Source organism: Theobroma cacao, chromosome 9, assembly GCF_053813885.1.
Source record: "Theobroma cacao isolate CCN51 chromosome 9, ASM5381388v1, whole genome shotgun sequence".
Taxonomy (NCBI): Eukaryota; Viridiplantae; Streptophyta; class Magnoliopsida; order Malvales; family Malvaceae; genus Theobroma; species Theobroma cacao.
This window is the reverse complement of record NC_142647.1, coordinates 8103857-8164807: the sequence shown is the minus strand read 5'-3', so window position 1 is coordinate 8164807 and position 60951 is coordinate 8103857. Positions and strand designations below refer to the sequence as shown.

Here is a 60951-nt window from a genome sequence, read left to right as displayed (position 1 = left end):
AATGTCGTGCAACTGCTGCAGCTAATCCTGGTGCAGGGGGCAATGCTGTTGCTTGGGGCAATGCTCAGCGCAGAGATCGCAAAGGGCGTGGAAACAATGCGGTGCGGCTAATCGTCCTGGAAACAATGTTGGTGTGGCTAATCAAAGGGCAATGTTGCTGCTCAAGGCAATACTCGAGGCCGTAGAAACAAAGCTGGTGTGGCTAATCCTCTTGAAACAACGCTGGTGCCGCTAACTCGAGGGGTAATGTTGCTGCTTGGGGTAACAATAATAATTAAGCTCGGCGCAATGCCCAACGCAGAAGTCGTGGAAAGTATTAGAGGAGGCATTAACATTACCATTTCAATATCAACAGACTAAAGCATTCAAAGAATAACATTTATTTTTAAATGCTGGCGCTATACAATCTTCAAAAAATATTTTTGAAAATAACAAGAATATTCCTTTCCTTGGTTATTTTAATACGATCCACATAACTCAATCAATAAAGCATTGAAACGAAAATTGAGGCAACACTTCTAGCTGGTTAAGTCAATATTTAATCAGTTGGAATTTTCACAAGCTATAGTTCACAATGACCATAAGTTCTATCAAGAGCATTTTTTGGGTTACTCCCATATTTTACAGACATGCCATAGTCACTATCCAAAGAAATTTTGGTCAAAAAATTACCGACCTGCTTCAAGTTCTCTTGAACTCTAATCACAAGTTAGGCTAATAAGTATGAATCAAAAACATAACCCTTCTCCTCTAATATATACCTAGTCTGGGGTTTACTAGTTGACAAGATTCTACACGAAACCGTGTTGTAAGAGGAGGATTTTGGAGTATACGAGTTGTTGAAGATTGACAATGGATCTCCACTACTGGCATCAGCACAGTCCACAGTACTGAAAGAGTCTCTAGTACTCTCTATTGTAAACGACACCTTATCAGAGCTTGTCAAAAGAGACCAATCACTTGATGTAGCATCAGAGAACTCCATATTGATAGGTTCAGCATACATCTCCATCACAGGGTGAATGTTTTTATTTGCACTCCGCCTAAGAATGCCAATAGAGTTGTTGATATAGCCCGTAGCCATTTCAGGCCTAAAATCTGAAAAATGCTTAGGGTCAACAGAATGGCTGTTGAATTTACTTTGCTTTGGTCAGTTTTTGAGTTGGGGTGCCTAGTGGGGGCTAGACCTTGCTTTTGCATGCTCTTTTCAGTGAATGCTCTTCGAGGGCGATCATGTAAAGCAATAGAATGATTTACCTTGACGCGGAACTAATATCCAAGCGAGTCAACCTAGAGTAAAATGAAATTAATTATTAGAAGCAGCTTAAAAACTTTATTACTTTCATTTTCCTAAAGCCAACATCTAAGTAATGGAAATTTAAAGGTAAGTGAAAAAAGGTAGGCCAGTCATAAGGCAACAGAGCATTAGAAAGGCCTTGCTTGGTTCATGAATAAATTAAAGATAAAGGAAGATGAAATTCATGCTCTCGTTTGGTAATGCAAGGAAGTAAAATGTAAAATTTATATATTTACCCTTTTAGGTAGAAACAAAAAAAAAAAATATCCTAGATAAATATGTACATTTCGATACAAAAGAAAATAATAATTTTGAGAAAACTATAGATAAAATATGTAATTTTTTAAAATAATGAAACATATTATTCTACTTTTATATAAACTAATTATGTTATATTGGTATTTATATTTTAATTATTTATCCAAATTTAGTTTATTATTTTTTTTATTTTTTGCATTTGTTTTATAATAACTTTTCACAAAAAAAAAAAAAAAAAAGAAAAACTAATCAATTGACAAACCATGTATTCGCCCAAATAGAAGATCTCAAGACCCAAGTTTTGAAGGCCCAGCTTGATAAGGTGGCCCAAACGCATCCCTTATGAAAAGCCAACTTATTAGTTAGGGTTAGGGTTTTTCGTAGCAAAGCTCTCTCATTTTTACTTCTCTTTGCCCGCAGCAGCCGCGCCTCACTCCCTCCAGAGAGCTCATCAACCATGGCAGAACAGGTTCACATTCAGATCCCATTCTCTTTCCTTCTTCCCCCTCTCCCTCCCTCTATGCTTGGCTTTTCATTTTCTGGTTTTTCTTTTGTTTGCAGACCGAGAAGGCATTTTTGAAGCAACCCAAAGTGTTTTTAAGGTAATCTCAAAACTCAAAAACCATGAAAATTTTGCAACTTTTTACATTTTTCGAGTTGGGTTTTTTATTTTAGATGGGTTTTATTGATTTTGTATTGTTTTCAGCTCGAAGAAATCTGGGAAAGGGAAGAGACCAGGAAAGGGAGGGAACCGCTTCTGGAAGAGCATTGGTTTGGGCTTCAAGACTCCTCGTGAAGCTATTGAAGGTTTGTTGGCTTTTTAGTTTCCTTTTTTAATTTTTATTTCTATTATTGTATTTATTATAGGTGGTGGGGATGCTTAGTTTATGTAAAATTTTATTTAAGTTGTGAGTGTTACTTGGATACTTGCATTTAGTAAGCTGAGTAAACATTTGTTTGTTGTTAGCTGGAAAAGCCAATATCATTCTAAATAGTAATTGCTTTATTTCTATATTGCCATACCTTTGAAATTTCAGATAATGGATCCTTTATAATGCTACTATACTGACGCGTGATACATAGTACTTTATAAGAAAGAAATGATGGTTTACTACTTGGCTTAATTAACATGAAGACTCTGATATTTGGAAGGGATATAGAGAATATGTTTTTATGTGTTAACAGTTCTGTCGGTATCCAGATTATGATTGCTGGTTGTTAATTTTTTTTTTCTGTATTTGTTTCCTGAAGGAACCTACATTGATAAGAAATGCCCATTCACTGGCACTGTTTCCATCAGGGGTCGTATCTTAGCTGGTACTTGTCATAGTGCCAAGATGATGAGGACAATCATTGTTCGACGGAATTACCTTCATTATATCAAGAAATACCAAAGGCATGATACAGCTTCATTTTTTATGGATTTTTCTTATGTGAATAGTTATTTTTTGAAGTTATTTTGATAAATTCCTTTTTTTTTTTTTAGGTATGAGAAGAGGCATTCAAACATTCCTGCACATATTTCTCCATGCTTCCGTGTGAAGGAAGGGGATCATGTCATTATCGGGCAATGCAGGTAAAAGTTCTGAAACACAAGGATTTTATTAAATGTCTATGAATCTAATCATTTTTACAGATAGGGGTAGACAATTTTAGCTGTTTGTAATTCATGTCAAATAATTTTTAATTCCAGGCCATTGTCAAAGACTGTGAGGTTCAACGTTTTGAAAGTGATTCCTGCTGGATCTTCTGGTGGTGGGAAGAAAGCTTTCACTGGAATATAAGGTGTGAGTGTGTTCTGTGGTATCTTCGGTGTAGGAATCTATGGAGAAGATATTAAGTTCTTGAACTGCCTCTAGATTTGAAGAACTTTGACTGTTAGATGTTTTTTGCTATTGTTTTTCTTTCTTTTCACTTTTATGTTTGGATTTTGTTAAATTACGACATTTAGAATCTTGAAGATATCCCTTATTATATATGGTTCTCAAATAGGCTTGGAATTTTTGCTTCATTAGTATGAACATGCTCTTTCCAATTGGAATTTTTGATTCATTAGTATGAACTTACTTTCGAAGAATATGTCTATCACTTTGTTTGAGATTGTGGATCAACTTTCTGGTGTTTTCATTTCTCACTCTAGTTCAAGACAGTTAACCTGGACATTAATTTGGAGGCATCTATTATGCAGCCCTTATTCATGGACACTTCACTCGGCTAAGTAGTGATTTTAATCCCGCTCTCCGCTATTTTGCTACAAATCAGAAGTTACTTTCAATGTTGCGTTGGGGGAGAGAGGATTCTAGTTGTAGTCACTCATTTTCAGTTTTCAGTTTTCAGTCTTGCTGTCCTACAGCTGTCTTCATACGTTTTGTTCATTGCCAAATGGAGAGAAAAGCCACCTGTAGTCGGTATTATTGTCCATGGTTGACTGGTGGTTTGTCTTTTATATTATAGTAAAAAAATTAGCAAATCATGACCTTCACCACTGCTACACTGCCTGCCTGCATGTTCACGAGGAACTCACCAAATCAATTCATCAATGCATAACATCCCAATGTTATCATAACATCCGCTATCCAAAAAATTAATGCAGATGTGCAGAACTCAAGGTAGGCAGCGGAATTGAAAGGGAAAATGTGAAAATAGAAAAACATTGGAGGGGAAATCAAATTTGGACTAGAGGCTTGTTAATGATTTCTCATTATGAAGGCTTTTGGGACTTGAGTTTAGTTAAGCAAGTGGGCTGATGCTTTTGGGTCAAGTTAAGTGGGATTGGCTAACTATTATAGTAGATGGGCCATTTCTTGGACAGATATAGATAAACAGGGTTGGGCTAAATTATTTCTTGTTTGAATCCTAAATCAATTGAATCCTAAATGCAATGACCAAAAATTTTGATACCGGTCGATGAAAAATAAACCGTTGCAGGTTGCAGGACGTAAGATAATCCCCTTGGTCGACCTCCTTCACCATCCCTTTTACTGCCTTCCCGTTCTATTCTCTCTTTCCCAGGGATTGAATAGCATTGAGGTAAGAAATGGGAAAATATTTTTTGTTAAAAATAATGAGAAAAAGATGTTTTACAGAGTGATTTAAATAACAGAAAATATTATTTATTTAAATAAAAATATTAAATTTTCTAATAAAATAATTTTCACAAAATTTTTTTTTCTACAATAAGTTAATTCAATTATGGATCTGAATCTTCTATGTTTTTGTTTTCAATTTTCGAACATATAAATATTTAGTATAATACATTTATATTTCTGATAAAAATAGTTTACATATATATATATATATATATTCCAAGTTTATACATTTTTATTTATATAGCAAAAAATATGAAAAACATTGATACTGATGGGTTTCGATCTCTATATGAAAACTGAAATGCTCACCCGTAGGCAGTACGGCATTGATATTCTTGTTTTTGTCCATATATTTCCATAGAAAAGAAAAAGATTTTCCATTGGATTAGGGTTTAAGGACAGTCCAAAAGGAAAATACGAATAGGAGAATTTCAAAGGAATAATAATAATGATAATTTTGCTAATGGAATTCGCAACCCCAACACGCAACAAATGCAGTACTGTTGGACAACAACATGCCACGTATCAATGCAACAACACCAGATTCCATGGCATTTTCCAACCATTATCGGCTTTTGGTCTTGTCCTAATGAGCCACTCGAATTAGAAATGGATTTGGTCTCTCCGCACTCCACGCCTGCTTTTCTTATTCTGGGGTTAGCTCAGACAAGATCGAGTCAATTACAATAATACCCAAGAATTATTACATCATAACTTTAGCTGCCATGCTCTTCAAAGATAAAGACTATTATTTTATTGCAGTCAATAAAGTTTGCAGCTTCATCTTGCCAGCAATTTAGATCAACACATTACATCTTGACTTACGGCTGCTTTTTGCTTTTCTTGAACTTATCTCTCCTTGCCTATTTTCAAGGCATTTAACGTATCTTCAACAAGAATTAAGGCATTATTTTCAATATTGATTTGATAATAACATGCATGAAGGTGACGCACGCCCTTATCTTCCCCTACTAAGAAAGTTTATCAAATTTTCACTTTTTCTTTCTCTTTCTTATTTAAGAAGAAATATTGGAACTTGATAACAAATATGTATCTCTATTATTAAATCATATTTGAAGATTTTAAATTTTTATAAATAAAAATAAAATCAAGGCAATTAAATCATTATCATATTCTTATTTTTACCCTCCTTAAATTATTTTTTTCCATCTTCCATACAAAAGTAAAAATTTCATGGTTCTTTTTTTTTTTTTTTCCCATCATGGGTAGTAAGAATCTTCACATGTGCATTGCAAAAAGACAAGAATGATGGTCTAAGAAAAGAAATATCTTTATGTTTAGTGACCTTTACTGCAGAGGCAACAATCTCCGAGCCAATGTTGTGATATATTATCACTACCTTTAGGGAATAGCATAAACGTACAAGGTTTAATTGGTTTAATTGGACGATATTTTTTTAATTTTCTTGTAGTTCTGAAATTTTCGAATGCGTTCGAAGTCATTAGAACACCAATGACCGCCAACTCCTTTTTCTTTTTTATTTTGACATGATTAGTTCCATAATAGTTAAGAAAAATAATGCTAATTCGTTGTTGCTTTACTTTAAATAATATAATATATTGTATTTTCTTTTACTTTAATTTTAGCAATATAAACATTTTGATTTATTTTACAATATTTAAAATAATATCATGGCATAGGATGATGTAATAAGTTCTTTTATATCTTCTCCCTTCTATATAAAAAAAAAAAAATCTTTTCTGTTCTAACTCAATTGTTTCCTTAATAGATACGAAATTCCTAATCATGATAAATTATTATGCCTCTATCCCATTTTTTTTTTAAAAAAGCATTATGTCTATCCCAATTACTGTGCATATGTCAAAAATAAAAAAATAAAAAGAAATACCCATTAAATTTAATTATGAGCTTCTATTTATCTTTTTGGTGCCTTTGTTATGAGCGGTGCTTGCGTAACTCAACTTTTCCTCCAAATCAATTGTGCTAAAGCTAAGTGCTTTTTGACCAGCATCTTGACGCTAAAAATTGTTTATTTTTCTCAAATATTGTGACGTAAGATTCAAAACAATTCGTAAATAGATTTAAGTTAAACTCGTCTATATTTGTTTAAACAAATTAATTCGAACAAAATTTTAGAATTCATTTAATAAATGAGCAAAGTTCAAACATAAATATACTTGACTCGATTAAATACTCGTTTAAAGCTCATTTAGACCTATAATTGGAAATTGACCACCCTAAACCTAAATATCCTTTCTCCCATTTGCAACGTTGCCGATTTATCCAATTTTATGGATTTATTTTATTAAATTAAATAAAAGTAAAATTTAATTTAATTTAATTTAATTCTTATATAATTGGTCGTAAGATTCTTCACAGATAAATTACAAAAAAGGCAAGCATGATGGTCTAAGAAAAGAAACAACTTTATGGTTAGTGACAATTAGTGCAAAGGCAACAATCTGGAAGCCAATGTTGAATCTTTGATCATGTATACAGGGAAGATATTTTATCACTACCTTTATGGAAAGCAAAAGAGAAATCTTATGTCTTTTTCTTTACATCATCTTGCTCCCCCTCCCCTACTCCTTGTCTTGGAATTCACACTGGGGATACTATTGCCTAAACCTTCACTTTCAAATCTTTTTAGCTCAATTATTACCACTAAAATAACACAAACCACCATGATTTAACATATCACTAGTTTATCACAAATCATTCGTTTGTAGAAAAAAAAAAGAAACACATTAGATTTGTCCCTATTGTAAATGCACTCACATTACATCTACCATTCCAATCCCACCAATGCATGGTCTTTTCAGACACCATCTTTTGTTAAAATTCCAGATCAGGAAAGACAAGAGACACTTCTAACCAAAATTTGAAGATAAATGGACATGACAGGTTCTATTTAAATTTTCAGGAAACTTTTCCAAACTTCCTAACTTTTAGTTAATTAATACAATAATATATATATATATATATAATTTATACAAAATTTAGAGCAGAAAATAAAACAAGACCCTCTTTTTTTGGGTGATAATCAAGGCCCATTTAGGACTTGAGTAATCTCTAGTAGTCAAAAAAGGTTAAGCAGCATATGGTTCACATTTACATTAACATAATCAATAAAAATAATTGTGGACCTTTGGTCTTTTGTCTCACATTTAGGTAGCTAGCCTTAGGGGTTAGAAAATTACAAATTTAGGTTCAAACCACCCACTCTTAGACATACCAATTTATATAATAAAACAAAACAAAGAAAAAAAAACCCTTAATAATATTATAACATCTGGGGGGTAGGTATAATAAATTAAAATGATTAATTGTTAATTAGAATTTAGAAGAATGTTTTCTTTTCAACAGTGGGAAAATTGGGTTTTGAGAGAATAAAAATATGCAAATCTATATGTTATTTGCATTTGCTGTTCAAATTTCATACCTACCAATGAGAAGAAATATATATTTTTTCCTGCAACTTTGCCTTCCACCTTTCATTTCTTTGAATTTCTTTCCTAGCAAACACGGTGTTAGTTTGCAGACGCTTCATACAAAGCAATTAAGAAGATCCTTTTTCCATTATATGTTGAAGACTGAAGTCTACAATCTTTATTTTATACAAATATATGGAAAAAGGGCAGGGTCTGGAAGGTAATTTAAAGAGAAGGACATTTCTTGAGACATGATGCTAACATTTGAAAAGGAAGGGAAAAAGCTTGCACCAGAAAAGAAGAAGATCATAAAAGCATTAAGAAAAACCAACCAACCAATAGAGCTGATTTTCAGCCACGCTTTCATAAGAAAAATCTGGAATTGTTATTAACGGCACCTTAAGAATAATAATATATAAGCACAAAATAATAATAAGCAAGGGAAGGGACCCTCCATTTTTAACTCACAGCCAATGCAATATATTCTCAAGAATCTTCTCTCCAGTCCATTATTTTGCTTTTGATTCTCTCTCTTTTGTTGTTCTTCTTTTTGCTCCTGTTACTCTGGATACGCTTATCAACTTGCTGCGAAGCTGAAAAAAGAAAGCCACCCATCAAAAACGTTTTTTTTTCCTTTTGTTTTTTTAATCAACAGCATCATCACCATCATGTGTGTTAAAGATGCAGAGCAGGTCAGCCAAGAAATGGAGGACCTTGATGACAGCAATAACAAAAAGACTTGGCCTTTGCTTTGTGGGGGTGATTTCTTCTGTACCCAGATGGAGAATTGGGATGATAAAGACTCTCCTGTGGCTATGGTCAGTGGCAGCTCTAGAGTCAGTATCCAAACTTCATTTCCTGTAACAATTTTTTTTTTTTTGTGTGAAGAGAAGGTGGCTATCGATGATACAGTTTCTTATAATTCTGTTCTGGGTACTTGTCTTTTGGTTAAATTTTGCTTCAAGTTGAGAAATTTGTTGCTGTAAATGTGTTCTTGGACAGCATTTAGCTTTATGTAAAATAGCCAATATTGATACTTTCTTCCCTTTATATGCACTTTGATCACCACTCATAATGGCATGTTTTTAAATTATCCCAGTCCCATCAGCTACTTATGTTCAGTTTTCTGTCAGATTCATCTATAATGTATTCATGAAGCTGTTTTGTTCACAAGAGAGAGAGAAAATTGTTTTTGCTTTTTGATGTTAGTCTTTTTAATATTAAATTCTTCTATATTCATGCTGTTGTTTATTGGACTTGGAGGGCGGTCATCTGCAAAACTGGTCTCCCGCTTTATCTGATTGTATATATATATATTGGTGGATACTGATGATTTTATTCTTATTTAGTTATTTACTTATTCCATTTCGATTGGGTTTTATTATTGTTTATAGTTTCTTCTGCTTCTGTTGTATGCTTGCAATTAATCTGACTTTTGATTATCGATAAATTAAATAAAAAATAGAGTGGTTTAGATAAGATTGAATTGCAGGGTTGGGTCACCGTATATTTCTTTGTTTTATCATGCTTTTATTATTTGGAACTTAACATGTGTGTTTTTGTTTATTCAATTTGTTTTTTTTTTCCATTTATATCACATGTATTTTTCTATTTCTGGTTGAAAGATAGGTATGGAAGAACGGTATGAAATTTGTTGTTGGCGTTGGACTGTATTCATTTAGTACATAGCTGCATGCTCCACGGTAGGTTAGATGATAAGCCTGATAGGAGTTGACAAAATTGGACTACTATAATGTAGTTATGGCGAACTTCCTCTTTTAAATGTTATAGAAGTTATTTTGATAGTGAGGAATGCTTGTTCACGAAGCCATAGCCAGAGATGGTCACTTGCATCTCTGTTACACCAAAATAACCAAAAGTGGAATCTATTGTTATGTCATTTTCCTATAAATCAGGTTTGATGTAACAGCTTCTTTAAATTGTATTACGGCGCCTTATCTGCTTAAATTAATGTAAGTTCTTTCTTTATTGATTCACTGCAGAGTCCAGTGCTTTAATGTAAGTCAACTGCTCACAGCTGTTGAGGGTTGTGGAAAGTTCATAGCATTTGCTTTTTTCTCAGCTTAGAACATGCTGTTCTAATTACTCCTATATAGGAATGAACTCGAAGTGGGTTCTCATGATTTAGCACAGATATTAGGTGACTTCTTTGACATTGTAATCTATGAATATCAAATAAGGTCTGATGTTTATGTTTAGCTCTGGAACCAATTCAGCATGTATTGAAATCTGACTTCTTATTCTTGATCTTTATAAGGAACAGATATCTTGGTGTCACGGGGTATAAGGTTTTCCTTGCCGACAATCTTTCTAAGGGAAAAAAATCCTTACATTTTGTAGGTATAAGGATTTTGCCAAATGTTGTATGCAGCGTATGCCAGCTTATGATCTACCTTTCTTCATAAAATGTTCAAATATTGAATATCACACAAGTGGACTTGTGGTAAATAGTATACACTCTGATAGTTAGGGTCTAACTAGGAGTATAGTTGAAGTATGTTCAGAATTTAGCTTTATATTCTGTAGGGTTTTCAATCTACCCCAAACCCTGGGTACTTAGAGAGTGTGGTCAGTCTTTTGTTGATGGAATTGGTATTCATGCTATTACACTATTATTCTTTGTTTAAAGCTTTATCTCTTCTTAACCTCGCCCGTGCTGCAAGTGAGATCATTTTTAGAAGTGTCTGCCCTGCAGTTATAATTTCTATTTTGCTATTTGTTTTTGTGAAGTTTTCTTTGGAGAACTATTAATTAGTAAAATCAACACATTGATATGGTAGGCAGTTGTTTCTGGATAGGGATTAAGTACATTTATTACCTTCTCTTCCTTGAAAAGGTTTCTGCAGGTTTCTTTTATTGTATTTTTCTAATAGTCTCATTCGCACTTTTCTTTCATTCAGCTGGAAAGTATTTCTGAGGATGCAGTTGCCACAGACAGAAAACATAATGTGTTGACAAATTTTGTCCCCACTCTTCGATCTGGAGAGTGGTCTGACATTGGGGGTCGTGCCTACATGGAGGATACTCATATATGCATTGCAGACTTGGCTAAGAATTTCAGTTGTAATTTAATGAGTGAAGAAGCTGTTTCCTTCTATGGTGTAAGTTTATAAACCATCCTTATTTTAGATATGTTGTCCTGTTAGATTTTCCAATATTTCTGAATACCATTTTATTCTTATGTATTCGTGGTTTATTTTAGAATATGGAGATAAACCAAACATTCTTGTTCAACTGTCGCTCTAGGAATAGAAGCTTTATGCAGTTGATCATCTTGCTGAAATTCAGATGGGTCATTTTCACATAACTGACTTAATTGGAAAGGCAAATAAGTTTTGTCATCTCTCAAGTCATCTTGTCTTCCCCATTATTAGATTATATTTTTGGATGCATATAAAATGCTGGAACATGTTGCTTCTAATTAATGATTAAAAGTTACTGCTGCTGCTGCTTCTTAACATTAGCCATCTTGAAAGTTGCAGTAATAATTTGCATAGTCCTTCCCAAACCCTAGCATAAAAGTTTTTCAGCATGTAAACCTAACATGAATTGAGTCAGCAATTCATGTTTATGAGTTATGTTCTTAGTTTAGCTCTTTAGTCTACCCAAGCAAGGATGACCAAACAGAAGGGATAAAGGATGAATTGGATGCAGAGTTGTTAAAAAAAAAGGGATACAAACAGAAGGGTATTTAACGCTCTTGATAGAGACCTTGTCTACTTATTTTCTATTGAAACATGACCTTTAACCAAGAATAGCTATCTGTTAGATTAAAAACTTGTTTTGTCAGCCAAAACTAACGCTCTTGAATCACATTAAATAAAGCATAAAAGAAAAATAAGCTCACAAGAATACATAAGCATTCTCTTTTTTGACATCAAAAACAGGTTTTTGATGGGCATGAAGGGAAGGGTGCATCTCATTTTGTCCGTGATCATTTACCTAGAGTAATTGTTGAGGATGCTGGTTTTCCCTTAGAACTTGAGAAAGCAGTGACCAGGTCATTCATGGCGACTGATGCTGCATTTGCGAAGTCATGCTCCCTTGAGTCTGCCTTGGCTTCTGGCACTACTGTTCTCACTGCAATCATATTTGGGAGGTAAGCACTTCCTAACCTTTTTGGGTTGGCCTTACTGTGCTTTTTCTGTTTTCTCTGCCCCTCCTCTTTTCTCTGGTTGGCAAGGAACAAAATGAAGATAGAAATTGAGAAAGGCAACATTTTACAATTTAGTGTATGTGAGTTTGGAGAAGTGAATCAATGAAAGAGACTTTTTGTGTGCACGGTTTGGACATCTTGTAGTTTGTTTGGAATATATATTTTAATCAACATTTATGGTTTTGGCTTTGCCTGGAGTATGATCTTATCTTTGACAGGTCTCTACTTGTGGCAAATGCTGGGGATTGTAGGGCAGTACTATCACGGCATGGAACAGCTATAGAGATGTCCAAAGATCATAGGCCCTGTTGCTTGAAAGAGAGGAGACGAATTGAGTCTCTGGGTGGATTCATTGATGATGGGTATTTGAATGGCCAACTGGGTGTCACCCGGGCATTAGGTGATTGGCACCTTGAAGGTATGAAGGAAACAGGCGGGAGGGTTGGCCCTTTAAGTGCTGAACCAGAACTTAAAATGATAACATTGACCAAGGAAGATGAATTTTTGATCATTGGCAGTGATGGAATATGGGATGTTTTTACCAGCCAAAATGCCATAGATTTTGCAAGGAGGCGGCTACAGGAGCACAATGATGTGAAGTTGTGCTGCAAAGAAATAGTTGAAGAAGGAATAAAAAGAGGAGCAACAGACAATTTGACAGTTGTTCTGGTTAGTTTTCACTTGGAGCCACCTCCCTCTTCTGTCATACAAAGGGTTAGAGTCAGGCGAAGTATTTCTGCTGAGGGGCTTCAGAGTCTCAAATGCCTTTTAGAAGGATAGAATATATATTTGTTTATCACTCAGTACGTGATAAATAAAGGAGGGAACTAGCTAATGATTGTACTTGGCTGTCAGGTGGGATCTTCCTGTGTATATACATTCACCAATAGAAGAAGAAAATTTGAAAGAATCAAATTATGGAATTATAATTCATAATTTGATAGATTTTAGATTCTCTTTCGCAATCATTCTTATTGGCTTCTAATGGAGCTCCAGGATAATTTGAGGAACAGAATTGATTTGTATATAAGGGGCACAGCTGATTGTAAACAGAAATAATTCTGTTATTGTACTATTTTTTTAATATATATTATTGCACACAATTGCCATGCTCCTGATTGTGCTAACATTGAACTGCTGACAGTTTAATAGCCATCTTTTTAGTAATCCTCTGAGTCTCAAGGTAGTTTCCTAACCATAGAAGCAGGCATAGTCTCACTGTTTTGAGCTCGAAGATGGCTTTTGAACGGATATTCCTGTAGGGATGATTTCTCACAATTTCCTCTATTCCTTTAGGGGATATCTGGGGATGCAAGTGGACTCCACAGGGTCGGACCACCAAGTGGCCTGTGTAGCCTGTGCGACTTAGGGAATCCAACTCAACACTACCATAATGGAAATAAAGAGTTGTATATACAATGTAGCATATGCTACTTGGTGCATCCAACACTAGCATACCATCATGAAATGAGAGTGTCTGCACGTGTTGCGTGCACGTGCACACACACCAAAATATCACAAGATTAAGAAGATATACTCCCAAGTTTCATGACCTTTAGACTGGTTGGATCAATTTCTGACCTGCTTAGATGTCTATCTAGGCAATCACCTCCAGCAGACAGACAACTAACACCTCCCTTTGAAAGAATCACTTTAACAGAACTTCCTGTACAAACAAAGAGATGAAAGTTTCCGTTCTTAATCTTCTTTACAAAGAAGATGCCAAAAGCTATACCTGGCCGGTGGACACCAGTTTGCTCAATTATAAAGGGTGAGCATTTAAGAGTACAAACTTAGATCCACTATAGGTAAAAAGAGGAGTGAAGTTTATTCTGATACAAAATTTTACATGTACAAGTGAATTGAAGATTTTCTCTGTATAAAAGAATGAGATACAATACAAGACTTCGGTATACTGAACAGAAAACTGTTACATCACATGCTGTATCCTAATGAGATCCTCTTCTATGGGTGCAATAGACAAAAACAGTCGATGCCTAGAGAAACCGCATCACCTTGCGGTCACACCACTCCAAAGCCCTTTCCCCTCATTGACCCTTTCAATCTCAGATTTTGCAACACGAATCAAGAATAAACTAGCAAAGAATATAGCCACAATAAGCATTAGAAATACACTATTCCAACCCCTAGTGGATATATACCCAGCCAAAAGGGGGCCAAGAGCTGCCCCAACAGAGCCAGTACCATCAATGATTGCAGTCACTGTAGCTAAAGCACGAGAGTTTCCCTTAATCAAGTCCTGGGTACCAAGATCAGCTGCAACGGCTGTTGTAATAAGTGAATATGGGCCATTCACTAGCAACCCAGAGATAAACATCAATGTAATATTGGAAACCATAGAAACACTTCCATAAACCCGGTACAAAATGAGTGCTGGAATTGATAATAGTAAGAAAGTTACTGAAGTAACTGCACGAGCTTCAATGATATCTGAAATGAAACCTGCCATCACCCCACCAAAGACTCCTCCAATATCAAATAATGTAGAGAGGATCCCAGCAGTTTTATGTGACAAATGCACTCCTGCAACAGCTACAGTTCCAACACAAACTTGTAATAAACATCTGTCATTTTAGCTAATCAAAGTGCAGTAATAGATTAAAGCATCTGAAACATGCTCAAGCTCCACAGTATAACACCTTATAATCAACTGTTATAGGGCCATTAAATGCATTTCACGCTGTTGCCACAGTCAATACTAGTATATGAAATGCTTAACTTAAAAAAAGATGAAGATTGAATCAATGCCTGATTCGACTAATTCTTTGTACTGTTTTGACAGTGTTCTGATTTGGGCGAATTATGTTTTTGGGTTTATATTGGAACTATGTCACAGGTTGATCATTGATATATACTGCTGTGTGATGGTTTGGTTCTAATAGGATAAGGTAGTTGTTCTGCTGCTGAGTTTTCTTGAGTGGCACGTCCTCTGCCCATGATGTTTTGCAAAATTGTCATGGCAAGATATGGTGATGGTTTCCTGTAAATTGCTATGTTGCTGGAATTGTTGTGGATGATGTTTGTTTTGGGTTAGAGGGATGAATGCTAGGGAAAGGGTTGCACTGCATTATGAACATGAAAGTTTCTCTGTTTTTGAGGATTATGATTTTACAAAAGTCACAGCCTCAGGTGACAGAGTTGGGGAATGGCCCTGGCAAAATTCAGAAGATGAAGAGTGAATGTTTCCAAGGACCTTGAGCTGGGTTATGTTTTTGCAGGTGTCTGGATTTTATTTCTTCTGATTTTCAGTGCAGGAAACATACAGTAATAGTGCTGTTTCTTGGATGAATTTTATTGTCAGTCAATGCCATATTTTCTGCTGTGAGATGTTTTGTTTGAGGCTGTGATCGGTTCATAGTTTAAAGGTTAATGAGGACAGCTGAGTCCTCATCCGGATGCTACCTGAGTTTGATGATTCAGTGTGCCGCTTGAGCATAGAGTTTCTAGTGTGCTGGTTGTGAACACTGGATGGGCTTAGGTACAGTTACTGTGAGTCACTTCATGCAGTGTGGCTAAGTTTGGTTTGCTGTTAAGGTTGATGTTTTTTGTGTTGGCATGGAGGGGAAGGGTACTTGTTTTTGTATAGGGTTACAGGGGTTTAGAGGTGCTGCATCAAGGGCTATTGAGGACCACATAAAATCAATGAACATGACTATCTTTTGAAAGTAAAGGCTCTGATGTACATGGATGGCTGCCTTGTCAGTATAAGCAGGTGCTGTCTTTATCATGAGGGTTAGTTGTTTCACAACATTGTGGGTGGTTCGTAAAAATAGAGGAAATTTGGTTGCAGTGGGATGATCACGGTCTGTCTCTTGGTTTCTTGTTTGTATGGGAGCAGGCCCCCTGTTCCCTGGGGCTTATGCTTGATCTTATTAGCAACCAAATGTATTTTTGATATCTTTTTCTTAATATGCAGGGTAGTCGTGGCAGTCATCTGTCCTGCAATGAGCTAACTTGCACCACTACCACACAAGGGTAGTATTTTGTAATTAAATCCAAGCAATGAAAACTTTCTTGATGCTTTTCAAAAAAAAATTGTAAACTATGGCCCCCTTTCGTATGGCCTTGGTCATTGAGAATGCATTTCTATAGAAATTTTCCATTGGAAATCCAAAAAATTTAATCAAGTAAAATAACCACATCAAGTGATAACAAGTACCTGTGTGCCTCACGTAGAAGGGCAACCAATACAGAAATGTATAAGCCACTAACTTCGAGAAGAACAGGCAGAAAGCAAACGGTGCCACACCTGGCAACCTCCATGCCTCCAAGAATCCAATGGCAGCCAAAGAATCAGATTCCTCGTTCTCAAGCAGCCCTGCTTCCTCTGACTCTATTTTCTCTAAATTTCCCACACTTTCTCCCTCCACATTCATCTCAACCTCCTTTCCAGATTCCATCATCTCAAACCCCAATGCGTCAGGACTCACAACTAAAAAACAAAAAACCAAAACCCCAACCACAATAACCAAAACCCCAGGCACCAAAAACGACCAACCCCAACCAAACTCCAAAACCCCAGAAGCAACAACAGACCCAATAATATTGCCAACAGAAGTATGTGAACTCCAAACCCCCATAATCAACCCTCTTTTATCTTTCCCAAACCAGTTCCCCACAACGGCAACCACACAAGGCCAACCTATAGACTGAAAAACCCCACAAACAACTTGAACTCCCATAAAATAAGCCAACAAATGAACATCAAACCAGTAACCAAACCCGAAAATTATCGTAAAAAGGCCACTACCCATCATTCCAAACACAAGAAAAAGCCTTAAATCAATCCTATCACCTACATGTCCAGCAAAATACATCCCTATTGCGTATGACGATAAAAATGCAAGATCAAGCTCACCGAGCCTGTGGGTTCCTTCCGGCCCGTTAAACGGGGCCCATCCGGCGTCTGTTGAGCTTGAATTTGATTGAATTGTGGGTCCTAGGATGCTTTTTACAATGCTGGGGGGTTTCCGGGAAGCGTGGAAAGAGGCGTAGGCTAAGAAAGTGAGGATAAAGATAAGGATTTGGTGGAAGATTAAGGTTTTATGTGGGGGTTTTAGGGTTGGGAAAAGGGTGAATCCTGGAGCTAGGCTTACGGTTTTCGATTGCATTATAAAAGGAAAAAAAATTGATCTTCAAAATCTGAAACTCTTTTAACAATGAACACTGCAATTCCCGGGTGTGATTTAAAAGGAAGAAGAAAACGTGGTTTGGGAATGAATTATTGGGAAGTATTAGATGATATACTAAATAAAAAAATTGTTGTTACAACAAAAAGGAGTTTGATTAGAGTAGAAGGAAACTGGGATTTTAGGACAAGAGGATGGAGTTTTTCAAGTACCTGCCTTCTTCCGTCCACCTGAATCTCACATCTCCAGTCCGAGGTTTCGTTGTCCAATAATGCCCTTGCAATTGAATTCTCGGTTGACTTTTCCATGAACGATGCACGTAAGACTAAAGACTTCGGAGTTGTGACTCTTGGACAATTTTTTACACCTCCTCTAATAGAACTTTGAATTAGGAATCTGTGGTTCGGTCGAATCGGTTTGATTTCATTAGCTAGAGTTGTTATATTTAAAAATGAATTAATTAATTATATATAAAAAATTGAATTGATTCAATCAGATCAATTTTGAATAAAAAATTAAAATTTTATAATTTTTTTATAAATTATAATATTTAAATTTATAAATTTTATTTATAATTATAAAATTTATAAATAATCTAAATATAAAAAAAATGTAACATTTGTTTTTTTACTCATATAATTATATCATTTTACAATAACCATTAAATTAACATTCAAGATTCAATATAACAAAAAATAATAAAATTAACACCTACAAAATAAAACCATTTAATACAAGAGAATTAACCATTACACATCATCAACTTGAATATCCTTTATGACTTGGCTCTTCACATTCACTCACAAATACTATCTAAAAATTGGAAGAATATAAAAAAATATATAATTAGTGTAAATTTTTTTTAATAACAAAGTAAAAAGAAGATTAAAAATGAAAAAGTATGTAAAAAGTTATAAAATGTAACATTTACCTCAATTGAAGTGTGAAGAATGCATTTCCAATATCTTCACTAATCAGTCGTCAATTATGGAAATGAAATCCACTATCCCAATCTTTAACATCTTTAAAATACATTAACAAAATAAAAAATATGTTAAGGTGAGGCTTGTTTAGGGAGTTTAGGTTTAGATTTGAAGAAAGAAAGAAAGAAAAAAAAAAGAGTAAAGGACGGTGGGAGGGTAGTTAAAAATGAAGAAGGGAAAGAAAGAACAGGTTATGAGCGGAACGGCGAGTACTAGCTTGCCTAGTAATAACTTAGTAACGAAAATATACTATTTTATATAAATTTAAAAATAATATATATAATATTAATTTGGTTTTTTATTAATTCAATTCAAAAATTTTAAAATTGAAAATCAAATAAATAAATTAATTGAATCAAATTTTTTAGACCAATAGGTCCAATGAATCAATTAAATAAAATTATTTTATCCAAATCACATTTGCTTTGATTGAGCTATTGATTCGATCTAATTTTACTCATTCTTATTTTTTATAGAAAAACAAATGTCATTCTTAAGTTTATAAAAAGAATAAGTCATAAAGTTCAAAACTTCATTGAGGAACAATCATATGCTCAATTTTCTAAATTTTATTTTGATGAACAAGGTACAAAATAGAATTCAATTATAGCATACAAGAAATATTTTAAAAAATCCAAGATAATTTGAGTGTGCTTGAAGTTTTTAGGCTACATTTCTATAAACCAAATAAAATAAGAGTGATTTTTTTTTTAAAAAAAAAAGAATTTTGTTTTCTTTTGGCACATTAGTTTTTCACTTACAAAAGGTATTGAAAGTTACATTAGTTTCTACCCTCAATTATAAGTAAAAAGATGATAGTAAATTGTTAACTTTTGTGATTTGAAAGAATAAAAATAAGCTGAGAACGAAGAACTAAGGGCATGCTTGGTTAGGGGGAATGGAATAGCCATTCCTTCCCTATTCTCATTCTTGAGATAAAACTATATTTGGTTCAATGAAATGGTTATTCTTCAGAATAACCATTCCAAGAGAAACTTAAATAGCCATTTCCAAGCCCCCCTTGATAATAGCTATTTCAAATTATTGAGAATAAGAAAAGAAGTTAATTAGACAAATATACCCTTTTATAATTAAAAAAATTATCTTATAAAAAATACTAAACCTATTTTTTCTCTCTCTCTTCCTCACTTCTTTTCTCTCTCTAAAGCACAAAAGACACAAAATTTTTTACTTCATTTTCATAAAAAGGGAATGAAAATATTTAAATATTATTTAATATATTAATATTATTTCACTATAATAAATATTATGCAGCATATTACTTAATATTATTATTTGAGTATAATAAATGTAATAAAGAATATTATTTAGTATTATTTAAATTTAATGAAGAATATATTTTATCTTTTAATATATAAATATTATTTAATTATAATAAAAAGTTTAATTATCTTTTAATACAAAATATTATTATATTATAATAAAAATATGTTTGTTTTTTGGTGAAAATATTATTTAATTATAGTAAAAGTTATTTTGATTTTATTGCTCAAAATATTTTTATCTTTTAACAAAATAAATTCTTTAATTTTAATAAAGAGTATTTATTTCTCATCATAGTTTTTTTATTTTTTAATTAAAAAATCTTTAAATTTTAATAAAGAGTATTTTTATCATTTACCCATTATTCTTTAATCATTCTTAAAATTATTCTTGCCAACTAAATAATGAAATAAGTAATAATAGCAATTTTTATTCGATTCCATTCCCATGAACCAATCTATATAATAGTTATTTTTTTTCTATTCTATTTTTTTGAAATGACTGTTCTATTATCATTTTATTCTTTTCAGTGAACTAAACATGCTAGAAGAGAATTTATTTTATATTCTCATCAAAAGAATATTATAGAAGAATGCAGATTTATATCCTGTTACAAAGGTAAAGTAACTAACTTGTTTATTTACAAAACTAACCTCACCATTACTATCTATTTACAGAAATGCCTAACTACCTTGTTGAGTATATACACAAGTGTCTTAAGTTAATTGTGCATTACAATCATGTGCATAATAATAATCTTTTTCACTCCCCTTTAAAATGAGCATGAATGTTGAGGATGCTCATCTTGCTGAGAAGTCCATAAAATTGTGCAAGTCGTAAAGCTTTGGTGAAGATATCTGCAATTCGATCCTTGGTAAAGACATACTGTGGAAGTACAATACCAGCTTGCACTTTCTCTCTAATAAAGTGGCAATCCACCTAGATGTGCTTGGTTCTTTCATGGAATGTTGGATTTCTGGAGATGTGTGAGGCAGCCTGATTATCACAGGACATGGTTGCAGCAACTAAACAATTACAATCAAAGTCTTTTAACAAACACAATAGCCAAACGACCTCACAACAAGCAATAACCATAGTTCTATATTCTACCTCAGCAAAGCTTCTAGCAACAACTCCTTGTTTCTTTTATTTCCAACTAATCAAAGAATGACCAAGAAATATTGCAAAACCTGTCACAAACCTTCTAGTATCTCTACAACCTGTCCAATCAGTATCTGTGTACACTGTGAGATGTATGTTAGAAGTAGAAAAAAGCAATATACCTTGTCCCGATGCTTTCTTTAGGTATTTCAATACCCTATAAGTAGCTTGTAAATGACCAACAGTTAGTTTGCCAATGAACTGAGATAAAACTTGTACTGAATATGCAATATCAGGTCTGGTGAATGTAAGATACAACAGCTTTCCAACTAATTGTCCATATATAGTAGAATCTGTCAAGATTGTGCCACCATTATCTTTAGAAAGCTTGTTGTTATACTCAGTAGGGGTAGCCAAAGGTTTAGCACCAGGAAGACCATACTCATTAATTAAATCTAAAGCATATTTCCTTTGACATACAAAAATTCCTTTCTTGGAACTAGCAAGCTCTAAGCCTAGAAAATACTTAATTTCAACCAAATCCTTAAGCTTAAACTACGTCTTCAAATAGTTTTTCACCTTATCAGAGGCCTCAACACGAGAACTAGAAATTATTATATCATCTACATAAACCAAGAATGCCACAAATTCTCCATTCTTTTCAGTTTTTGTAAACAAAGCATAATCTGCTCTAGACTGTTGAAATCCAAACTTCAATAAAGAATTTGTAAACTTACAGTTCCAATGCCTAAAAGCTTGCTTCAGGCCATATAATGATTTATTAAGTCTGCGTACGATCCGAGAAGTCATAGAACACTCCCCCTGAAATGCATATCCTTGAGGAAAGTCCATGTACACTTCCTTATCCAAGTGTCCATTAAGGAATGCATTGTTTATGTCGAGTTGAGACAAATGCCACCCTTTAATAGCTGCCGTGGCTAAAAACACTCTTACAGTTGTATGTTTTGCAATCGGACTAAAAGTTTCATGGTAGTCGAATCTTTCTAGTTGACTGTATCCTTTAGCTAAAAGACAAGCTTTGTACCTTTCAATTATGCCATCGGTGGTAAGCTTGATTTTATATACCCATTTACATATAATAATATGTGCACCATCAAAAAGAGGAACTACTGTCCATGTTTTTTTATCCTCCAAAGCATCAAGTTCATTTTTCATAGCATCTTTCCTCTCATCATATGTGATAGCTTGATGAAAGTATTTGGGTTCGGGAATATGATCAAGAAAAGCTATATAAGCTTTAGAGGTTTCAGACAATTGATTTGTTGACAAAGAACAAGAAATAAAGTGTGCTATAACTGAATTAGAATGAGTAGGCAAGTTGTGGAGATACAGGACAAGGAATTTAAGAAGCTATTCAGGTTGAACACTTTTTCTGGTGTTTATTGGGTGAGAGATATTAGTTACAAGAACAAAAGAGTGATGATGGGTGTCAGGAGCATGCTGGTCATAAAAATTAGGTGGAGAAATATGAACATTCTAATCAACAGAAATATGTGTAAATGTACTGATAGATGCCAAATCATGATCAATATGATTAAAATGCATAACAAAAGGAGAATTACCATGTGAACTAGAAAGATTAAACCTATCAAAATCAAAATTTGAAGTAGTATAAGAATTAGAGAAAAAAGGATGTGGTGAATGATGATGAGAGTCATTAAAAGTGTTTTTAGGAGCAAAGAATTGAATATAATTTTGTGTGGTAGAATCAAAATCTATATGAAATGGAAACAAATGTTCAAAGACTAGTACATCTCTAGAAATAAACATTTTGTGTACATTTAGATCATATAGTTTATAACCTTTAATTCTTATAGGATAACCAAGGAAAACACATTTTCTAGACTTGGAATCAAATTTTTTCCTATGATTAGACAATGTAGAAGCAAAGCATAAAGAACCAAAAACCCTTAACAGTGTATAGGTAGGACTCTTTTGAAAAAGAATTTAATAAGGAGTTTTATTCTTGAGAAGTGGAGAAAGAAGCCCATTTATAATATGTGCAACCATAAGCATGGACTCACCCCGAAATTTGATAGGTAATAAGGACTGAAACATAAAACACCTAGCTATTGTTAATAAGTGTTGATGTTTTCTTTCAACTATACCATTATGTTGAAGTATGCCAACACAAGAGTTTTGATGAATAATTCCTTTTGAGGAATCGAATTCAACCAAATTAAACTTTTGTGCATTATCTGTCCTAATTTGCTTAATACTTTGACCAAACTGATTGCATATAAAATTGTAAACAGAAGGTATAATGCCAATAACATCTAACTCAGTTCTTAACAAGAAAATCCAAGTAAATCTTATCCAATCATCAACAATAGTCAAAAAATAATGTTGACCAGTAATAGTTGCCACTACGTAAGGCCCCAAACATCCATATGTATTAACTCAAAAGGTTTCATTGAACTTTGGACATGAATAAGGAATTGGAGTCTTTTCTGCTTTACCAAGGGACAAGTTTGACAAACATGATCTTTCAAACATGAAACATGTGGAAAAAATTTTTGAATTTGATTTGTTACATGTGAAGAAGGATGGCCTAGCCTAGAATGCCAAACATCAAAATCCTTTATTATAAAGTTACAAACATTTACAGGAAAATGAAAACCAACAGAATTTGTTTGTGCAGAAGTGAAGTTGACGTGATTTTTGAAAGTTCTGTCAAAAGCAATTTAAGAAAGAACACTGTCTTCCAGCCTTTTTTGCAAGAAGTATAAGCCAGCATTCACCTTAGAATGACCAATCACAGTCCATGATATTGTTCCTGACTGACACAATATGAATCATAAAAAATAACACAATGCTATCTATTTCGATAAATTCTAAGTTTTCCCATGAGTGAATTAAGCTCTGTGAAGTAAAGATCAACAGACTTTGTGCCTTGAACAAGATTTGACAAATTGAACTGGAGATTATAGATCCGAGTGTCATCAGGCTGAGAAAACCACCTCTTCAAAATATTCCATCTCAACAACTGAGTCCAAATAAAAGGCAGTAGAAGCAATTGGCGGAGATTCAGACTCCAACAGCCAGGAAACTATAATATTGTTGCACCTTTCCCAAGCATCATACAAATTCATAATCAGCTTTTGGTTTTGACAGAGATCCTACAATAAAACCCTTCTTTTTCCAAATAAAGAGCGCTAAGAGAAATGACCTGTTCGAAGATGCATAATTTGTACAGGTAAATTTACGATTAATCACAATAGATTCGCGGTGATCGTTATGATAAAGATAATAAGAAGAAAGAAGATTTTCAATAGCAGAAACATTAATGGACTTTGATTTCGAAGCCATCATCAAAGAAACAAGAATGAATCAAAAAGCAAATTTTTAAAAAACTGAATCAAGAATCGAATAAAAGAAATGAAGAATCGATAATCGTTTGGACGAAATGCTAAAACCTCAAGAACAAGAAATCAAAATGAAATTCTTGAACAAATAAAAAACAAAAAAATCCTAAAAATCACTAATTGCTATGATACCATGTTAACTTTTATGATTTGAAAGAACAAAAATAAACTGAGAACGAAAAACTAAGAGATATATTCTCATCAAAAGAATATTACAGAAAAATGCAGATTTATTTACGGCTGCAAAAGTAAGTAAATAACTTGTTTATTTACAAAACTAACCTCACCCTTATCAAGCTATTTACAGAAATGCCTGACTACCTTGTTGAGTATATACACAAGCATCCTTAAGTTAATTGTGCAGTTACGATCACGTGCATAATAATAATCTTCTCTTCTTCATAAATGGATCAAACTCTTGCCCTCGGGTTTTAAATTTAAATATATAGAAGGTCGTTTAATTCGAACATGTGTACTTTCTGTACAAATTACTAGCAATATGTTCAAAGGATAATTATGTAAGGTTTGCTAAAAAACAACTATCACTTAACCAACCACATGGCCACAACTCGTGACTCAAGAGCCAAGAAAAGATGGCTTAGCATTAGAATAGAACGCTCTTACATTATTTCAAACCATAAATAAAGCATGAGAGTAAGAGGTTCGCTTCATGGTTTGCATTGTAGTTACTGAAGATGTAAATGGTTAAAGCAAAATGTTCCCATAACATCCGCCAATGCAGTAGCTTGCCCTTGCAGAATTCTTCCATGCAACCATGATGCAATTTGGATGTACAAAAATAAAATCGGGAATCAAAAGCCACAGACGCTCAAGAGAAGCTAGATGATGGATGGGGCTACACATGGAAAAATCCAGTAAAACCCCATGCAAAACATATTACTATATTGTACAAGTCAAAAGACCAAAAACTGTGACAACATATTTCCCTATACTAATTATCAAATGCCATATTTGAAATACAACAAACATGGTATACCACATTTAACATAAAAGTCATGCCGCTTTTCGTGCCAACAAGTGCTCAAATCAGCAATCACAAATTTCACAACCATGGGAAGCTTAGTTAAATCCTCCATCTTTTGATAAGTTACTTTGTCTTGCAACAAGACGCCATTTCATTTCATAACCATGGGAAGCCTAGTTAAATCCTCCCTCTCTTCATAAGCTACTCTCTCTGCAACAAAAAGCGATTTCCTTTTATAACCATGGGAAGCTAGTCAAATCCTCATTCTCTTGACAAGCTACTCTGTCTGCAACAAAAAGCCATTTCATTTCGTAACCAGTCGAAGCTTAGTCCAATACTAAACATCTGGCATCACTACATCTACATCTACATGCAGTCCAACTCAATCCTCATATTCCAGAATTGAATAAATTTTAAACTGTATCACTTATACCTTAAATTTAGACTAACCTCATATTCTATGTTCATGAGCTCAGTGGAATTCATCTAAAGAATAAACTAGTTTGGACCGAATTGTACTATCAAACAAATAAGCTTTAAATATCAAGTGTATATATATGACCATGCTCTCAAATAATTTTTGCCACCTCCACTAACCTTAAATATTCCTCTTATACATGCTATTCCAATACTTTCATATAAGTTGTGCAGCATTTCAGTTGTTAGGATATATAGACATACACCAATCTCCCTGTCTTAACTGTTCTTTACTCAAAACAATAATAACCACATGCTTAAAATCTTTCAACTATTCAAGAGCTTAAAAATAGAGACAGTCATAACAATCAGAAATTCATAGTAAACATGTCAAACTAACAACCTAGCTGTTGACATATAACTTATGAAATGTTATTTGTGCCATACTAGCAGTGTCTGCATGTTCTATTCCACATCTGATCACTCTTAAACATCTAAACCAACCTTAATTAAGCTTATTATGTACTTATATGCCATACTGCATTTACATACATTCACGGTACACATGTGATCAACAAAAAAATTGGACAGAGTTCATGTGGACGCAACACACAAGAGAAATAATCAGATAACATTGTTCTACATGTTTTTATTGATTGTAACTGAATTACTAGATGGACTAATCTACGAGGTTTGTTAATTATTTCTACGTGAGACACAGGAAAAAGTTAATGGGGTAATATAAAAGGCAAAAGAAGATATGAGATAACAAAAGTATTCAGAACCAGTACCTTCTGACGTTTTGAGTTTGGTGAATTTGGTTCAGAGTCACTTGGTCTACGTGAACTCCCAGGACTAGTGTGCTCAGCCTGAAAATACAGCAGCATTTAGCATCTTTATTGCTGACTTTAACATCTATTTTATCTCAATTGCTATAGTTTCAATTCTTCATTTATATTTGATCATGGAAAGGATTATCAGGACCTTAATCAAACAAGCAACCCATGGTTCAAACCTGGTGGATATATGCCACTACAAAAATAACTAAGAATGGGAAGCAGGCCTACCTAGGTGGAAGAATTTGCTTCCTCTGTAGGAAACAAGCAACCCATGGTTCAGACCTAATGCATATTTGGCCACTACGAAAAGAACTAAGAATGGCAAGCATGCTTACCTGGGTGGAAGTATTTGCTTCCTCTGTAGGCACAGTACTTTGTTGTGAACTTGCTTGCTGAGGTACGTATGGCATGATCTGATGAAGCAAATTAGATAAAAACACCCCTTGATCAGTAATACTTGGCTCAGCCGCTGGAGCACCACTGGAAGTCCCTGCTTGCTCTTGGACAGAACCTGTAGCTGCTCCTTGTACACTTGCTTCCTCTACATTGATTTCACCACCAGGGAAAATTGCCCTCAGAAACTGAACACTACTAGGAATTTGTCTCTCTGAGTCTTGGTTGTTTTGAGTCCGGCCAGCTGCTAGAATGTTTATACTGACACTGCGAGTATTGGATCGCTCCTGTTGTCTTGAATTAGGATTTGGCAATGAACCTCCAACAAGAAGCAATTTGACAGTCAGTTCCTGGAAGTACCCCTCTTGGTCAACTTCACCTTTTCTTTTTCCCTTTTTTTTGGAGGGGCTTAATTAACCCTTTTGGTCAATTGATACAGAGAATCATTCAAACTGCAGAAACTAACAAAAGATGTGGCAATGCAGCAGCATAGACATGTGCAAGCTAATATTCATGAAGTAGCATTCAAGCTATTTACTAATATCCTTAAAATGTGAAATAAGAAAATACATTTGTCATGAGATAAAATCCACTATGAAGGTATATATTTTTCCAAACAGCTTTTTTGCATACCTTAGCAGGGAAAAATGGGAGGAACATTAACAGTTTTCTAAAATAAGAAATTTAAAAACTACGAAATGTGAAAAAAGAAAAAAGGAATAACAAACAACCTCTGGACACCACTGGGAAACAACAGCATTACGAGAACATCAAGTTCATAACAGCAAGCTAAAATTATATGAGAACATCAAACCTCACTAGCATGTTGAAGTGCTGGATTTATCATATTACCATCTCTAGTTGACTCTTCGAAACTTTGTTGTTGCGCTGTAGATTCAGGAATAAGGTGCTGCTCAGATTGAACACCATGGGAGAGATTCTCACCAGATCCCTGAGATCCCCGTTCCCCACTAACATGTCCGGAAGCAATGTGCTGGAATCTTCCAAGGAATGGGTAGTATAATCCCACAGAATTACCAGAAGAATCTGACGGTAAGCGACCAAAGGGAGTGGGCACAGCCGCAACCATGGTCCTAATTGGCACTACCCGCACTCCTGATTCCCCAGCAAAAGATGGAGTATCTGAGACCCTTGAACTTGTTTGAGTGCTACGATTCTCACTGCCAGAACCCATTGATGGGTTCCTTTGGCCTGATTGTTGTGCAGTATCACCACGTTCCTCTCGATTAACATTGGGTGTTGCCACCGATGAACCTTATTGTAAATACAACATCAGTGTTTGGTCCAACACATTATACCTATCAAACAAGAGAAAATAGCCAGGTATAGCATACCTCTTCTTATTTGTATATCAATACGCCTAGGAAGAAGCCCTGTCCCAAGTCCATTAACCAAACCAGATCCAGGCTGTACAGTTCCCATGGGAAAGGCACCAAAGCTAGTTCCTGGTTGAAAAGGAAGAGCCTGAACAAATACAGATAAATCAGCAGAAATTGAATATTGCTTATGCCAAACAAGAAGGTTCAAAAAGGCTGTTAGAACATTGCCTGAACCATGAGAGGATTCGGACCAGAAGGGGATATGAAAACTGCAGGTCCAGCATTAACAACAGCTTCAGACTGCAAAAGAAATAAGTTATAGCAACATTGATCACAAAGGATATTAGAAAGATTTAAATGTCATCGATGTAGAATGCGATTATCTTACCGGTGTTTGACCTAAGCGAATTGTCATGGTTGTACGACCAAGCTCAAGGAAAAGTGAGCCTAGGTTCTGTAATAGAACTCCAGTTCTCCAAGCAATGGACTGTGCACTCAGCCGTGCTGAGGAGTCCGTCACATTTCCTTGATCCTCCAGTTGCCTTGCAAGTTGCTGCCCATCAAATCAAAAGAAATTAACAACGTGTTTTTATCTATAACATAATAAAACAAAATGTTGAGAACTCAAAAAGAAAAAGAAACTGCATGGCCATGCCAAACATTCTTAAACACCAATCCCCCATTTTCCCTTGCAGGCCAATTATTCACACCTCAATCAACAAGGAAGACTAACATATATGGCTAACACCACGCAGCTTCCTGAAAACAATGTCACCAATTTAGAAAGAAAACTAAAAGGTAGTTCAGGACACACTTGTAGACATTCTCCAGCTTGTTCAATGAGCAGTTGTCTGGTAGCGAGTAACACTTCTGCCAAAGATGCAGGTGTTGGAAGACCTTCCTGTACAGTCCCTGAATTTGATGCAGGGTTAGAATCTCTATCTCCAGTCCTACTCAAGGATGCTGCCTGAGGATCCTCTCCCCCAGCTCTACCTGGCAGTGAGATGAGTTGCAAATCATCAATGAACCGGTACTTTTTGGAGTAACTGACAGAGATAATATAATTATACTTTTTGACAAAGGAAAACTAACCAATGCCATCAAATTCACGTCGTAAATGACTCAGATATTGGGACAAAGTTGCCAAAGAATCAGGAATAACCTACAAAAATAAAGAACATTGAAAAATATAATAACTTTAAGCCCAAAAAGAGGTATGCACACACAAGATTTAGAGAATAATTGAACAAATCAACTGGGCAAATACAAAGTGACAGACAAATGAGTAAGAAAGTTAGGACTTATAAACTCACAGGAGGTTGCAGAGGCCCCAAGGAAACTGCTGCTGGAAGTCCAAAAGCACTATGTACTCTATCAGATTGACCCCTCATGCTAGCTTGTTCCGTTTGAGCTTGGGATGAATCTGGCATGCCACTAGCACCAGATGTTCTTTCAAGTCTTTGTGAACCATGTTCCTTTTGTATCCAACAACTCCAATGAAGTAAGACCATATGAATTTAGACACACATAAAGTTAACTATAGATATTAAAGCCTATAAAAACCTTTAAGGTGTGTTGGTTTGCAGGATGGAATAAAGTGGGAATGGAATAGTTATTCCATTGGTATCGAATAAGAGATAAATAACTATTATATAGTTTAGTTCATAGGAATGGAATTGGGAAGGAATTGCTATTATGAATTATTCTAATGTTTGGTTGGCGAGAATAGCTTTAGGAACAACTAAGGAATAAGTGATAAATGACAAAAATACCATTTATTGTAATATTTAATTTTTAAATTAAAATATTTATAATTAAAATATTAATTTTATTCTTTTATTCTTTAATTTTAAAATATTAAATTATAAAAAATTTATAATTAAAATTTTAATTTAACTTTTAAGTTTAAAATATTAACTTTTTATAATGTATAATTAAAACTTAAACCTTTTTATTTTAAATTCATTTTAATTTTTAATTTTTAAATTTTAAATTCATTTTAATTTAATGAGAGAAGGAGAGAGGTAGTTGGGTAGAGAGAGAAAGAAATTGTAAAAAATGAATAAAATGTATTTTATATAGTAAGGTAATTCTTCAAATTAATAAAAGACATTTTCGTCCATTAATGTTTTTACTATTCCTTGCCTCTTGGAATCGCCAATACCAAGGGGAGCTTCGTATTGGCTATTCGCTCATCTCCAAGAAATGGCCATTCTTACCAACCAAATAAAGTGTTAAAAAAAGGATTAAGAATAGGAGGGATGGCTATTCCATTCCCCAACTAAACATGCTGTTAGATTTTAGAGAAACAAAACCCAAACTTTTCCAAGATGTCTTAGAATTGTCAATATTCCATCCTGTTAAAACATGGCCTAAAATGAACCTCTGAAAACTAGAATTTTGGATGTTTGAATCTCATGGATCCCTTTTTTAAGTTATTTATTGTGTGCCCGTGCACAGATAGCAAGTACAGACATTTTCATTAAACATCAAAGCAACAAAAGACTAACAAAAGTTGAATCAGATAAATAACTGTCATTACTTTATGAAAATTAAAAAGTTAAAACTTACCCTGACATCACCCCCAATATTTCCACTTCCTACATTTGCAAATCCGAAAGAGCCAAGAACGGCAGAGACAATCTGCTCAGAAGGAAAGAAGAGTCTTAAAAATTAAGAAATCATCGTAATGAGATATATTTCCCCTGTAGAAATATTCTCCAGTTCACATCCAGTTGCAAACTTACCCGACTGATCTCAGGAGGAACTCCATCCCCTTGATCAGGCACATTAAAAGTTTCTATCACAACACTAGGGGCTACATGATTACTGTGACCACGGCTTGTACCTGATGCAGAATCATTTGCTGCAAATGATGGTGCTAAATGTTAATAACTGAGTCTTAACCAGCTTATTTCATAAGCAATGCACAATAAATTAATACTACAAACACGTATTATCAAAAAAATTATCATTACAAACAAAGTGCAGCTTGTACTGGAGAAAGGGTAACAGGCATACAAGAAGGAATGCTCATCCAAGAAGCGTTCCTGGGTAACTTAAATGATAAGAATCATGTTGTATCAACATCAGCTGCTACAACAAAAATTTACTCTCTGCATAATGGTTAGAAGTCTGCTCTTTATTAACTACAAAAACACTCTCAAGCCTTCGAAAAAAAAAGACATAAAATTGGCTTCATCCTATGACAACAATTTCTTATTTTTTTTATATATATAGATTTCTCAAGACACAAGATGGATTCCTAGCATCAACCTCTTTGCTTCTGGGAAAAACTGTTTGAAGTTGGGATTGACATTTGCTCCCACTCATGTTACTACCACTACCTCTACTGCAAACGCAACATTTTTAACTATGTTTATGGAAATGTTGCTCAATAATTTTGATAATATAATATAATATAATATATAGATATATGTACATCTACTAACCACCAGTATATCCTAAGAATAAAATTGTCATTTTTTTTGCAAGGAGCTGCATGAGAATACATATGTATATTAATCTACTTCAATGACTTGACCCCAGGCTTGACCGGAATGTATTACTGCATATACGAAAGATGCTGCATGATTAGAAAATGTGCAAGACATTGAGAGCATAACAAAGCAAGTTTTAGAGTTATTCAGTTCTGATGCTGATAGCATTCTTGTAGTGAACATATTGACACTTTGTCCCAGTATATTTTACACCACTTCAAGATACTAAGATCACATTCATATCACATGTGTTTGTGCATGCATCAGAAGTAAAAGATAGAGTCTCAAAATATCATAAAAGTATTAACACTGAAGTTCTTTTTAGATTAACCCAATAGATGAACCTAAAAGCAAAAAGAATTTGATCGAAGCCCTTAAAATATAAACTGGAAAAAGTTAGTAGCTTGCACATCATTAACTCTTAAATGAGTTTTTATTCTTCTTTTTTCTGGTCCAGAAAGAATGGTGGCTTAGTGAAAATCATTAGTCCCTGTACATGCTTATGCTCTCACTGATCAGCACATCACTGGTCTGTGACCTTCTTGCTAATTGTTAGAGGACTACACAGGGAGTAAAGGGAGTAAAGTAAGCATCATGACAGCAATTGAAACGAAGGATATGCAGTCTATCTTTTATAATCTTTTTAGGCACATAAAAACTGAAACGTTAATCACCTATATTACTTCCTCTCAACATTTCATGATGCAGATGTAAATAAGCAATTAGGAAGAACGAGAATGTATTAATTTGTTAAATTTCTTACTAATAGTGGAAGAGAATTACAAACTGTAAAATTTTCAATGCAAAAACTTAATAACTGTCCCTATTGATATATGACATTACAAGACTACCATAGCAAACAATGCAACCATTTAATTTACGAGCTAAAAGTCTAACTAAACATAATAAAAAACAGGTTCCCACACCACAGTCCCTGTGAGAGTAAATTTTGGCAGCCTTACCCCAAGCCTCACAGGCTGTTGCCACAACTTGTACCCATGACCTCCAAGTCACAATACACTTGAAAAAACTGAGGATTGAATGATTATTTCCTCAAGAAAAAAAATCTGAGCAATAACAAGTGCTTAAAGAAGTAGAATCCTATTGGCTTAGAACTTTAACAATAAAAGTCGAAAAGCCCATTTAAACTAAATTTGAATGGAAAAATAGTATTTGTTGTTTAATATATTTACTAAATATTCTTATTCTGATATTCAAAGGTTATTACTTGTTGAATATAGGTATTACTAGTTATTCATCATCTGAAGCTCTATATATATAAAAACAAGAAGATTAGAATAATACTTGTTGTTTATACATGCAAACCACAAAGGACACTATAGTGTTTGCACCCTGTAAAGTTCTAAAAGCAGCAAAGAAAATGAAGAAATAATTAGGATGCTATTTGTTTGACATTCTTTTATAAAATTCAAATTTATCATTCAATAAGGAAATAAGGATCAGTACCCTTACAGAAGCAAGATTAGTGGGGGAGGTGCTCTAAATACATGTTTCTTTTAGCATTTGCAGAAGCACCATTCAAAGGACTTTCATATGAGGTCATGCACTTGTAAGACCAAGGCTTTTACTAATGGCTTATAATTTACCATAAAAAATTTTAACAAAATTGTATAAACTATTTCATTTCAGAAAATCAGTTGAATTTCTCATTAATGTAATTGGAAGGTTAAAATGATCCAACGGAAGTTTGTTGCCACTAGCATTAAATTATTCTATGAAAAAGGGAAACTGGGCGAAGGGGGTAGGAGGCATACCTATATCGTGAAACCACATATTATGCCCAACATTCAGATAATAACACAGAACATAAAACTCTTTACAATGAATACTTTGTTTCAAACATGTACGTGGCAAACAATAAAGTGAAACAAGCTTTTGTAAAGCAATATGCTAAGTTCAATACTTCACACATGTCAAGCATTAATTAGGGCCAATATTAGTAATCCATCAAATATAAAGCCACTAGCAAAGACATAAAGGCTTTTGCATTAAATAAAACTAGATTAAAGAGCCCATGCAATTTTTTTTTCCTGAAAGGCTTGAGCCCATGCAATGTTTGTACCAAAATAAATATGATGATAATGGATCCTAAAGTGCAGCAAAACCTGAATGAGGTGAGCCATCAGATGATGGTGGAACCGGCTGCCTGACCACCATGTGCAATGTGTGACCATCCTCGACATCTATCTCAAGTTAAGAAACTCAGATCAAATTCTAGATGCGAACAGATAATTACATTGTAAACAGTAATACATGGCTACCTGAAAAATGAAAAATAGCCATAATAAATAGAAAGGAACAACTTCTTACCTAAGACAATCAATAAAATGTGATAGTTTCTTTACAAATCAATATGAATATTTAAAATGAAAATGGATACGGTAAGCAGAAAGTAGTTGGTCATCCTTTAGAACTTTCCCACGACATATTAGTCGTTGTTGCTCTGATAACACACCAGTTACAGAAGCAATCTGTTCTTTTAGTGCAGGCACTGGCATCTGTAAGATATAAGAGACAAGAAACAACATAGTGGAGCACAAATGTTAAACAATTTCACAAATAAAATCTAGAACAAATACACTAGTATAAGGCCCAAGCCAATCAGAAGGAAATGAAAAGATTGAAGATTAGAAAACCTTAAGTACCAACATAACATATCAGATTCCATAAGGTAAATAGCATAGTAATTGTAGGAAGCTACCATACCAAATTTGATGTGAACTACTACTAGCAAAATCAGAGAACATGCTTACATTAACAATTCAAGTTCTTCAACAAATGAAGAAAATATATTATGCAAAGTCAGAGATTTGTCAAAAGCAAACCGGGCAGAAAAAGTTCTAAGTCATGTATGCATTAACAAATTGTAATTGGTCAACTATACTACATATCAATACTACACACTATCAGAACTTAGATTAGATCACGACAAAACAGCATAAGAGTTATTTACCTGTTTATCTACTCTCAAAGTATAAGTCTGAGAGTCCAGTGTTTTTATTTTTATTTCTATTGTGGTCTCAGAACCTTCAGTTTCACTATCTCTTGGAACTTTATCAGCACCAGTGCTTCCCATTATTCACTGACCACACAGACACCTGTAATGAAGAAACAAAATGAAAGATTTGTAGGTGGCAAAACATAAATTTTTCATTTTGTATCAAACAGCCAAAACAATATGAAAAATACTATTTGCCTCAACACTTTTATCCCAACACATTTGTCCCACCTGATGAGGAGATATTATATTCATTTGACTCTAATATCTCATTTATAAATTAATTGATTAACCCATAACTTGGTAGCCATCTTTGAATTTATCAAATCATAACATGCTATGTCAGGGACTACAAAAGTTCAGAAAAAAGTGACAGGGGAAGTCTCAATAAGTTGCATCATTACTAAGGGGGTGTTCACTGGAAATTACAGAAAAAAAAAGACACAAGGAAAAAAATCTTGCTTCATTGCACGAAATCATCAAAATTTTGCATTCTCTTCTCCATAAAATACAAGGATACACACCTACGTTTAGAAGTTCAGTGAAGCACACTTTCAACAAAACTGAATTAGGTTAGCCATCAATGATTCTATCACTTATTTATTATCTTCCACCCGGCCGCCCCCCCCCAACAAATGAACAAAAAAGATTTTTCCACTATACACAAACACTAAGGTAGATTTGGGTTATGGAGAAGGAAAAGAAAGGGTAGGAAATTGTACCCTCTTCCTAGTTTGAGAAAGATTTAATGGAAGAAAAAGATTCTTCATCAAAAGTTCTTTTTACAAACAAAATTACCCTTTGTTATAAATATAATTAGGAAGGACATGTAAGGTAGATTTTCTTACTTTTCTACTCCTTAGCCAAAGAAGGTCACTCAAGTACCCACTTCTTACCTTCGTATCCCTCTTCTTTTTTAAAGCAATCAAAACAACAGGAGCCTCGTCTTCTCCTTTCCCCTCTTCTCCTCCTCTTCTGCTCTCTCTCCCTTCCCTCCCCTTGTAGATATTAAACAGAGGCTGTAAGAATACTCTTGCACACATGAAGTGTACAAAAAAGAGTAGAACTGTTACGAAAGATTGATGCAATTTTCCATATAATTCAATCTCAAACTCAACCCCATCTGCCCAGTGCATAAAAAAGGTAGTCTAATTAATTTTATGATCCTTTTGGCTCTCATTACCATATCTTGCGTGCCATTACTTTTATAGAGATAAACAATGCAGACTCAGAAAATGAGAAAATCTCTAAAGCCCCAAATAGAGGATAAGTATACAAATGTGTGAATTGGAAAAATGTTTCAAAAAGGCAGGTTTAATCAGATCAAAGCAGAATTAACTTTGATCATGACAACACAAATTTCCCCCACATGCCAGCAGAGTGACACCCAGATTAATGAAATTGACACTGTAAAGGCTTTTAGATTCATATGATCTTTAAATGCAAATCTCCTAGCATTAACCACTTGCCGATGGCTTTTTTGCCAATTGTGCAAAGTATGAACATTCTGTTATTCTGGCATATTTAAAGAAAAATTAACAAGACAGTAATCTGATTTATCTGACTAAAAGGTGATTTTCTCTCGAAAGAGAATAATTTTTTTTTTCTTATAAAATAGCCAGCTTATGTATTATCAACAGGTCTGCCCAACTTGATGATGAATGACAGATTTCAAACAAGGTAATCAACACCTATAGCTGAAAAGGCAGAGTAATGACAAGAAGAAAAGTACAAACTGTTGTCACTGGTTCTGTAACTTATTTGTGGGAAAATGGAAAAAGACGCAATGGAAAAGATGCAATAACAAGCACAAAGCAAAAATCATGATGAATTACAAACAAGAATAATAAAAATTTATTTCCATCTACCAAAATATCCTTACAGTTTAGGCAAATAATTTTTTGGCCCCAAAACCAAGGATTTAACAAGTTGATGGCTACAACTACAATAGGCCACATTTGGTAAGTTTGGAAACTTTCCATAAGTCGTATTGATCAACCAGAAATATGTTAAGGAAAGTGATTAAAAATAAAGCAATGCAAGGAAATTAAATTCTAACCCTCTGATTTAAAGAACAACATGAGACTCCAGAAACCAAAAAAAATTGAATTAAAAAAGCATCCACACCAAGTGAAATGCTTAGGCATAATTGATGATAGTTTTACATTCTGTGTCATGTTTCAACTCTAATCTCTTTCATCTCTTGACGAGTATCTGAGATTCAGTATCTTGAATTCAATTAGACATCATTTCAATCTTTGGTAAAGCAGTTGGCATTAATAATTGCATGGGATTATGAGAAGAATTTTCAACTCTCTCTAGACAACTTCCATGAATGATTAGTACTGCTCTCATATCATCATATGCTAATGAACATGTTTACAGTCTGCTATAAAGTTCATATCCTAAAAGTTTGAAAGCACATCCAAAAGTATTTAAAAACATATGAAAGCCATACTAAGTTCAAACAAAATGGAATCACCAACCTTGCATAATGGATTCATAATTTTTCATACAAAAGCACCAGGAAGCTCCCAAAAAGAAAAATCACAGCTTTCACCTTGAATGAATCTAGAAAGCTTCAGGTTCATGCAATTAAAATCCATTCGCAACTCCATGCACTTTTAACATCAAAAACGTTTCTTTTGTGGTCAGCCATACAGAAATAGAAGCAAATTTCCATTCTCCTGATATGCCAGGCACCAAAATATTGATACAAAACAACAACCTATGTTTTGTTGATATCTTAGAATTCTCACAACCAAATGACAATACAAATCCATTAACGTTAATATGGTCCGGAGGAATCAAAAACACGTGTGAAATCAAAAAATTGTTTGATCCTAGACAAAGCAGCAGTAACCCATCATCACTCACCTCCTAACCAACAAGACCACATTCTGCCCACTTCCTAATATAAACAAACTTCAAAATCTGGATGCTAATTACTTACATTCTTCAATACCCACCAAAGTTTTCAGCTTTAAGGGGCCAAGAATCATATAACAGAAATATGAACAACACCTTGAACAACAAACTTTACCCCGTCATATTTATATATCAAAGAACCATTTCCAAAGTTCTTATTCCTAGGCTTACATGCAAGCAACAACAAAAAAAAAAAAAAAAAAAAAAAAAAAAAGAAGCAAGCCTCATCAACATAGAGACAAGATACCCATATCCCCATTTGATCACTCCATAAGCAAGTTTAGGGTTTTATTAAATTCCAAAAATACATGAATACAGGAGGCACGACCTTTTTCGATTCTAACCCTCAAGAACAGACTAAAAACTAAAACTTTAAAGAACCCAAATTGAGACCCAAAAATAAAAACCAAATTACATCATCGAAATGGAATTTCCATCAAACATAGGCAAAATAACATAATTAGAAGTTACCAAAGATGATATATACCTTATTCAAGATTGAGAAGAGAGAGAGAGAGAGAGAGAGAGAGAGAAAGATAAATCAACTCTCAAACAACAGAGGAAGGAGAAACTGATAGAGTGACAGGGAGGTTGTAGATATAACCAAATTGAATAGAGAGAAGATACTCTCTCGTCTCCCTGTGCTTTCTTTTTTTTTTTTCTTCGGTTTCTCTCCTTATTTTCTCTTTTGTGTTCTCTTAGCTGATGTGTAAACTCGGCACACACTCTCTCTCTCTCTCTCTCTCTCTCTCTCTCTCTCTCTCTCTCCACTCTGTCACTGCTGCGTGGCAAATGTATTAAACTCAAGGCACAAGAGTTTCACGTGTGGCCATCTTTACCCTGATACCGAGTTTTTCACCCTGGATACCTTGTTTTTTTTACTGTTGTTAACGTTTGTATCTGTTTGGGGATCTTTGTTTGTGGTTTATGTTTCTTAGTTTCTGTCTGTTTCCATTGATGTCCTTGACCACATAAGTTTAGTTTCTTTTGATCTAAAACTTGTAAACAAAGATTTGTTAATTGTTATATGAATATGAAGTTTGTGAGATCCAACTCTAACCAATCAAGAATTTGGAAATAAAATTATGTCTAAATTAATTTTATAATTTATATTATATATGGACAATATTCTATTTAGCAATTTGGCAATGAGTACGAGGGAAGAAGTATAAAACTCCCAATAAGCAAGAATAAAGTAGGAATAAAGAATTAAATAAAAATATTTATTTTTATTATCATTAGCTTTTTTTAAGTAAAGTTTATTATTTATAAAAGCGAAAACGTGGTTACTAAAATTTGTCAAACAAATAATATATGAAAAATTAAATCAATTTTAAATTATAAATAATCATGTATTTCACATGAAAATGTGATCAAAAGTTCAGAGTTCAACAACCATTGGATCCAATTTTAAGAATAAAAAAGATTTTGATTTAAAATTATTTACAAGATTATAAAATCATTTAAATTGAGTAAAAAGACTTTCGAAAACGTAAGTGATTATAAATAGAATTTTTTTGTCAATTAATGACATCTACTTCACATTTTTTAATACAAGCATCTAATTATGAATTATTTTAATCAAAAAATAAAAAAAAATTCTATTTAAAATTATTTATAAAATTATAAAATCCGTTAAAACGAGTAATAAAACTTTCGATGACATAAATGACTATATATGAATTTTTTTTTAATGGATGACATCCGCTTCACATTTGCTCATGCAAACATCCAATTATATAGGTTTGAACAAAAAACACTAAAGATTTCGATTTAAAAGCATTTATATGATTATAAAATTATTTAAAACGAGTAACTTAAAAAAAAATTTAAATTTAAATTTTCAAAAAAAAGGAAAATGAGATTATGGGACGTAAGGCTATTTGTTGGTCTCTAATCCAAAACTCAATAGCTTTTCATTAAAAATAATAGTCAAGTAAATCTAATATATATGGATATAACTTTTTAATTGATTATTATTTATATTATGGATATATTTATTATTTATTTAATTGGGGTTTATTCCTTTACCTATTTCATTTATTTTTCAAATTGAAAATTTCGAGAATTTCATCTAAAAGTTGTTGTGTTCTAAAAATTCATGTAATTAAATTTAAAAAAGCTAAACTCTCTGGCCTCAATCTCTAATTATCAATTATTATTGAATAATTAAAATATATTTTTATTATTTTTTATACACTTTCGCTAAAATACATGCAATTAAACTAAAATCACTGTAGTAATCCTTGATAGGCTCCCAATTGACCATTAGCAAGTCCTTAATTGACTCTCACACGTTTTTTTTAAATCGTTTTTTTTTTAAATGAAACTAGAAAAACTACCCTCACAAACATATGACACAACTATAAACAACCATACGTTGCCCATAAGCTATCACAAAAATTCCAAAAACAACACAATCCACTAAAAAATAAAAAAAAAGAAATTTTAATACTAAAATTCAAAACTTTTTTTTTAAAAAAAGAATATCCTAGATTTAAGATTAAGAATAATCTTTTTCAAAAACCTCAAGATACAAAAAATCATCACAAAAAAGATATTGAGAATTGGGTAAGAGTCAGTGACACCCCAAGCGAGTCCAATTCAGGCAACCATCGAGTCAACAGTGAGTGGGGTTGTCGTGTGTGTAGGACGCCCGCAAGATTGGGTGCACACACAAGGCACGACACAGTGGGCTGACCGAAGTTGCAGACTAGCGAGCCTGGGGCAACAAATTGGCGTGCAAGGCTCGCATGCATGGGAGATGCATGCATAAAGGCTACGTGCACAAAGGCTGCACACATGCTGAATGCACAGGAGCCATGCATATGGACGTCGCGCATAAGGAAAGCCACGCACACGGAGGCTGTGTGTAAGAAGCCGCACACAGCACCACTTAGGGTTGCTAATTAGAGTTAGGACTTTTTTGTAATAAAACTGCTATGCGGTACACATGCTGCACTCATAGGAGCTGCACACATGGGCATTGCGCGTAAGGAAAGTCGTGCACATGGAGGCTACGCACAGGGAGCCACGCACATGGACACTACTTGGGGTTGCTGATTAGAGTTAGGACTCTTTGTAATAAAGCTGCTAGGTGGCTAGGACTATTAGGATTAGATTATATCTTTATTTAATCTTTCTTTATTAGCTATTTATTTTACTTACATTACAAGTAATTTAAAAATTAAACAATATCCTTAATTGTGTTTTTCTATAATTCTATCAAAATTAGCAAGAATTATCTCACTATAAAGAATCCTCTTAAGATCTCTTTTTAGACCACCAAACTATTTCATAAGCATTTAGCATAGGTCTTTGGTATTGTTTGCCTTTAAGAATAATACATTTATTATTTCTCTAAATTACATTCATCTTTGGCTTATGCTTCCGCATTATTATGAATTAAGGCTTACTTTGTTTTCACATACAGGGAAGCATTATCATGAATTAAGGCTTGCTAGTCTTCACATACAAGGTTAAGTGGTGCGCGGTTTTGGGCTAACATTCCAAGTCTATGACAATAGGATTGTGCATCAGTCAATTGTAACCACACAACTAACCGAAGTCAACGATTTTCGACCCTATATGGGTTGGTTATTCTATGCCAATTAAGGCATCGGTTATGACAACCAATTTTCTCAATTGATTAGTTCAATCATCAAGGGAATTCTCCCTTTGACACTGACCGAAAAATCGAAGGTTATTTTTTTATTTTAATATAGGGGAAAAGAAATTTCACAAGTAGCCTTCATTTATTCCATTCCCTGATCGACTTATTGTAAAGACTAACAAAGAGGAACCTTAATCTTTAAAATTAAATTATATGATATTTACTTATTTATTGCTTTTTTTACTAAAAATAAATCATATGGACTTAAATACCTACTTAAACAACATGAAATTTTCACATTAGTCCAATAAAGCCCAAGTCCTCATAAAAATTATCGGTCGATTGGGCTACTTGGATATTTTTCAACTTAGGTCATTTAAGCTTAAGCAATATAAAACCTATAACCAATCGAAATCGACCAAACCGTGGTTGATTTCGGTTTAAATGTTTTTCATGTTGCTCAATCAATTTTGGTTGATTATTTTAAAGATTTAGTTTGATTGGTTTTGATTTTCCTCACAATTGAAATCGACCGATGCTCACCCCTAAGTGAAAGTATGAAATTTTTGAGGTTTTAAAAAGGTCTTTTAGGCTTTTTAGTCTCAAGTTTTTTCAAAGAGGAAAAAAAAGGAATTTGATTCCAATGGGAATCAACGGGATGAAAATGTGGAGTAAAGAGAAAGGGAAAGAATGATGGAGTTTTCTCTTTGTGACTATGGTAGCGACAACAAGAAGTGTGGGGATGGAGTTTTGGTTTTTGATCCTTTTTGTAAGAAAATGAAAAGTTTTGAAAGAAAATAAATTAGTAGAAAGATAAAGGGGAAATAAAGGTTGTTGGTAGTGGTCAACCATGAAACAAGGGAAGATTAAGAAAGGTTAGAGTTTTTAATGAAAGAAAATGGGGAATGATAGTGAGAAAGAAATACAGAGATGAAAAATAGCAAAAATGAGATTTTAGGACTTTTTGTAAGGTATATATAAGCATCCTTAAGTATGCATTTTGCCTCTGATGGTTATTAATAGGGGTGGGCAGCGATCGGTTGCCTGGTTGCAACAGACCGCAATCGTTGATCGATTTGATTGGCCTCGTCGGTCGATCTGCTCGACCCTTGAGGGGGACTCTTTCCCCCCCGAATCGACCAAATAACCAGTCGATGATAGGCTTTAGTTTTCAAAAGGGTGGAAATACATAAATGCCTTTCATTAAACACCCCCTTCGCCCCCCATAAGGGTAAAGGTGAAAATTTGCTACTATTATTCATTTATTTGCCCTTTCCCCCTAACGGCCCGACCCCCTTTATTTCTCTTTTGCTTTTTCACCTCTCCAGCTCTCTTTCTCTAGTCTTTGCCGCTCATACTAAACTCTAAACCAACAGACCAAATTATTGGTGCTTCTCAGTAAACTCATAAAAACCAACCGAAATCGACCGAAACTACCACCTTTAAAAATCGACCGAAATTGACTTTAGCCCTTATGCGGTTCGATCGGTTAGAATGCTTAATTTTTTTGGTCGATTTTAGAAAAAACCAAATCGAAAATAAAAAAAAATCGAGATTTGCACACTCTTAGTTATTATCTCTCTAAAGCTAAGTATACATTTTGACTTGCTTTCTCAAGCTAGTATTACTAACAGCAAAATTGTCTCTACTCCTTTGGAATATAATGTTGAACTTACTTCAATGGATGGTACCTCTATTATTGGTCTTACTTTATATCGTCATTTGGTTGGGATTTTAGTCTATTTCATAGTGACTCAACCTAATATTGCTTATGTTGTTCATTTAATCAGTCAATTTATGGGTGTTCCCTGGTCATCTCATTTTTCAACTATTTTGTATATTCTACGTTATATCAAAGGCACACTCTTTCATGGATTTCACTTTTCTACACATTCTACTCTGATTTTATCAAGGAATTCTAATGCTGGCTAAGTAGGTGATCTTACAGATCATCGTTCAACTATGAGTTATTATTTCTTTTAAGGTGTTTTTCTCATTTCTTGGCGTAATAAGAAAGAAACTATAATAGCTTGTTTTAGCATTGTGTCTAAATATCATGCTCCTACAAATGTCACTTCAAAGTTGCTTTAGTGTTGTCCATAATTAGTGGATATGTGCATTGTCCGAATTACTATCACTATCTTTCACTGTCATAACCACAAAGCTATCTAGATTGCTCATAATGATGTGTTTTATGAGCACACCAAGTATGTTGAAATTGATTGTCTTTTTGTTCATCATCATGTAACTCAAGAGACTCTTCATCTTGCTTCTGTAATTTCTTTAAACTAAATTGTTGATATCTTCACCAAAACTCATTTTACTAGTCGATTTTAATAGTTAGTTTCCAAACTCAAGTTGACGTGTATAGGATCACGTTGAGTTTAAGGGGTGTTAAGATAGTTATACAAAATATTTAATTCAAATTATAATATAATATTATTATCAAGTCAGACTGCAATATCTAATTAGAGTTAGACTATGAATATGATTAACCTTGTGTGTATATCCTCATTCACTTCTATAACATATATATAATTTCATAATACAAATTTTTTTCTTGTAACATAGCAACAGACAAATAACAAAAGTAACAACGTAAATAGTCTTTGTTTGTTTGTTTCACTAAGGTTTAAGCATTATGATTAAATGATGTGCATGTGTAGAGAAATAGCATGATGTTACTGAGGATCATGAAGATGATAATATATAGCCATAAGTATTTTCTGTTGTTTATGCATTGCCAATTTCATTTTGCTTTGTTATCCGAGTCAAATAGGAGAGTAAGCGTTAAATTATTGCATTGGCATCCCATTGCAATGAAATGTGACGAAAAGTGAGAAATTGCATTAGTTAAGATAAAGAGTTGGAACATTGAGTACCTTTTTTCACTGTTTAGATCGTATGTCATTCAGGATCATGCTTTGAATATAAGGACTTCAGGGTCGGCCTTTGGGTAAGGCCACCCAAGCAGAGATTTTAGGCTCCAAATTTGAAAAGGTCTCATAGTTTTATAATAATATAATTAATTATATTAAAAATATGTAAAAATTAAGATAATTAATAGAATATTGACCTATTCTCTCATGCTTAATAAATATTTTTTTCTCTCACTTCCATATCTTTATAAATTCTAAAATAATTATCTAATTTTCTATTAAAAATATGTAAAAGTCAAAAATAATTAATAAAATGACATATTTTCGTACTTCTTTAATTATGTATCTAACAAATCTTAATTTTTTATCACTTCTTAATTACTTTTTTTTTTCAATTTATAATATCCATTTTTGAATTTTTCTTTCGTCATTTGCTCTTTCTTCCTTTAACTTCATATTTTCTTCAAAGAATACATAAGAAATATGTTATGTTATTATCTTCATAAAGCTGTGGGTCTCATTTACAATTTGCAATAAGCATTCAACAATTATATACTACTGTTATAATCTTTGTAAACTTTTTTACTTTAATTTAGAGTTTATATTATATTATTATATTATCTTTATTTTATGTGATAGTTAATTTATTAGAAATTGAAATTTTGATTATTGATTTTATATTAGCCATCTAAAAAATATAAAATAATTATAATAGTTAAATGTTTTTAATACCTCATAATAAATATTTGAATATGTCGAAAATATGATTTAGGTTATTCAAAGTTTAAAAAAATTCTTAATTTCAATAAAAATATCGCATTAAAATATTTTACTTTAAAATTTTGAGGTTATTGAACCGTGATTGAGAGACGTCATCTATGTAACATGTCAGTAAAAAGCAACGTAACCCAATGGTGGATTGCTATGTGGCCACCAATCCTTTGGATATGTGTTCAACACAAGTAGTAATCCTTTTCAGAATATTTGATGAAACCATGTCTAGATGTTTATTTACTACTATTCATCTTTTTATCATGTGTCTTTTTGTCTAGAATTTTTTCTTTATTGTCTAATTATTTGGACACCCAATCATATATTTGAGCACTTCGTGTAGAGCATCACAAATACATATAGATTTCTCCTATAGCACTCTTCTTCGTCATTAGATCCATCACTCGAGATGCCCCTCACGTTGGTCATATCTCTTGTCACTTGTTCTTGGAATTCTATGTGGCAAACCATAGATAGAATAGTGAACATTGGAATTAGTAGATCTTTTTATTCAAATAAACATTTAATTTTAATTGGAGTGTTTTCTCATGCACTTTTCTTTTGGTTCACGCGAGAACTTAAAAAATAGTGGCTGTAGGCATTAAGAATAGTAGTGAGTGATTGAAAACATAATTACTTTGTGGGCATTAGTTTTTATGAAATCAAATTTTTACTTATAAAGTGAGAATATTGTAGTTTATGAAACTTTAGCAAGGTAAAAACAATGTACCAAGTTTACGCTGTCTAAATTTGTGTACTTGAAGAAAAACTGTGACGTAGAATCCATCACCTTGCATCCTGTTCGTATTATGAAAACTAAGTCATATGTATGCAACTTTCACTCGTTGCATCTATTACCTGATTGTGCTGGTATATATGTAACTTTCACTCGTTGATAAGGACTAATCACAATCTAAGATTGTTGATAATTGATTTTAACTATGAACTTATTATTTTTTTGAGAATTGTTTTAAATCAAGTGTAATGCCATATAGAGAATAATGAGAATAAGAACAAGTAGAATAATTGTTTCAGGTGGAATAATTACTTCACTTAAATTTGTAAAAGTAATTTGAAATAAGTGACAGGGTTTATGAGTTACTTTCACTTTTTGATATATTTTAGAAAGTAGGGATGAACAATTGATTTTTTCAGTCTATCATAACTAAGGACCAAACATTTTTAGAAAATCGATCAAATTTAAAGTAGGATCGAATCGATCAAACATTGAATTAGTTCAGTCGATTCAGTTTTGGACCAAAAGAATCGAATTCTTGTCATTTTTACTTTTGCAAATTATAACATTGAAATTTATAAATTTTATTCATAATTATAAAATATATAAATAATTTAAATATAAAAATATATAACATTTGTCCTTTCACTTACATATTTATGTCATTGCACATAAGCCATCAAATTAGTATTTAAGAGTTTTAAACTCTAAGTTCTAACGTTCAAAATTCAACATAACAAAGATAATAAATTAACATCCACAAAATAAGATCATTTAATACAAGACAATCAACCATCACACATCATCAACTTAATAATAGGAAAATATAAATTTTATATAACTTTAAATATATATATATATATAATATTTTTATATATAATATTAGTTTGATCTTTTGGTCAATTCGGTCTAAAAATTTTAGGATAAAGAACTAACCAAATAATCAATTAGACCAAACTTTTTGAACCTATCGAACCGAATTGTTTTACCTAAATTGAATTTGATTCAACTAGGTCATTAGTTTGGTCCAATTGTACTCACCCTTACTAGAAAGTTTTCCTAAAGTCCATATATTTCTCCTTTTCAGTCTTATCTTGTTCTTTTATGCTTTTTCACGTACACCTTATTATCTTGTACCTTTTTACGTTCACCTTTTTCCTCTTACATTATTCTTTTGTACATTTTCATACATACCTTCACCTTTTTACATTTGCTCAAGAATAAATTTTATTACATTATTAATGATTATAAAACTGTCAAACCCTGCTTTGTAAAATAATTATAATATCATTCACATGCTCGATAGAATGTTTATATATTTAGGAAGTTCGAGAAATCGTTAAAAAACGATATTGCCCCTAATGGTATCATTAAGTTGATTAAGCCTCAAACTAGTTCAAATAGGAATTTTAAGGTGAAATTAAGAGTTTCACAGTTCAGAGATGACTCAAAATGGTAATTAGGAGTTCGAGGATCAATTCGGAGTCAAATTGAAATTTTCACTATATAGGGGTAAAATTGTAATTTTTCCATCTGCGGACAAAATTTGAGATTTTGAGAGAATTTAGATCACATTTGAAAAATTGGGGAATGATATGAGTATAAGGGATAAAAAATATGTCTATGGGCAATTTTTCAGTTTTTGGGGCAAAAATGTAATTTTTGATTTTTACGGGGGCAAAAGTGTAAATATCAAAAATTACTTCACCAAGACTTTGGATAAGTTTGAGAATTTTATCTAAGTTATGGATATTTTAAGGAATAATGTGTGGTGGAGATTTAAAGCTTGAAAGATAAGAATTTAAAAAATGGACCAATAATGTAGTGACATGTGGCAAGTTTAGATTATTATATTATTTAACTATAAAAATCAGCCCACACCACCATTTTCTCTTCATTATGGCCGGCCATAGCAAGAAAACAAAGGGGAAAAGAAAAAAAAAAACCTAGGGGGAGAAATTCAAGGAAAAATTGGTGAAAATTCAAGGAAAAATTGGTGAAAATTCAAGGAAACAAGTGACCAAAGGTAAAATTTCTTGATTTTGACTTGTGCTTTACCTTTCCCATGCATTTCCCATCATTTTCCATGGTTGAATCATGTGATTTGAGGATGAATTCAATTCTGGAAAAATGGGTTAGGAGAAAGAAACTTGTTAGATTAATTTGATTTTAAGTTATGTTAGTGTTTTAAGTTAGTTTAGCATATTTAGGAACAAAACAACAAGAAAAGAATTTATTTTCCTCCATTACCATTATTGGCTGAATTTTCTAGGGGAATATTGGCTGATGATCTTGATGTTTATTTGAGGAATTATGATGAATAATGATGAATTATGAGTCTAGAAAAATAATGGAAATTTTTGGAGCAAAAATATGAATTTTTACCCATTAGGGGTATTTTCGTAATTTGCTATCAAGACTGATAATTTGCACCACACCGAGGGACATTAAGTCAATTTGGGTGCAATTGAGGTATAGAAACTGAAAAAAATTAATTTGAGATTAAATTGGACGCGTTAGTAATTTAATCGGGTAATAGGCCGAATTAAGTCAGCACCGCATTTAAGCGGTAGTCGGATAAGTTGCATGTCATATCATGCATATATACCGAGCCTGAATTGATTTTATAATGGTCAAGCATTGATGTGGTGAATTATGTATTGTACATTGTGGATAGGTGGTGAGCAAATTACACTGGTAAAAGTACCAAAATTGTGCTTGAAGACTGAGATTAGGAGTACATCGACTCCTAGAACTGTGAGTGGACAATTTATCGTCTTAAATATCTAGAGTAATTATACTTGTTTGATGCTTTTATTGAATGGTGAATTTAAATTATAAAATATTATGTTTTCCAATTAAAATGTTTTTTAATAAAAATGAGATTTATACTGGTTTTGAAATCAAATATTGTTTTGGGAAAATTGAGTATATGGAGACTGTGTTGAAATTTTTGATTTTATATGTTATTGAAATTAGGGCTTATGACACTATGGTAGCATGATGGCTAAATTTTTGGGGTTGGCATGAAATATATGAATAATTTTGGATTGGTCTCGGTAGACTGGATTACATTTTATTCGCCATATTATGCTACTGGAATTTTTATGGATCTGGTGGTATATTAAACGGTCACTGCAGTGGTGGGGGTTTCCGTAGACAGCCTATGAGAGGGGCACGGTAACTCAATTATATACTTACCTCCAGAGGGAGATGTTGGGTGAAGTATCTCTTGAGGTATGATTTGAGTGCACCTCACGTTCGGGCCACCACGTGAGAGTGAGACTCAGCCAACGCCAGGGAACGGCTGTGTGTCAAATGTGAAAACATGTTTATGGGTATGGGTCATTGAACAGCCTTGGCGGTCTCAGTGGGATACCTTGACAAAGGTACCCACGAGAATGATATTGGCAGGGGCCAAGTTTAAAAAAATTCATAAGTCGGGAAAATTTTGATGAAAAGAAATTATTTGGTATAGATTGAAACGAATTTTGTGTTATGAACATTATTGAGATATAACGTTTTTATATTGTCTCCATCTACTCGGCTTTAGATGCTTTTGATGGCAATTGTTTACTCACTGGGATTATTTAATCTCACCCCTCTTCCTATCCATTTTTCAGGCTCAGGACAGTTTGTTGATAGTTGATTAAGACGAGAATTAATCTCGGAGTTGCATCATAGGAAGTAAGGGTTCGTAGCTCTACACCTTCTTGGTTAGTTGGGGGCCCACGTGTCACTGTAAACGAAATTTCATACTTTAATTATCTTTATTACTATATGAATAAATTTATTTTACTCTTACGCTACAAAAGTTATTTTAGGAAGACTTTGAAAATATTGTGTTTTAAGAAAATAGAATATTTTATTTAATATTTTTATTATATTCAAATAGCTATAATTTTACTTTAAACGAATGTTTTAGACTTCAAAATTTAATTTAAATCATGAAATATGTGTTTCCACTTACATATTACATTTTTTCGGATTTCGAAATTTCAAAAAAAAAATGACGAAAATGCCCCAGTGAGCTAGAAAATAATATTTTTATTATTTTGAGTTGGAAACAACTTATGATTTCTTGAAATGCGAGATTTAATAACTGTCGCTCACCGGGGAGATGCGAAAGTTGATGCTAAGCCTTGCGGGGTTTCGATCGGCATTCGGGGTAATGAGTGCTTATCGGGACGCCGCGGCGGTTGTCACGGGCCCGATGGGAGTTCCGGGTCGTGACAAAAACACTCATTGCTTCAATGGTCACATAATAGATTTCTATCTACACTTAGAGTCTGTTGGTCTAGTTTTTTTTAATTTAAAAGCTATTATTTTTCATAAGAGTTTCATAATAACTTTTAAAATTAAGTTAAATTTGTTTGGTAAATTTATTTTTATAAGCTTTTTTTATAGATAAATTGTTTAGCAAAATCACTTATATAAGCTCTAATTTTCATTAAAATTAACATAAAGAGTATTTAATAAATAAATTTTTATTAATTACTAATTTCTTTGTTTACAATGAAAAATGGTTAACTTTATTTTTTATCTATTTAAAATAGATTTTTGAAAATATAAAAAGCTTTTTTATATAACCTAAAGCTTATAATTAATAATAAATCTATAAAAAAATATAAATGGATAATGTTGGGATTATTTTCAATAGATGAGGACATTTTTGAAACAAAAAAAAATTCTCCTGCAAAACTAGTGTCGTAACGTGCGGGTCCGAAAACTTGACCACTAGACGTGATGAAAAACATTAGGAGTCGCCACCAATCTTTTTTCTAGGTCTGATTGGCCACCTATTGACTCAATTCTAATCGACGAAATCTTAAATTGATTTTAAGTTCGTCGAGAGAATTTTAAACCGATCTACGTATTCTAGGACTAGGTTCATGAGTGCGGTTATGCCCGAGAAAGGATTAACACCCCCGTGACACCTGTTCCATGAATGGTACCATTTAATTTTAGATTATCCTATTAGGGGGCCTTAATCCTTAAATTCATTATGTTTTCTTAGTTATTATTTATTTATTTTAGTCTCTATTTTATTAAAATATTTTATTGGATTCTAAAGTGTGATGTGAACATGAGGTATTGTGAAATGCATGGTATGAAATTCAAATAATGTTGGACAAATAACCTTTTATTGAGGACATTCTCTCGAATCTGCCTATCATACTGGTGGGATCCGGGGATATTCTCTCACCTAGAGAATTATCCGTAAAATTCACTTTTGCAAATTTGACAAATAAATCCTGTCATTGGGGTTATCATACGCTTTTTAGAAAAAAGTATTTTTATGAATGTAAACCTATTACGAGCAAGAGCCTTTTTATAAAAGATATTTCCTGAGCCTTCCCATCGTACTGGTGGGACCCGGAGACGTCCTTTCACCTAAAGAGCTTCTCGAGAGAAACTCGCCTTCGCAAGATATTCGAAAAATCCCATCACCAGGACTTACACTCGTGAACAAGAATACCTATGTGCTATGGTATGTATGATGCATTAGAAGTATATGTTATGCTTGTGAAGTTTATTATTATTTTATTTATTATTATTATTATTTATTTTATTTTAAGTTATCCTATGCCGTCCTTGCTATTTCTTAGGGATTTTCTTTCTCTATATTTCCCTTTATAGTTATACATATTATAAATTATCTATGTTTCTATGTTATTTAAGTAAACCTTTTTACTATTTAAATAATCTTTTCACTCCCAAACCTATAGCATGATATCTTATTTCATAATTATATATATTTTAATTCTATTTTTCTCTTTTTATTATCTATCCTATTCGCTTTTCATAACACTTATTAATTTATTTAAATATATTTTATACCACTAGATATTTAAATTTATATCTTACACCCATTTATTGTTTTGAATTTTCCATCATTGACTATTTTAGTTATTTATTCATTTATTTATTTATTGTCATGAATATTACCATTTTCATAATTTTTTTTTTTTATCTTTGGACGACTTAAATATATGTCATCTATTCTCTTATATATGCCACATTTGTTTTTATATTTTGTTTAACCAATTTATTGTATAATAGTTTTTATTTATTTAAAATTAAAAAATCTTGAAACCTCAAAATCGATGCCCTCCCATCATACTGGTAGAGCTTTAATTTGGGTTCCGAACTTAGGGAAAATTAGTCCGGGATTGTGATTCCTCGCATCCCGGCCAATCATCCCATCATCGGTATAAAATTAAGTACTTGTCTTGTTTATATGAATAATTCTTCACCTTGCCCTAATTTCCATTTCACTCATTTACTAAATCTATTTTTATAACCTAATATGTTCCTTTGTGTTTTTCATATATCCAAATCCTCCCATTAGCAAATAATTTCCATCGTTTACTTAATTTAATCTATATATTTTATATCAAGCCTCTACTCATTTTGGGTTCATTTATCCCCTTTTTTTCTCTTCTCTTTCTTTCACCTAAATCTATCATTTTTTACTAAATACTTCTTTATTTCACTATTATATTTTTTGTATACCTAACCATGTTTTTATAACTAAGTAATTTTTCTACTTCTTTCCTAATTTTATTTTCCTTTTTATGTAACTAAATATATATTTTCTTTTCTATTACTAAATGTTTATTCTAATATATTTTTATATCTCCTATTTCAGTAAATTTTCTATATTTCTAACATTCATATTACAACACAAACATATCTCTTTCTGTTTTCATTTATACTGATCATCATTATTACTTTTATCATTTGCATAAAATTATGTTAATAATTCTCAAAAATAAAAACAATCAAACCAATCGTTAATCTACAAACTCAATATGTCAAAGGTCCAAAGCTTACCCAAAATTTGAGCCCAGATCCGCTCAAGGAGAAACTGGATCAGTAGACGGCCTGCTTGCCCACTTCAAGCATTCAGCCTTCTTCCTCCGAACAGCGTCGTTTCAAGCTCTTTAGTTGTCTACATTCCTTCACCAAAACGGCGTCGTTTGGTCTAGATCTAAGTATAAACACTCTCTTTCTTCTTCATGCCTTCATTTTCTCTCTCTAGCGGCGGCACTCTCTCTTCTATCTAACAAATCTCACCTTTCCCTTCAACCTCTTAATCCATCCCCACCGGCAGCTTGAAACTCTCTCATTTCTCACTACCATCGCGGGCTACCCCACAGGTTCCCCTTTGTTGCAGCCGATCAACCCTCCAACTCTCCCTTGGGGCGTCCATCAGTCTCCTCCCTTTTTTTCCCTTTGGCGTCAATCGATCTCACCGGTTCTCTCTCTAAGATCTCCTTCTCTCCCTTTTCGTCGGCTACCCAAATCGGGCTTCCCTCTCTGCCGGCGGCACTAAAACCCAGGCTTCCTAACCGATGGTGGCAAAACCCCAAGCTCTAACACTCCCTGATCGGCGGCACCCAAACCCAGTCCTTGTCGTATAAACGACGGCACTACCCCAAGACTTTCCTCCCTAACCGGTCACCAAAACCCCCTCAAAATCTATCCCTACAAAGGCGAGCTAAAAATCCTAAAGCCAAACTATATTCTTATTCTCCTTTTTCTTTGTATTTTTTTATTTTTGATATTTTTTTTGTATTTTTTTGGTTGTGGATTTGTGGTTGTTTTTGGCTGCTAGACTAGGATTTTTGATTTTTGGTTGCTACTAGGGATTTTTGGGTTTTTTAGTTGCCGTCTGTCTCTTGTAGCTTCAGTAAAGCTTTTACACTCCTCTTTCAGTCGGGTGCCATCTCCACTACCTTGCCAGACGCGAGTTTTTCGCGTCTGGCACAGAGTCGTACACATTTTTTTTCTTTTTTCTTTTCATTTTTTTTTTGTTTCTTGTTTGTTTTTTCTCATTTTTTGTTTCTTATTTTTTCTCTTTTTTTTTTCCTCTGTAATGTTTATTTAACATAAAACAAATACGTAATAACCAATAACGAAAAAATGAGAAAAGGAAAAATAAAGTGCCTACAGCTAGCCTGTTTTTAAAAGAAGTGAAGAGAAAACTTATTTTTTAAGTTTTTCCTGAAACTTTTGTTTTAATTTTATTCTTTAAAAAAAGTTATTTTTTAAGTAAAAAAAACAAATAGATACAATAAAATTATTATTTTAATATCCACATAATAAGTTTCAATAACAATTATCCATTATGTGTATTGAGGTCTATTCTTAAGTGAATGTCTCGTGTGGCTCTTTTTATGAAGTCTTCACAATTCAATTTAGGGAGAAAATGGAATAACATAATTTCACTCTAAGCTTCTCTGTGATCATCTTCTACTTAATTCTCCTCCACTTAATATTACTATACTCACTCACTCTCTACTTATTCTCCACTCTATTACGTACTTATTCTTTTTCACCAATCACAACATTCAGTATTTCAAGAACTGTTTCAATATTTTTCTCTCGCCTCTAATACATCATTTTGCTTATTTACAACACTTTTTCTCTTTATGTAAAGGACCCATTTACAAAGAACATGGAGATGGATGTTGTTGCATATGGTGGTGCAGCAGGAGAAGTATCTGCTTGGAGATTGAAAAAAAAAATTTATTAAATTTGTTTCTTTGCATGTCAAGTAGAATTAAAAAAACAAGAAACCCAAAGTCCTATTATACTTAATGCTAAGTATACGCAGGATACATTTCAGATACAAAGTTTAGGAATATTTTTAACTTTTAGATTTTTTTTTCTTATTAGGATCCATTTGGTAATCGTAAAATAAGTTATTTAAGGAAAAATTTTTATATTTTCTATTGTTTAAATAACCATCTAAAACATTTTCGGTTGTTTGGACCATCTTTTAAAAAATATTTAACTCAAATGTGCAAGTGTCTTATTATTTGAAAGGAAATAAAAAGATATCATTTTGAGATCTTATTATTTTGAAGGAATAAAATGTGGATATTCAAATCATGTCATTTTAAGGCTTTTAAGCCACAGAGTCCTATTATTTAAAAGGAAATACAAGGATACCTTTTTGAGACTTTATTATTTTGAAGGAAATAAAAAATAGATATTCAAACCATGTCAAAGGTTAGGGATAACAAACTTAAATGAAAAGCTGAATTAAAGCTTAAAATTTCTTGCTTAAAAAGAAACATGAGTATTTTGTTTTAGTGTGGTGGAAATCGTCTTACGTCCCTCAAAGACATAAGATAATTTTCGGAGTCAGCGAGTCTTTTACATAAGGATATATATCAACAGGTAAGGTATCCCTTAATTTTGAGGTACTCGAATCCAAACCTTATAAAAAATAACTTATCCGAACCTATGAACTACCCTAATATTTTTTAAAATTACTATCCTAATTCTAACCTTAATACATCCTCACTATCCTATAATTACCCTAATCAATTTAAAAACTCGATTATGTAAAAAAATTATTAAAATACTATTCATAGGTACCCAGTTACCCGAATTCGAATTCGTATTCATATATAATAATATTTCTCTTACATATTCTATATAATTTATTAATAATTAAATTAATTAAAACACACAAATAATAATATTTAAATGTAAATAATCAAAAATAAATATCTCAAATATAATTAATAAATTTATTAGTTATAATTTTTATAATGTTAACACAAATAGAAAGTAAATATATTTATATTTAAAGTGTATATATACTAAAAGTGTTTTAATATATATATAATATTAATTATATTTTTTATAAATAAACCCAATATGAAGTATAGATATTAAAAGACATTACAAGTCAATTAATAATTATAGTTTTATTAAATAATTTAATTAACTATATAAGTTTATCCTTAATTACAAGAAATTAAAAAAATAACTAAGTTTCCAAACTATTCTAATCTCATAACTTCTCTTTAGATTTATATGTTATAACTTTATATAAACAAAGGTATATATATTGTAATTAATAATTTATGAGTTATAATTTTTGTAATATTAATACAAAATAGAAAGTAAATATATTTATATTTAAAGAACATACACACACACACTCATATATATATATATATATAATAGTAACTATATTCCTTATAAATGAACTTAATATATAAAAAGTATAAATATTAAAAGATATTACAAGTTAATTAATAATTATAGTTTTATGAATTAATTTAATTAATTATACGAATTTGTTCTTAATTACGTGAAATTAAAAAAAAAACTACATTTCAGAACTATTCTAATCTCACAACTTCTCTTTAAGTTTATATATTATAAGTTTATATAAACAAAGTTAAATATATTATAATAATTTTATAAGTTATAATTTGTAATGTTAACTCAAAATAAAGAGTAAATATGTTTATATTTAAAGTGTATATGTATATTAAAAATATTTTAGTATATATATAATAGTAATTATATTTTTTATAAATTAACACAATATATAAACTATATCTATTGAAAGACATTACAAGTTAATTAATAATAATAGTTTCAAGAATTAATTTAATTAACTATATAGATTTGTCGTTAATTTTATGAAATTACAAAAAATAGTTAGATTTCAAAACTATTCTAATCTCAAAAGTTCTCTTTGATTATATATGTTATCAATTTATATAAATAATGGTATATATATTATAATAATAATTTGATAAGTCATAATTTTTGTAATGTTAAAACACAAAATAGAAAGTAAATATATTTATGTTAAAAGTATATATATATAATAGTAATTATATCTCTTTATAATATAATATGATATTCATATTATTTAAACATGATTAACAATCTAATAATTTTTTAATTTAAATATATTAATGTCATCATTTTAATAATTAGAGTAACCATATTTTTCATATATTTCTTAGTTTTTAATAAAAAAAATTACTTGTAAAGTTAGTAAAAATTGTATATTTTTAAATTAATTATTAAAATAATAATAAAATATTCATTAATAGTAATCGAGTTCGGGTAACGGGTACTCAAGGAGTGATACCCGAACCTTACTTGAACCCAATTCAGATAGTGAAATCACTACCCGAATTCATCCCAAACTTAATTATAAGATACCCTAACCCCATATAACCAAGTCAAATATTCACGGACTCATTACCATCCCTAATTTTACATGTTGACCCCTAAAAACTTTTTTGTATTAAGATTTCTATTTCAGTCATCCAAATGCCATTATCTCCTGAAAATGTTTTCCGGTAAAGATTTTACTTCAAAACAAAGGCACCCTTAGTTTGTGAAAACAATTATTTTATTTTCTAATATCTATCATTTTTGACTGCGCAACAGGAGGGAGCCTTCTTTCATTCCACAAATTTCATCCCTCCTATCATAGGGTTTAAAATCAGAGACCTCCAAATTGGAGTCTGAAGTTTTAATCATTTGGGTCTTCTCTCGGAGAGTTTGTTTAGTTCCTTAAGAAGCTGAATATTTTCTGCAATCAGTGTTCCCTTTGCTTGATCGCAGAAAATAATGGATTACAGTATTAATATTAGAAAACAAATACAACCAACAACACAACTACTAATTAAGCCTTTTCCCACTGTGTGGGTTGGCTAAATTATTAGAAAAGAAAGATGAGAAAATTTATTTGTGATGTCTAGCCAGAGGAAATCCCATTTGAAGACATGTCAGAGTAAAGAATTAAGTTGGAGAGTATTTATAGGAAAACAAGATGATGGTAAAGATTCAAGGTGCTTAATGCCGGTCATTCTCCAGTGTCTTTATTTGAACAGGCATATTCTTCTCAAACTTGTCACAGGCTTGCTTGGAGATTTGACTTTCGGACTTCAAATCACTGAAGCACTTTACTCGCTGTGATAACCTTTTGAGATCTATCGCCGCTGCTTAAGATACATATATGTAAAACCTTATGAGACATTTTGATGTTAAGATTATTTAAGATTTATCAAGAATCATTTTGCTGCTCAAAATTGTAAGATGTTGACCTGTCTGTATTATTAGTTGCCATTCTTCCTTCTTTGCAGGTCATAACTTAAAACCTTTCAGCAGACATCAAGTCTATGTTCATTGGCGATCTCAAAAACTGCTTTGGTGGGTAAACGATGAATCGTGGAAGTTCTTGGTAGCTTTGTAGAACCTTATATAAGGTGAAAATTTTCTTTGCACACTAATTTAGTATTTTATGCCAAAGCACTTGTAAAATCCCGTTTTCTTTATATAAGAATTTGCCCCTTAATTCTGCTTGGTACTCTCTTCACTTTCTATCATCCTGACGTTTTCTGAGGGGGGCAGAAGAGGATGGAGAAAAGAAGTTACGTAGTAGTATTTCTAGATCAAGAGGGTGGATGAGCCCCCCATTGACTTATCTTTTATTTTTTCAGCTTTAACCTTAAATATTCCTGGTTGGCATGCATCTTAGTAGAAAGTAGAAATTGCTCCAGTGTTGTCAAATCAAACTATTGTATTTCACTTATATTCAACTGTTTGGAAACAATTATAGGAGCATCTATGCTGAACATTTATCCTTTTGCATTGACTGCGTTACATTCTAATAGTTTAACCACACTTCTTTGTTTGCACACAGTTCATCCATAAATTTTGTTTTTATTATTTTGTATATAGTTTCCAAGATCCTTTGGTGATGCCATAAATGTTTTAATCTGTACTCGAACACCAAATATGCTTCTCTGTTCTTATGAAACCATTAAATATCTTGGCTTTAGTTTTTCCTTGACTGTTAAATCTAATGGAGCTCCATTGCCAGCAGTCCTGAGCAACGCATGGTTCTTCAAATCTATGCTCAATTTTGTTTGTTCCTCCCAACTGGAAAAGTTTCCTTCTTGGCTAATCTTTTTTAACTGTGTTTTGAGGGAAAAAGAAAAGGAAAGAAACAGTTGACTTCAAATGTATTTTTCTTGCTCTGTCTTTTTAACTCACATTTCTGATTTCTTCTTTTAATGAGCGAAGTAGATTATTCTTTGCTTTCAAAGTCAGTTGCACTTGAAATGTGTTCAATTAAGTATTCTCATGTAGCCACTAACCCAATAGTTAAGTGATAATTCAGTCTTTCCATGTTTGAATTAGTGATTGACTTGTAGTCTTTCTTTGAAAATGCTTTCTTTGTGCACACCTACCAATATGAACTTTAGATCATTGTTGGTTGACCTTTCTCTTACATCTAACACCCAAGGTGCATGCATCAGACATTTGAGAACTTATATTTCACACTTTTTCTTATTACAGTATCATGAATTTTAAGTTGATTATTGACAATTTTCGTTGTTCTCTAGTATTTCACTAAGCGTGAATGATGTTTTCACTCTAGGTAAACTCTAGAGATTTTCATACTTTTCTATAATGCCGAATGCAGCGTAATGCCATCCACATGTATTCCTTACGAGTTAAGACTTGAACATCGTGAACTCTGAATTTTATGCAGGCCTCAAGGCTGCTTATGCAAGACGGCATTGTAGCATCACCCGGAATTTGCTAGCAGCTACCAAGCAGCCTTGCTGGAACTCTAGATTCCATTCGAATACATCAGGAGAGAGTCACGAATAGACTCTGGGGCCTCGATGTTTCTACATAATCTGCCAGCTCGTTTGTTATCTGAGTTGCTAACTGCCAAATTCCTGGACAGTAAATCCGTCCTCTGCACTCGTTTTGAGAATGAATATTGTCTGTTGAAAGTAGAGCCATAAAGGTTGTAGCCTTTGTAGGTAGGTTGCGGCCTGTTCACGATGGATTGATTTTTAGGTCGGAGAGAGTGTCTCTTTGCAACTCTTCAGCCTTCTATCACCATCAGCCCATCACATTCTAAGGACCATGTGTATTGTATCTCATCGTTGAAACAGACCTGCTTGTTGGTATTATTTCCATGTGTATTGATGAGTTCTTGGGCATTCTGAACTTCGATTAAAAAAGGGTAAAAACTTTGACAGGGGCCGAACATGTTGTGCGGACAACATGGAAAACATGTTTAAGCTTTTCCTTCTTCCCATCATGGCATGCTAATGCTTGAACCAAGTTATTTGTTTATCATAGTAAGAGTATAGAGGTTTTGTAACTTGAACTTTCAATCTTACTAATGACTAATAACCGAATGTCCTTTTAACAAAGATATAAATTACAATTAATGCCCTAGCAGCTTAGGGACAATGTAAGAGTACTGTTTTGAGATTTACAAGTATAACAAGTCATTCTCTAATCGGAGGAGCATTATGTAAAGATTTTTAACAGTTAGTTAAGCATGTAACCTAATTGTATTTAAAGAGATCTAACACTAAAGAAAAGGTGTGCCTTGCACCAAATTAGACGTCAAATAGCTGTTTCCAACCCTTAATTACTTGACAATGGAAGAAATTATTTCTTTAGCAATTTTCATAGCAGCAATAAAAGTAACTTCCGTAAAACTGCTGTGCAATTTTTCTTTGGAGTCACTGACTACTACGCAAGTAGACGTGATAATTTAATTTGAGTCAAGTCAATTCATTTTGATCAAGTCATTTTTAAGTTTGAATTATTTAAAATCTTATCATTTTGGATTTATGTTTATATTAAGTAATTTAGTTTAGACATTCAAATTATTTAGATTCAACTCGTAACAAGTTTAAATTATTGACTTTACAAAAACCAAATTGAATTAAATTCGAATGAATTATTGAAATTACAATCATTTTAAATTGAATATTATGTTATTCAAGTTCGGATCAACTCACGTTCTAGTTCTAGAGATTGATGTTTTTTAATCGGATGAAGTTAAATTAAATAAATTTCTTGAAAGTTAATATCAGTTTACCAGTTTTATTATGAAATTTTTATAAAAAATAATAATTTTTAAAATTAAGTTAAAACTGCCTAGTAAGCTGTTTGGTAAAATAAATTATATAAAATTTAATTTTGACAAAAATAATCATAAAAGATATTCATGTCATTTTCAATCACCTAATAAACTAAAGAAGAACAAATTTGCTTTGACTTTATATACGATTTCAAATGTTAAAATCAATGAAATCCATAAAAAAACAAAACAATTCTCAAAATTAATAATATTCGATTTTTGTTCATATAACAAGCAATCGGATCATGATGCTTTAATTCTCCAAAAAAGAAGAAAATAAAAGAAACGATGTAGTTGACATTAAAATCTTTTTGGGTGTAAAAGAGAAAAAATCTTTAAATATTATATGAATGCAGCTTTGCATTTTCAATCTTAGTTTCTCTTAATTTTTATAAGAACAAAAAAAAAATCTTAAATTTTAATTGTTGAGACTTTTGTTTTCTAGTAATCTTTATAGAGAGAGATAAACGAGAGGAAGATTGTGATTTGTGTTGAAAAATGGTGATTTGTAGAGGGAAAGAGGAGAGGGAGAGATTGATTGAGAGAAAGATATTTTTTGAAAAACTAATGTATTTTTTTTAAAACAAATACTCCTCTCTGAATTTTTTTAACTTTTTTTTAATTTTATTTTATAAAAAAAGTTTTTTTCTCAAAAACTT

The 60951-nt window shown here is 32.6% G+C and overlaps 4 protein-coding genes and 1 long non-coding RNA gene across 13 annotated transcripts; 3 read left to right on the top strand and 2 right to left on the bottom strand.

Moving 5' to 3' along the window:
• The first annotated feature begins 1887 nt into the window (after window positions 1-1887).
• LOC18588897 (small ribosomal subunit protein uS17) lies at window positions 1888-3632 on the top strand. Its single transcript, XM_018128537.2, has 6 exons — window positions 1888-2024; window positions 2117-2157; window positions 2262-2362; window positions 2807-2951; window positions 3042-3131; window positions 3249-3632. Exons 1-6 carry the CDS (start codon window positions 2013-2015, stop codon window positions 3337-3339), a joined length of 480 nt encoding a protein of 159 aa, XP_017984026.1. The 5' UTR covers window positions 1888-2012; the 3' UTR covers window positions 3340-3632.
• A 4856-nt stretch (window positions 3633-8488) lies between these two features.
• LOC18588896 (putative protein phosphatase 2C 27) lies at window positions 8489-13337 on the top strand. 3 transcript variants are annotated; one of them, XM_007013609.3, is made up of 4 exons: window positions 8489-8893; window positions 10979-11179; window positions 11966-12177; window positions 12486-13337. In XM_007013609.3, the coding sequence occupies exons 1-4, from the start codon at window positions 8726-8728 to the stop codon at window positions 13012-13014; spliced, it is 1110 nt and encodes a 369-aa protein (XP_007013671.1). In that variant the 5' UTR covers window positions 8489-8725; the 3' UTR covers window positions 13015-13337. The 3 variants fall into 3 exon arrangements, with proteins under 3 accessions (XP_007013671.1, XP_017983702.1, XP_007013670.1); XM_018128213.2 differs by having other exon boundaries at window positions 8492-8875; window positions 12453-13337; XM_007013608.3 differs by having other exon boundaries at window positions 8492-8893; window positions 12453-13337.
• A 577-nt stretch (window positions 13338-13914) lies between these two features.
• G3PP5 (Major facilitator superfamily protein) lies at window positions 13915-17785 on the bottom strand. The gene is made up of 2 exons (XM_007013605.3): window positions 16415-17785; window positions 13915-14787 (listed from the first exon to the last, which is right to left on the bottom strand). The coding sequence occupies exons 1-2, from the start codon at window positions 17364-17366 to the stop codon at window positions 14246-14248; spliced, it is 1494 nt and encodes a 497-aa protein (XP_007013667.2). The 5' UTR covers window positions 17367-17785; the 3' UTR covers window positions 13915-14245.
• Window positions 17786-24982: 7197 nt separating this feature from the next.
• Window positions 24983-38317, bottom strand: LOC18588893 (ubiquitin-like domain-containing protein CIP73). 7 transcript variants are annotated; one of them, XM_088809486.1, is made up of 17 exons: window positions 38047-38316; window positions 35480-35629; window positions 34587-34731; window positions 34014-34131; window positions 33739-33816; window positions 30860-30978; window positions 30684-30755; window positions 29426-29587; window positions 29205-29274; window positions 28927-29105; window positions 28501-28665; window positions 28341-28412; window positions 28128-28257; window positions 27587-28047; window positions 26715-27122; window positions 26332-26409; window positions 24983-25409 (listed from the first exon to the last, which is right to left on the bottom strand). In XM_088809486.1, the coding sequence occupies exons 3-17, from the start codon at window positions 34707-34709 to the stop codon at window positions 25401-25403; spliced, it is 2244 nt and encodes a 747-aa protein (XP_088665612.1). In that variant the 5' UTR covers window positions 34710-34731; window positions 35480-35629; window positions 38047-38316; the 3' UTR covers window positions 24983-25400. The 7 variants fall into 7 exon arrangements, with proteins under 7 accessions (XP_088665612.1, XP_088665611.1, XP_088665613.1 ...); XM_088809485.1 differs by having other exon boundaries at window positions 35528-35629; XM_088809487.1 differs by lacking the exon at window positions 35480-35629 and having other exon boundaries at window positions 24983-25333; window positions 38047-38317.
• Window positions 38318-47466: 9149 nt separating this feature from the next.
• LOC148760677 (uncharacterized) lies at window positions 47467-49446 on the top strand. Its single transcript, XR_016028623.1, has 3 exons — window positions 47467-47584; window positions 48236-48315; window positions 49182-49446. It is a non-coding gene; the product is annotated as an uncharacterized LOC148760677 (long non-coding RNA).
• Window positions 49447-60951: the final 11505 nt, after the last annotated feature.

What these genes read in the sequence shown, in the direction of transcription:
- LOC18588897 (XM_018128537.2), top strand. An exon ending in TCCTCGTGAAGCTATTGAAG is followed by an intron (nt 2,363 to 2,806) that starts GTTTGTTGGCTT and finishes TGTTTCCTGAAG; the next exon opens with GAACCTACATTGATAAGAAA. An exon ending in TATATCAAGAAATACCAAAG is followed by an intron (nt 2,952 to 3,041) that starts GCATGATACAGC and finishes TTTTTTTTTTAG; the next exon opens with GTATGAGAAGAGGCATTCAA.
- LOC18588896 (XM_007013608.3), top strand. Translation starts at nt 8,726, where the DNA reads ATGTGTGTTAAAGATGCAGAGCAGGTCAGCCAAGAAATGGAGGACCTT. An exon ending in TGGTCAGTGGCAGCTCTAGA is followed by an intron (nt 8,894 to 10,978) that starts GTCAGTATCCAA and finishes TCTTTCATTCAG; the next exon opens with CTGGAAAGTATTTCTGAGGA. An exon ending in ACTGCAATCATATTTGGGAG is followed by an intron (nt 12,178 to 12,452) that starts GTAAGCACTTCC and finishes TATCTTTGACAG; the next exon opens with GTCTCTACTTGTGGCAAATG.
- G3PP5 (XM_007013605.3), bottom strand. Translation starts at nt 17,366, where the DNA reads ATGCAATCGAAAACCGTAAGCCTAGCTCCAGGATTCACCCTTTTCCCA. An exon ending in CTTCTACGTGAGGCACACAG is followed by an intron (nt 14,788 to 16,414) that starts GTACTTGTTATC and finishes TTGGAACTGTAG; the next exon opens with CTGTTGCAGGAGTGCATTTG.
- LOC18588893 (XM_088809487.1), bottom strand. Translation starts at nt 34,709, where the DNA reads ATGGGAAGCACTGGTGCTGATAAAGTTCCAAGAGATAGTGAAACTGAA. An exon ending in ACGTGAATTTGATGGCATTG is followed by an intron (nt 29,106 to 29,204) that starts GTTAGTTTTCCT and finishes TCTCACTGCCAG; the next exon opens with GTAGAGCTGGGGGAGAGGAT. An exon ending in CACTTCAACATGCTAGTGAG is followed by an intron (nt 27,123 to 27,586) that starts GTTTGATGTTCT and finishes GGGTACTTCCAG; the next exon opens with GAACTGACTGTCAAATTGCT.